Source organism: Hoplias malabaricus, chromosome 4 (genome assembly GCF_029633855.1).
Source record: "Hoplias malabaricus isolate fHopMal1 chromosome 4, fHopMal1.hap1, whole genome shotgun sequence".
In the NCBI taxonomy this organism is placed as follows: domain Eukaryota; kingdom Metazoa; phylum Chordata; class Actinopteri; order Characiformes; family Erythrinidae; genus Hoplias; species Hoplias malabaricus.
In genome coordinates this window covers 3,705,951-3,776,154 of record NC_089803.1, presented here as the reverse complement: position 1 = coordinate 3,776,154, position 70,204 = coordinate 3,705,951, and the positions used below count along the sequence as shown (strand labels likewise).

Here is a 70,204-nt window from a genome sequence, read left to right as displayed (position 1 = left end):
CAGGAGACACCATTTCCAGGCTGAGACTGAATTGTTTTGACAAGGTCAATAAGGTAAGGTCAGGACGGGCTGGTTTTGTCCAGATTCTTCCAGTCAATATGGCTTGGTACAGTTATAATCCATCTAGTACAGAGGTGTCCGTTTTCACCTTGTGAATCAAGTAGAGATGAGCCAGTGTTGATCATGTCTAACTGGAAAGGAGGGTCTGAATTTGAATGGCCCCATTAAGAAGGGAGGGCCTATAACATGTTCTCTCTGCATCCCTCTGACAACAAATACAACTAGACCTGCTCTACGGTGAAAACAATACTCTAGTGAAAATACTAATATTCCCAATATTTTAGAACATTGTGACTTTATTTCACTAAACATTCTGACATTAAACTGAAAAAAAAATTCAGATTTTATTTCTTGAAATCTTCTGACTTTAGTCCTGGACATTTTCATATTTAATCTCATATATTTCGGAGCTGATTCTGCATTTTCCTGATCATTTTTGTAGAGTATATTTGATGGCACCCCGCTTGAGAAAGGCTTGTCTTGTCTATCAGATGGTGAAGGGCCTGTTTTTTTACCCAGTCTGTGAGGTACAGAGGAGCTGGATCTGACCAGGTCCTTCAAGTCAGGGAAAGGTTGAATTTGACTTAGAGACCATCAGGTCTCTCAGGTTTCACTAGGTCTCTCAGTTGGAGACAGGTTAGGTTTGACCTGGCCAGGCAGATAGAAGTTGTTAACTTTGACTAGGACAAGGTTAGAAAGGGCTGGTTGGATATTTGTAACATTGCTAACAGTGTGTCTCCATGTTCTAGGCTGTGTATATCACCTCCACCCTTCCATATGTGGTCCTCACCATCTTCCTGATCCGAGGGCTGACTCTGAAAGGCTCCGTCAGTGGAATTATATTCCTCTTCACTCCCAATGTAAGGATTCAGCCACAATAGATATATAATCTCTACAGTAACACATTAAGTGGAGCAGCAGACAAGACTTGTATAAATTGGAAGAGCTATCAAAATGGTTAGGGACGTTGGATTGTTGTTTGTGGTCCAGAACCTTATGTTCATGTGCAGGCAAAATGCCACCTAATCCTCACAGCAATGTTCCAGCCTCTCTAAGCATTCCAAGAAGAGTAGAGGCTGTTAGTGCAGTGAAGAGGAGCACACTCCTGATGAATGAATGCCCCTGGGTTGAGGAGTGATGTTGGAGGTGTAGGTGTAGTTACCTGTGCTATACCTGTGTGTTTAGGTGGATGAACTGATGAACCCGAGCACCTGGCTAGACGCAGGTGCCCAGGTGTTGTTCTCCTTCTCACTGGCTTTTGGAGGACTCATCTCCTTCTCCAGTTACAACCCAGTACAGTAAGTGCAACCCAACCCAGTTCTGATTCGTTTCTCGAAATCCATTTATTGTAATAAGAATTTATTTATGTAAGTGAAGGGATTACTTAAATAGCCATGTGTGTGAGTTAATGACTTGCTGCCAGCTCCAGATTCAGAAACTCAGGAGGTTGTTGTGTGGTCAGATGTAATTTTCCACTGTGTCCACAGCAACCACTGTGAAAAGGATGCTGTTATAATCTCCATCATAAACGGCCTGACCTCTGTCTACTCGGCCACGGTCATCTACTCTATCATTGGCTTCAGGGCCACCGAGAAATACGACGACTGTTTGGACAGGTGGGTCCTCAGACTTGTAAACCTTCACCTTAAAGGTGCAGTCAGTCATTTGTACCAGCAGAACAACTCTCACAACATCTTTTGTCACTGAATAAACCACAGAGTGTGGGAACCTTTATCACATCCAGGGCACTGTCACAGTAAAATCTGTTTCACTTTAGTTGTAGCTCTACGCAGTTCTGCATACTTTGTTAGCCCCCTTTCTTTCCCCCCTTGTCTTCAATGGTCAAGACCACCACAGAGCAGGTATGATTTGTTTGGTGGATCATTGTGGATCAGACACAGCAGTGCTGCTGGAGTTTTTAAACCCTGTGTCCACTCTCTGTCCACTCTGTGAGACACTCGTCCCTCGTTGGTCCACCTTGTAGATGTAGAGTCAGAGACAGTAGCTCATCTGTCGCTGCACAGTGTGTGTCCTCTCGTCCTCTAGTCCTTCATCAGTGACACAGGACGCTGTCGGCTGGATGTTTTTGGTCGGTGGACTGTTCTCAGTCCAGACACTGAGGGGTTTAAAATCTCCAGCAGCACTGCTGTGTCTGATCCACACATGGGGAATTCTATGCTGAAGACTAGAAGACTATCCAGGTTCTGATAACCACAGATCAACAGGAAATGCACTGTGTTTCACTGATTTGTAAAGTGCTACCGCTATGTCAGGTCCAGTCACACTTTCTCCATCTCAACAGGAACATCCTCACCCTCCTGAACACATTTGAGCTTCCAGAGGGAAACATCACTGAGAGCAACTACACAGAAGCCCTCAACCTCCTGAACAGCTCCTCACCAGGAGTCATCCACAGCCTGAACCTCACACACTGCGACTTGAATACATTCCTCAGTGAGGTACTGCCCATAACCAGAGCTCTCACACACATTCTCTCCCACACACACTGGCCTCACAGAGTTTCTGGGAGTTCCCAGTATAGTCTACATATTACTAAAATTTGTTTCATGAGCTCATAAGGAATATCTACAATGTTTAGACCCATTCCAGGTCCCAGGGACGTTTCTGGGAGGCCTACATTGTTGTTTTATTAATCATAAAAAATAAGGTACAATTGCTCTTTTTTTGGAAGCTGTGGGTGAAGGGACAGCCTTCTCCTCCCTCAACCTCTACAATTAAACATTCAGAAGTAACATATTGTTACAATTTCAAATAAAAGCATGCAAATTCATGTACTTTTTCTATCAAATCCAGCTGCAAGTATATTTTTGATGATTTCCTGTTTATAGTTGGGTTAAGCGTGTAGGTGGATAGAGCAGATCTGTGGTTCCTCTTGGTGATACCCAACTCAAAACAAAGTACCTTTTCTTTTTTTAACTTCAGGGAGTGGAGGGAACTGGCCTGGCCTTCATCGTCTTCACCGAGGCGATCACCAAGATGCCCATCTCTCCTCTGTGGTCAGTGCTGTTCTTCGTCATGCTCTTCTGTCTGGGACTGTCCACCATGTTCGGTAACATTGAGGGCTGTGTGGTGCCTCTGCAAGACCTCAACATTCTGCCCAAGACTTGGCCGAAGGAAATTTTTACAGGTAAGTTCATGACACAGGGAAGCAGTCCAAACCAAAAGTGATTCATGATGAGGCAGAGTTGAGTTTTTGGTGTCACAGTCAAAATTGAGTCTTCAGTCCCTGGGATATATGTTCAATACTTGTCCATGTTACCCAACACCAGACAAATAATCTTTTTTTTTTTTTGGATGGTCCAACATGGCCTTAACAGTACAACATTCCAGGTTCTGGGGTGTGGATGTCAATGTAGTCTTGAGCTTTTTGGTTGCAAGTCTGAATCACCTCTCAAGTTTTCAGCTGAGAATGTGCCTCATTTTTAGCTTGAGTCTCAGTTGAAATGCAAGTCCATCAAGTGTCTGACTCTGAAATTCAAGTTTTAAAAATGTTAAGCTGCAAAAGACTCTGACTCTGGTACCATCCCTGTTTGACATGTTTACATTAAAAAGAACAATAACTATGACTCTAAGACTAACATCTGGTTGGAAGACGAGACGCTGATTTGTTTGGTCTGTAGGTCTGACCTGCCTTGTGTCCTGCATCATCGCACTCATATTTGCCCAGTCATCTGGAAACTACTGGCTGGCTCTGTTTGATGCATTTGCTGCTTCTATCCCACTGCTGGTTATCGCATTCTGTGAGATGGTGGCTGTGGTGTATGTCTACGGTATTGACAGGTAGGTGTTTTTTAAATTCAACACAGATCTGGAAAGTGATTTCTGGCAAATGTTAGGGGGCGGTGCACAGGGGCGCTCAGGGTGGTAGAGAGACAGTGACACTTATTACCCTTGGGATACATAATGGACACCTATGAGTGAGATGTGCCTAGCCCCAGGGAGCTTCTCTAAAAAAGTCCAGTGTAGTGTAAGCCCCATGTCTATTAGGAACCTGATCGAAAGGATGACACTGATAATATTCTGGACTCTCTCCTGACAGATTTAACGAGGACCTGAAGTTCATGGTAGGTCACAAACCCAATATTTTCTGGCAGGTGACCTGGAGATTCCTAAGTCCTCTGATCCTGCTGGTCATCCTCGTCTTCTACTTCGTCACCACCATCAGCAAGAAGCTGACTTACATCGTGTGGGACCCGCAGTCGGTAAGCAGGGGTTAAATGAACATGTTCTGTAGAGTTCCTCTTACTCAGTTGGTCACAGGTTGGTGCTAAATGCTGTATAAACTCTAGAAAATATCCCTGCTCTCTTTATTCCACTGCAGCCTGTTTTCCCGACTCTGGCTGAGCTGACATATCCCGACTGGATCAGCGGGATCATCTTCATCCTGGCCGGAATTCCCTGCCTCGCTATTCCAGGAGCAGCCCTGTTCATGTTCCTGCGAAAACGCTGCTGTGGAAAAGAGCCGGGTTTTTCAGAACTCAGACTCAGCACCATCTCAGACAAAGTGCCCATGGTGGTCAACACAATAAACTAATAACTAATAACAATATGAACATCAAAAAACATTAACAACAACCACAATAATAAAATGACCTGGAGACCTCATCTCAGGTAATGTCTTTCTGATATATATACTTTGTTGTTTTGTATTTGTTTTTTATTCAATAATTTTAATATTTGCAGCAAAATTAGCAAAACGTGATTGTTAATTTATGAATGAACACAGTTTAATAAAAGTAAATATGTAATTATTTTATAAATCTAAAAAACAGCAACAAATTAGCCTGTAATGAACTAGAAATTAAAACACAGTAAATACGAACAATTAAAGAAAAATAAAATATGATATTTTAAATATATAAATAATGTTATAATTAATAGTTAAACTCAAGTATATATTCTGTAAAATGCAGAATTTTACATACACAATATGCAGTAATCTGTAAATGTTTAGATATTATTTTATTTACATCTTAAATATTAATTACCATAAATACTATAGTAACTTTTGCATTTGGTAGACAAATATATTTGGAATAACAAATGTTATTCTGTTTTTTTTCTAACCTTAATGTAAGCTAACCTAATGTTTTAATTATGTACAGACTGGTTTCTGTTGGGTTTTACTCATTTCTGTAAGGTGGCATTTTTCTGAAATATCTGAATATTTGGGATAAACATTTTTATTAAGTATTTCTAGGGTATTGATGTTTTTTTGTTTGGATTTATGTGTTCTTTTCCTGTCTTATCTCATGGAACTTCCTTTATAATTTTGATTTTGCTCAGTTGTATAGCACTTTGTATAGATTTGGGTTTCGAAAATGCACTAGAAATAAAACAAAATTAAACTGAATTGAATAGTTTTGGTTAGGTTTTTATTCAATTCTGAAATGTAGGATTTGTTTTGACTGGGGTCTTATTCAATTCTTCAAAGTTGGGTTCTTATTTCTGAAAAGCGTGATTAGATTTAGTTGGGTTTTATTAAATGAGGAAAGGTAGGATTAGAGTTAGTTGAGGTTTAACAATGATATTAAATGTTTAAGGTGAACATATGATAATATCTGATATTGTAACGTCTACATAATTTCCTAATCTTATCTTTTACTGTGGAGTAATCCTACTTTGAGATAAGGTTTCTTGCTAGATGCCAAGACAGAATTGTATTTCGGAGCTGTACTGGAAACAATAAAAGCATTTTGAACTTTGCTAAATTAATTCTGACACATGGTGCGATGCTAGCAACATTTCCATGAACTTTGGACACTGTACTACAGATTGTCTGTAGTGTTTATGAATTATACATATAATTATTATTTTGTTTATGGTAAAGTCGGAAATAATTTTGGTCCTAAATTCTGATTTTTTTTTTACTTATTTAGTTTTTTCTTGTTTTTTGAAGATGTACTTGCATTAAAAATGTAATATGTTATATCTGTTGTTTCCCTTAGTTATCTCTGTATTTTTATTTAATACTTAAATTTAATTTAAAGTAGTTAGATTTTCATTTCCATAACTCTGACTGTGCGTGTGTTGAGCTGCAGGTGAGCAATTCACCACCCTCTTCTTGCAAAAATTGAGATTACAGACAAAACAATGGCTGCTTTCTTCATATTGATTCTGTACACTGACACAATTGTGTATTGATGAAGATAGGAAATTATGTCATTTTCAGGTTAAAATATAATACCAACGTTTCATCCAAAATGCTTTTCAGGAGTTTTATTAAAGAAAATATAAAAAGCAGAATTCAGTGGCTACTGGAAAAAAAACACCAAACATTAGTCAAATCTTTTAGAAGAAAGCACTGAAACACTGGAAATGTTCTGATTTATATAGGCTACCTGTGGTGGCCTTTGGAGACAACTGGGAACTCAGATCAGTACAAGAATTTACTCTCATCTGCAATTTTAAAATTGTGGTGGTCACAAGCAAGTTTACAAGTTAAACCTGGGCTCCTATGATGTGAAGATGTCAAAGTGCAGTCCTTATCACCTGTAAATCACAGCTTTGATCTCTGTGATGACTTCTTGACAGAAGCAGAGTTGGCCTCACTGTGAGGGTGTGTATAACTGCTCCCAAACCCAACCTCTCTGCTCATGGTTGTTAATTATTAAAAGTCTACATCAGTTACGTGTATTAGGTCCCTATAAAAATATCTGATCTTTTATCAGATCTAAGAAATCAGGGTAAGGGTAAACCTACTCCCTGTTAAACCCCACATTACTGAGATAATACACATCACTTAACCAGACCTAAGAAATCAGCGTAAGGGTAAACATACTCACTGTCAAACCCCACGTTACTGACATATAATACACACCACTTAATCAGATCTAAGAAATCAGGGTAAGGGTAGACATACTCCCTGTTAAACCCCACATTACTGAGATAAAATACACATCACTTAATTAGATCTAAAAAATCAGGGTAAGGGTAAACATACTCCCTGTTAAGCCCTGCATTATTAAGAGAATACACACCACTTAATCAGATTTGAGAAATTAGGGTAAGGGTAAACATACTCCCCATTAGACATCACATTACTGAGATAATACACATCACTTAATCAGATCTAAGAAATCAGGGTAAGAGTAAACATACTCCCTCTGTTAAACGCCACATTACTGAGATAATACACATCACTTAATCAGATCTAAGAAATCAGGGTAAGGGTAAACATACTCCCCTTTAAACGCCACATTACTGAGATAATACACTCCGCTTAATCAGATCTAAGAAATTAGGGTAAGGGTAAACATACTCCCTCTGTTAAACCCTGCATTACTGAGATAATACACACCACTTAATCAGATCTAAGAAATCAGGGTAAGGGTAAACATACTCCCCATTAGACATCTCATTACTGAGATAATACACATCACCTAATCAGATCTAAGAAATCAGGGTAAGGGTAAACATACTCCCTGTTAAATCATGCATTACTGAGATAATACACATCACTTAATCGGATCTAAGAAATCAGGGTAAGGGTAAACATACTCCCCATTAGACATCTCATTACTGAGATAATACACATCACCTAATCAGATCTAAGAAATCAGGCTAAGGGTAAACATACTCCCCTTTAAACGCCACATTACTGAGATAATACACATCACTTAATCAGATCTAAGAAATCAGGGTAAGGGTAAACATACTCCCCATTAGACATCACATTACTGAGATAATACACGCCACTTAATCAGATCTAAGAAATCAGGGTAAGGGTAAACATACTCCCCATTAGACATCACATTACTGAGATAATACACACCACTTAATCAGATCTAAGAAATTAGGGTAAGGGTAAACATACTCCCTCTGTTAAACCCTGCATTACTGAGATAATACACACCACTTTATCAGATCTAAGAAATCAGGGTAAGGGTAAACAAACTCCCTGTTAAACCATGCATTACTGAGATAATACACATCACCTAATCAGATCTAAGAAATCAGGGTAAGGGTAAACATACTCCCCATTAGACATCACATTACTGAGATAATACACACCACTTAATCAGATCTAAGAAATCAGGGTAAGGGTAAACATACTCCCTGTTAAATCATGCATTACTGAGATAATACACATCACTTAATCAGATCTAAGAAATCAGGGTAAGGGTAAACATACTCCCCATTAGACATCACATTACTGAGATAATACACACCACTTAATCAGATCTAAGAAATTAGGGTAAGGGTAAACATACTCCCTCTGTTAAACCCTGCATTACTGAGATAATACACACCACTTAATCTGATCTAAGAAATCAGGGTAAGGGTAAACATACTCCCCTTTAAACTCCACATTACTGAGATAATACACTCCGCTTAATCAGATCTAAGAAATCAGGGTAAGGGTAAACATACTCCCCTTTAAACGCCACATTACTGAGATAATACACTCCGCTTAATCAGATCTTAGAAATCAGGGTAAGGGTAAACATACTCCCCTTTAAACTCCACATTACTGAGATAATACACTCCGCTTAATCAGATCTTAGAAATCAGGGTAAGGGTAAACATACTCCCTGTTAAGCCCTGCATTATTAAGAGAATACACACCACTTAATCAGATTTGAGAAATTAGGGTAAGGGTAAACATACTCCCCATTAGACATCACATTACTGAGATAATACACATCACTTAATCAGATCTAAGGAATCAGGGTAAGAGTAAACATACTCCCTCTGTTAAACGCCACATTACTGAGATAATACACATCACTTAATCAGATCTAAGAAATCAGGGTAAGGGTAAACATACTCCCCTTTAAACGCCACATTACTGAGATAATACACTCCGCTTAATCAGATCTAAGAAATTAGGGTAAGGGTAAACATACTCCCTCTGTTAAACCCTGCATTACTGAGATAATACACACCACTTAATCAGATCTAAGAAATCAGGGTAAGGGTAAACATACTCCCCATTAGACATCTCATTACTGAGATAATACACATCACCTAATCAGATCTAAGAAATCAGGGTAAGGGTAAACATACTCCCTGTTAAATCATGCATTACTGAGATAATACACATCACTTAATCGGATCTAAGAAATCAGGGTAAGGGTAAACATACTCCCCATTAGACATCTCATTACTGAGATAATACACATCACCTAATCAGATCTAAGAAATCAGGCTAAGGGTAAACATACTCCCCTTTAAACGCCACATTACTGAGATAATACACATCACTTAATCAGATCTAAGAAATCAGGGTAAGGGTAAACATACTCCCCATTAGACATCACATTACTGAGATAATACACGCCACTTAATCAGATCTAAGAAATCAGGGTAAGGGTAAACATACTCCCCATTAGACATCACATTACTGAGATAATACACACCACTTAATCAGATCTAAGAAATTAGGGTAAGGGTAAACATACTCCCTCTGTTAAACCCTGCATTACTGAGATAATACACACCACTTTATCAGATCTAAGAAATCAGGGTAAGGGTAAACAAACTCCCTGTTAAACCATGCATTACTGAGATAATACACATCACCTAATCAGATCTAAGAAATCAGGGTAAGGGTAAACATACTCCCCATTAGACATCACATTACTGAGATAATACACACCACTTAATCAGATCTAAGAAATCAGGGTAAGGGTAAACATACTCCCTGTTAAATCATGCATTACTGAGATAATACACATCACTTAATCAGATCTAAGAAATCAGGGTAAGGGTAAACATACTCCCCATTAGACATCACATTACTGAGATAATACACACCACTTAATCAGATCTAAGAAATTAGGGTAAGGGTAAACATACTCCCTCTGTTAAACCCTGCATTACTGAGATAATACACACCACTTAATCTGATCTAAGAAATCAGGGTAAGGGTAAACATACTCCCCTTTAAACTCCACATTACTGAGATAATACACTCCGCTTAATCAGATCTAAGAAATCAGGGTAAGGGTAAACATACTCCCCTTTAAACGCCACATTACTGAGATAATACACTCCGCTTAATCAGATCTTAGAAATCAGGGTAAGGGTAAACATACTCCCCTTTAAACTCCACATTACTGAGATAATACACTCCGCTTAATCAGATCTAAGAAATCAGGGTAAGGGTAAACATACTTGCTGTTAATCCCCGCATTACTGAGATAAAATACACATCACTTGATCGATTCAGACACATATTTATGACTTTGCCTGCCATTCAGATTGAATTTACAAGTTGGAAAATCTGTATTTCCGACAACATTTGAACACAGCATTACTGCTAACAGAAAAGGATGCTGGGAGTTCAACAGGAAACACTTGTTGCATGAGGAGTTTGACCTGTGATTGCATCCCTATTTATGTTTGCTCCAAATGTGTTAATCACTTGTTAACAAAGAGGTAGTCTGTTTCTAAGAGTGCATTGATAAAGACTCTGAAGTTATTTTCTAATAGTTTTATTTGCATTAATACACTTAGCAGTCCATATAAAGACATTTATGTTGACAATGTAGTGCTGTCCCTAGGCACTACCCCCCATCCCCAGCAAGAACAGAGACCCCCACCCCTGGGCAAAACAATGGGGTGGGGCTAAGGGCTGAAATGGGATTCACCTTCACTGTCCATGTCAGAAAAAACAGAGCTGGTACCTGAGATAATAATGACTCCAGTCATTCATGTTTAAAGATGATTTAATGAATTAAGACTTCACTGTTACTGTGTTTTCTTTGATCAGACTTCAAAGCTAACAAGGCATTATTAACTATTCTCATGTTTTATCAACGAACGGAGGCTTTTGCCTGTTGTGTTGCTGCTTAAAAACTGCAATCACCAAATCACAGCTGAACAGGTGCCTCCTCATCACACACCTGTAAAACCTTCCTGTACCTGATCACCTGCCTGAGACAAACACAAACGCGCACACACACACACTCACACACACCTGTTTATTTACAGAAGAGTCCGTCACAAAACCCACTGATTTAACTCAAGAACAGACCCTTCGTTGTTTAAAACATCTTTAACAGAATATACTCTGTTTGTTTGTACCAGAATATCTCAAATGAGTGGCGAAATGATGGAGAAAGAATGAAAAAAATATGGAGGAAGCTGTGTTTCTTCTGTATTTTACAAGGTCACTCTGAAATGAAAGTGATGTAATGATGCATATAAAATGTCTATATAAAAGCATAATGTGGACGATAAAAATATTACAGCTCTGACCTTTGCTTCCAGAGGGTGGAGGTTAGATATTTTACAGGAACTCTTTTCTTCTTAAGCGGAGAAATGGAAGTTATCCATTAAAATTCCCTCTAGCCCAGCCCTGGCCAGAGCCACCACACCTGTCCTGCCTTCAATGGCCTGGAGTCTATAAAACTCCTAGGGATCTGGTGGGACTGGCAGAAGAGCAGTGGAATAACCAAGGAACTGACAATACCCGGACTACCGAGACGATGACCGAGAGAGAAGCAGGAGACACGGGTTCCGAGTCTGAGGAGCGTCCGAAGTGGGACAATAAGGTCCAGTATCTTCTGACATGCATCGGATTTGCGGTGGGTTTGGGGAACGTCTGGAGATTTCCGTTCCTCTGCCAGATCTACGGAGGAGGTGAGGAACGTTCGGGAACAAAAAACAAGAGCCCAAATCATGGATCTTCTGACAGGAATACAGCTGTGTGCACCCCTGCTATGGTCTGCACATCTGGCTTGATCAGATGCATTTTCATTCTGATTAAGATTTCCATCTTTTACATGAGCTCCATGACGGTAATAGCTGATTTTTGGAGGAGTCTTAGAGAGACCACTGCAGACCATTACCATGGATAAATCACTAAACCAGCTCATATAAAACCACTGAACTGACAGGTTCTTCAGGAACACAAAGACATTCTCCTCCAGAACTCCCCTAAAGAACCTCAGTGTGATGAAACCCAGATGATACAAATGAAACAAACAAAACTTTAACTTCGACTCACTTTCTCAATGATGTTTCTCTAAATAATGACGCTCTTAAAATCTCTAAATATGTCTAAACTTTGTATCTGAAACATTAAATATCCCAGAGTAAGGATGTAGCGCCTCTGAATGTTGACGTAGTGTCAGACATGACTTTCTCTGACAAAATAATCAGATTTGTCATCTTTAATTTTTAGAAAAAAAAGTGCATTGTTTTGATTTTAAGACTTTTTTCATATTCTTAGACAATATTGTCTATATTTTGTGATTTTAAATAATTACATTGAATTAATAAAATTATTTTAACAGACTTGATCAAACTATTCATAACAGTAATCAATAGTTTGAGATAAGTCATTATTCTGACATTAATTCCTTAGTCTGAAATGCTACATCAGTATTTTGAGATAATAAGTCAATTAGAATGAGACAATAAATCATTAGTCAGAGATAATAAGTCATAATTATGATATACTAAGCCATTAGTCTGAGATACTGGATCAGATTGAGATTTAACTTCTTCTGAGAAATAACTTCATGGAGTCTGAGAGGTGCCATCTAGGACCTTCAAGAAAAATGGTCTCAAACTGCACGCTTCCGCACTGAACAGTGAATTAAAGGGTAGCCCTCCTCCAGAAGTGCACTCTGTAGTGTAGTGTGCAGGGCAGACCTGTGTTTACAGCTGAAATTGTGTTTATAGACATCCAAGCTCTTAAAGTTCCCTTCTGCGGTTTACTGTACTGTAAGAGGCAGGGTACCTCTGTCCCCAGTTGTGTCCAGATGCTGACCGAACCGATCAAAGTCTGCTTTCCCTAACCATGTCTGACCTGTAGCTCAAGGCCTCATAAAGACCTTTATGTTGTGCCGTGTTTATGATGCCCCTCACTTTACTGGGCTGTGAAAATGTTATCGACAACCTGAAGCAAAGTAAAACCAGCTCGGATTTAAAACACACGGTTAGAGCTGCAGTAGGTGATTTTGTAGAAGTCAGTGTGGTAGCCAGTTTTGGAAAAAGTAGAATCCCCTACATTAAGCCATAGGTTTAAACCACTATAATCAAACACAGAAAGACCACAACTTCATTAGTGTTCTCCTCTGAGCGTGTTGAGTCTGATGAACAGAGGTTAGTGTTCTCCTCTGAGCGTGTTGAGTCTGATGAACAGAGGTTAGTGTTCTCCTCCGAGCGTGTTGAGTCTGATGAACAGAGGTTAGTGTTCTCCACAGAGCGTGTTGAGTCTGATGAACAGAGGTTAGTGTTCTCCTCCGAGCGTGTTGAGTCTGATGAACAGAGGTTAGTGTTCTCCTCCGAGCGTGTTGAGTCTGATGAACAGAGGTTAGTGTTCTCCTCCGAGCATGTGGAGTCTGATGAACAGAGGTTAGTGTTCTCCTCCGAGCGTGTTGAGTCTGATGAACAGAGGTTAGTGTTCTCCTCCGAGCGTGTTGAGTCTGATGAACAGGGGTCAGTGTTCTCCTCCGAGCGTGTTGAGTCTGATGAACAGAGGTTAGTGTTCTCCTCTGAGCGTGTTGAGTCTGATGAACAGAGGTTAGTGTTCTCCTCCGAGCGTGTTGAGTCTGATGAACAGAGGTTAGTGTTCTCCTCCGAGCGTGTTGAGTCTGATGAACAGGGGTTAGTGTTCTCCTCCGAGCGTGTTGAGTCTGATGAACAGAGGTTAGTGTTCTCCTCCGAGCGTGTTGAGTCTGATGAACGGAGGTTAGTGTTCTTCTCCGAGCGTGTTGAGTCTGATGAACAGAGGTTAGTGTTCTCCTCCGAGCGTGTTGAGTCTGATGAACAGAGGTTAGTGTTCTCCTCTGAGCGTGTTGTGTCTGATGAACAGAGGTTAGTGTTCTCCTCCGAGCGTGTTGAGTCTGATGAACAGAGGTTAGTGTTCTCCTCCGAGCGTGCTGAGTCTGAGGAACGGAGGTTAGTGTTCTCCTCCGAGCGTGTTGAGTCTGATGAACAGAGGTTAGTGTTCTCCTCTGAGCGTGTTGTGTCTGATGAACAGAGGTTAGTGTTCTCCTCCGAGCGTGTTTAGTCTGACGAACAGAGGTTAGTGTTCTCCTCCGAGCGTGTTGAGTCTGATGAACGGAGGTTAGTGTTCTCCTCCGAGCGTGTTGAGTCTGATGAACGGAGGTTAGTGTTCTCCTCCGAGCGTGTTGAGTCTGATGAACAGAGGTTAGTGTTCTCCTCTGAGCGTGTTGTGTCTGATGAACAGAGGTTAGTGTTCTCCTCCGAGCGTGTTGAGTCTGATGAACAGAGGTTAGTGTTCTCCTCCAAGCGTGTTGAGTCTGATGAACAGAGGTTAGTGTTCTCCTCCGAGCGTGCTGAGTCTGATGAACGGAGGTTAGTGTTCTCCTCTGAGCGTGTTGAGTCTGATGAACAGAGGTTAGTGTTCTCCTCTGAGCGTGTTGATTCTGATGAACAGAGGTTAGTGTTCTCCTCCGAGCGTGTTGAGTCTGATGAACAGAGGTTAGTGTTCTCCTCTGAGCGTGTTGAGTCTGATGAACAGAGGATAGTGTTCTCCTCTGAGCGTGTTGAGTCTGATGAACGGAGGTTAGTGTTCTCCTCCGAGCGTGTTGAGTCTGATGAACAGAGGTTAGTGTTCTCCTCCGAGCGTGTTGAGTCTGATGAACAGAGGTTAGTGTTCTCCTCCGAGCGTGTTGAGTCTGATGAACAGAGGTTAGTGTTCTCCTCTGAGCTTGTTTTGTCTGACGAACAGAGGTGGGTGTTACGCTAGTGTTAGTGTTATGCTACCTGTAGGCTGAATTATATGTGTGTGTGTGTTTGTTTAGGAGCTTTTCTGATCCCTTACCTAATCGCATTGGTGTTTGAGGGCCTGCCGCTGCTGTACCTTGAGCTGGCGATTGGACAAAGTCTCAGGAAGGGCAGCATTGGAGTCTGGACTTCCATCTCTCCTTACCTGGGGGGAGTAGGTCAGTACTATGTTCCATCACTGTTCAATAACAATGTGATCATAGTCTAATTAGCTAAGTTAATCACAGTAAACTCAGTCTAATCACAGCATAACTCACTTGGGAGAAGTCGCTTTGTAAACAAGCAAGATTTCCTTTTAATCAAACATAATCAGATTAAAGAAGGCAATAAAATCTCACACTATATAACTTAAATAGATTAGCCACATCACTCCATCATAAATAAAACATAGCAGTAAAAAACTGTAACCCTCATAAAACAAGAGATGACATCATCTCAGTTGTTCCAAGCAACATCCAGCCTCCACATCGATACTTTCCCGTCTGGCCTTGTCACCGATCTTCCAAATCCAGGTCTCACATCCAACAAAACGGCCAGTAAAGAACCTGGATTACATCTCAGTGATGTGGGGTTTAACGGGGAGTATGTCTACACTTACCCTGATTTGTTTCGCTTGTTTTGCAGTCTCTTTACTAGTGAGTCTGTTCTACAACGTTGTACTTGTGTGTGTGTTCCAGGGGTAGCATCTATGCTGGTCTCTTTCCTGGTGGGCCTGTTCTACAACACAATCCTGGCCTGGGTTCTATGGTACTTCTTCAACTCTTTCCAGGATCCACTTCCCTGGAGCCAGTGTCCTCTGGATGACAGCCAAACAAGTACATAAACACACTTTCATACACACACATTTCTTTGCGCTGTCTAAGAACATCACTGCGTTCCTGACATTTTTAACTTCGGCTTTAATTGGAAAATACAATCCAGTGTCCGCCGTGTCCTCAGGTTTACCCTCGCTATCTTGTTTTGTTCTTTTTGTTCTTCATTTCTCCCTCTATAAATGTCCTGCGAGTTCCTGGCAACCCATCCTCATTCTGAATATGCTTTTATATAAAATCATCATTACAGCAGCTGTTTTAATTGACATAATTGTGGATAATGAAACCTTTTCATTCATTCATTCTTTGTCTGGGACTGCTTATGAAGCTCAGTGCCATGGTATTAAATAATGTTTTAAATCTTATATTTACTCATCCTACACTTGTCTAAAACATGTCGCAGTCACCAGCTTGAATCAAGAGCGTCCGTTTACATTAAAGTTCTCAACTTTCCAACATTTTCTTTTAAATAAAATGGTCCAAGTGGATTGAGATGTCACAACATTCTGTATTTTGAGGTTCATAACATTAATAAAAGTGTGTGTGTGTGTGTGTGTGTGTGTGTGTGTGTGTGTGTGATACCAAGATTATGTACATGAGTGTGAACAAGGAACTCCAGTGAATTATTTCTGGTACCGAAAGACCCTCAACATCACCCCAAACATCGAGGACAACGGCTCTCTGCAGTGGTGGTTGGTTCTGTGCCTTGCCACAGCCTGGAGCGTCGTCTACATCTGCTTCATTAGAGGGATAGAGACCATCGGCAAGGTAAACAATCAAGAATAACAAGAACAATACAATACAAAACATCAAAGACAATAGAAGACAAAAGACAAATATAAGCCTGTGGTTTACATCTGCACATAAAGAGGGAAAAAAAAACTTAACAAACAATAAACAATAACAATGTTTGAATAATTTGTTTAAATGTCAACTGGTGCAGAAGCTACATTCTGTTATTTCTGTTCCACCTTAAATGTTTCATCATTTTTTAAATTCTGTGCCTTCATCCCACATTAAGTGTTGCAGCAGTTACATTTTTATGTTTCCATTCCACCTTAAATGCATCTGCAGTTACATTCTGGTGCCTGCGCAGAGACAGAGGTCATCTGAATGGAATTGCTCTGCCATTTAAGGTGGAATGGCAAATTAGCAAATATTGTAGGTTCAGTAACATGTGTAGCAGTGTATTTTACTGTATTATAATGTGTGTGTGTGTGTGTGTGTATAGGCAGTGTATATAACAGCTACGTTTCCGTACCTGGTGCTGACCATCTTCCTCGTGAGGGCGCTAACACTCCCGGGAGCTACAAGTGGACTGGAGTATCTCTTCACACCAGACGTGAGTTTGTGTTTATGACTATTTATAAATAATTCATTCATAAACATACACAAAAAAAAACAAAACTCTGGAACATATTTTCAGAATAAGTTACTTTAATCACATAGCTTTTGTTAGTTTGTTGCTTATTGATTGAGAACTCCTGTTCTCAGGTGAGCACTGTCTAGTACTCTGCTTAAGATATCTCTTTAAACATATGTTTAAAATCTTTTAAAGCTTTTGAAAAGTGATTTAAAAATATCTTTACATTTTTAATAGTTGTAATTTTACACAGGATGTAAAATCCATCAGTGCTTTACATAGGGCCCACCCCACTCACCTGCTGCCATGGCATTCCTGTAATCACCCATTCTTTAAATCCTACACCTACCCACTAAATTTGCTGTAGCCGTTTATGATCCGATTAGCAACCAGCTCTCCTTAACATCTATGATTAATCATTGAGCCCGTCACATGAGTACCCACACCACCCACTGTATCACTAGCTCTTCACAGGGGTCATCAGTTACGCACCTCCCCTCGTCAGTTTTTCAATGAATTAAGCCCATAACACCTTCAGAAGGCTCAACAGTGAAGTCTGACAGCTTTTAAAACTTATTTAAAAGTTATTTAGAAGTCATTTTAAAGCAATTACATGTTAATAGTCAAAATTCATTAAGTCAATTAAAAGGAATTTAGTAGTCATTTTAGTTATTTAAATGAAACAACAGTAAAAAAGTCATTTAAAAGTTATTTTAAAACCATACATAAGAGTAAAGCTGTATTTGAAGAAGGGGACGATGAACACACCTTCAGTAAGAGACAAACTCTACAGCGGCATTCATTTTCTATTTATGTTCACGGGTACATCATCAGTTCTTGTTACAAAGGTACACTAATTATTTCATTTTTCTTTATTAATATTATTATTATTAATTTTGTTTTCTATTTAAAATGGTCCAATTATGAAAACATATTCATATTTAATCCTGTTTCACTGGAGAACATACTGAAGCATCACTTCACTAGACTTTAAATCCACAACATACGGGCCATTAGTGAAGACACTGTAACAGTACATTACCTATTCATCAACAGTGTACCCGTGTGTGTGTGTGTGTGTGTGTAGTGGAACGTCCTGTTAAATCCTCAAGTTTGGTTGGACGCTGCCACTCAAATTTTCTTCTCTCTGTCTCTGGCATTCGGAGGACTCATTGCCTTCTCCAGCTACAACCCCAAAAGGTAAGCTTTACACACACACATAGTCGTTATATAGATTCCACAAGAAAAAACAAAACACAAAATACAAAATACAAAGACTCAAGACTTTAAAAAAAATAAAACCACTTAAAAGATTTTTCTAGCACAGTTCTCCTGTACAACATTGACGTTGTAGTTAAACCACTTTACAGTGAATCCTTCCATTAAACATCAGTGAACATAACTGGAGGAGACTGTCAGATATCGGTCTAGACCAGTGGTTCTCAAACTGAGGGCATGGGACACTCTGGGGGGCCGTAAAAAATCATTAGAGGATCTCTTTTTTATAATTTTCAGTCATGTTCATTTATCATTACCTTATTTGGCCATAACTTAAAATGTGATCCATGATTTAAAAAAAATATTATATATATATATATATATATATACAAATCTGCCAGCCAATCACAATTCACAATTCAGTCCACGGTGACATGGCGGGTTGTCTATCCTTGCCACATTGCTGGGAAGCTATGTGCAAGTCTGAATTTTTTGTGGAGATATCCAGCAAAATGGACATGTTTCTGGTAAGACAAGGGCCTGGTCCATCAGTAGTGACACACCGTCTGGGAGTTCCTGCTAGTGTGGGTTTCCTCCAGTTCACTCAGAAACACAAAAGAGTTTGAGTATTAACAACTCCACCTTGTGGACAATCATAATTCTGCTTAACTCTATTTGTGGTAATCTTGTTAATTGTTGAATATTTGTGTGTGTGTGTGTTTGTGTGTGTGTGTGTGTGTTAGGAATAACTGTGAGAGAGATGCATTGTTGGTGGGACTTGTTAACAGTGCCACCTCTCTCTATGCCTCCATTCCCATCTTCGCCATCCTTGGATTCAAAGCTACAACTAACAACAACAACTGCTACAGCAGGTACACGCTAACACTCAGGACATTCACTGATGATAGAGCTTGGTGGCTAATCCAAGAACAACAAGTGTTATAGAAATATATTTAACCAAACTTTACCATATATTTTAAATGCTACTCTAGCTTCATGTATTGGCTTACGCAGACAAAGAGCTGTATTTCTGAATTAGATCATTAACCAATCTCTTCCTTCCACAGCAACATCCTGAAACTTGTCAATGAGTTTGATATCGCCGACCAAAACATCACTCAGGACAACTACGATGAGCAGTTCAGGAGTTTAAACTCCTCCTATCCGGAGAGAGTGTCTAATCTAACACTCAGAGAGTGTGGACTACAGCGCTTCCTGGACCAGGTACACCATGCCTTAATCCTTCAGCATCCTAACAACCAGCTTGAATATAATAGCAAACACTGAACATTCTACATACTCCTAACAACAACCTGGGATACCACAGCAAACCTCTAACAACATCCTAACAAGAAACTGGACTACAACAGCACACGCCTTATTACACCCTACATGACTGCCCACTGGCAAGTGGTATACCACTGCACATTCTACATCACCCTACGAATCCACCTCCTAGTAACATCCTAGCAACCGCCTGAGATACGAAACACCTTACATCATCCTTCAGTTCTACACACTTTCAACATAATAGCAACCACTTGGAATACCATATTACAGCTAGCCTAAAAATAACTAAACAAATCTATCTCCTGCCAGCTCCCTAACAGCCTTGGTTTAAGTTGTGTAATGTGTACAGTGTGTTGCTGGCATTATTTATTTATCATTATCATTTATTATATATATATATATAAGAACAAAATAATAAACTGTTGTATTTTATTGTCTTCCATAAAGGGTTTAAATGATCTGCAGATAACTGTATTTATTTATTCATTTTTCATTTACATTTTGCACAGCTAGCTTTTTTTGGAAATAGGGTTGGTACTACCATGCTAGCATCCCTCACTTATGCTGTGTATTGTATGATTTACAGAGTGCATCTGGGACAGGTTTGGCCTTTATTGTGTTCACTGAAGCAGTGATAGAGATGCCGGGTTCTCAGGTTTGGGCAGTGCTCTTCTTTATCATGCTTTTCAGCCTGGGACTGTCCTCAATGTTTGGAAACCTCGAGGGGGTCCTAACACCCCTCCTTGACCTCAACTTGGTGCCCAAGTGGATGCCCAAAGAACTCTTCACTGGTATGGATAATACACATTAGAGACATTTCAATTTCTCAGAATATTTAATATAAAATATAAAACAAAACTCTAAAATGACCCGGGAGACCACAAGAAACACCTAATTCCCAGTGGAGCTACTAGAATACTGAATAAATTATATAATGCAGTAGGTACTAAATATATACGAATACTAATAACTGGAATACAGATCAATGCTAATGTGTGTGTATTTCCAGCTGCCATCTGTGTAGTGTCATTCCTGGTGGCTCTGATCTTTACAATGGGTTCTGGGAATTACTGGTTGGAGATCTTTAACAGTTATGTTGGTTCAGTTCCTCTCCTTATCATTGCCTTCTTCGAAATCATTGCTGTCATCTTCTTCTATGGCATGAGACGGTACACACACACACACATACAAATATTTACATAGTTTTCTAAACTTTTCAATTTTAGAAGATTTTCCCTCTTTATAAAACGCGGTACCTTTTATAATGCTTTTATACTTCTGCAGGTTCAGTGAAGATATCAAGTTCATGACGGGGCGAAACCCAAACTGGTTCTGGAAGATCTGCTGGATGGGGATCAGTCCTGTGATGCTGCTGGTGGTTTTGGTCGCATACGTCATTGTTCAGGTTCAAGTCCACCCCACGTACCCTGCCTGGGACCCAAGCTATGTAAGTGTTCAAATGGTGTATATATAAGTGATCTTGTGTGTTTAAGATGGTAGTAACTTCAGACTCCTGCAGATGTTGTTGCATGAGAATGATGGGGATATACATATTTTTGCAGTGTGCAATGGAAATGTGTGAGAAGAGGTGGTGCACTGCAGTGAAGGCCTCAATCAATGTGGTGAAAATTTTTCACAAACATGTTAATGATTGGCAAAAAGGAGAGAGTGCATTGGGGTTCCAGTGGCCTCAGTGTGAAGGAAGTGGCTGACTTTGTAGGTGTATGGATGTGCATGGCCACATGGGTGGACCAGCAGGGGGTAAAAAGTCCCATTCTACAGGATATTCGCCTCAGAACTATGGCCAAAATAAAGACTTCCTGCTTGCTGCTCTGCTGAATATGTTCATGGTGTGCAGTTCCCTGTGGAGAATTCTTTCTGAAACTAGTTGTGAAGGACCTGCTTTGAGTTTTTGTAGTTTTTGCCTGGAAGCCAAGAGATTTTAATTCACAAGCCGTGAAACATGTCGGTGGTCCTTGTCTGTTAGTTTCAGCTTTCAGCTCAAGTTCTAAGGGGACGTTCCTGTAGATTCCTGCAACTGCTGATTGACTGTATGAACATACAAATCCATACACCTCTAATTCTACAGCTAGAACCCAAGCTCTATGACTGTCCTGAATGCACTGAAAGGCATTCGATGTGGAGACAGTGGAGAAGGATGTTACACCAGGACCAGCAAGTGTGTTACTAAAGACACTGTAATGTGTGTTTGTGTGTCTTTATATTTAGGATAAGCTCCCGGAAAGTGAAGTAAAACCGTATCCTGACTGGGTGTTCTCCATCTGTGTCCTCCTCTCTGCTGTTCCAGTGCTCCCTATCCCCATCGTGGCTCTATACCATCTCTGCAGACGCCTCCTGAACAAAAACAGACATTCAACAGAACATGAGTTACAGCCCCCAAACCCCTACAGAAACAAGGCCTTTGAAGCTGACACATAAACACAACACCAGCCCAAACCCATACAGAAACAAGGCCTTTGAACTCGACACAAACACAACACCAGCCCAAACCCCTACAGAAACAAGGCCTTTGAACCTGACACATAAACACAACACCAGCCCAAACCCCTACAGAAACAAGGCCTTTGAACCCGACACAAACACAACACTACCCCAAACCCCTACAGAAACAAGGCCTTTGAACCCGACACAAACACAACACCAGCCCAAACCCCTACAGAAACAAGGCCTTTGAACCCGACACAAACACACCATGTAGCCAAACCCACAAGCACCCACCACTCCTTATATGGACATCCAGCTCTAACCTGGAACTCCTTAAATGGACAGTTATTTTGAAGCATGTACTATGAAACGTTTAAGCTTATTTTTTATCTTTACTCTCTGTTTTCTAAATGTTTGATTTGTAAAAATGCCATAATTAAAACATTTTTAAATGTAAAAACTCGTTCAGTAGATTCTCTCTGTGCCGTTTACTGTTAAAGGCAACAAAGATGATCCTGGAGAACTACTAATGTCACACCAAACAAAATCTAAAGTGGAACAAACTTAATATGGAACGGTGTGTTGGAGTGAGAAGTGACTGTATCTTAATTGTGGCTGAAGTTTAACTGGTGTACTGTTATCCCGGTTATTCTGATTACTCTCTGGTAAACGTCATGTGACAGTTGTGGGTCCTTGGACATGACTTGAGAACGAAACAAACATCACTCACAGGAAAGAACATCTTTGGGTTTTATTTGGAACAGAAGTATTGAACAGAGTGCTTTGGTCAATTCAACATTAAACTTGTAACATTAAAGAAGTAGGTGAAGAGCAATGAAAAAACAACAGATATATTTTTCATTCAACACCAAACACTAAGGCACAATAGGAGTGTATGATGTTCAAGAAATGTTTCCAAGTACTCCCAGGTGTTTTAAGGTCCTCCCAGATGCGCCCAGATTTTTTCAGGTTCTAATCTTGGCGAAATCATGGGGAATTCTGGGAGTTGCCACCTGTAGAACCCTTGCCAGCTTCATCCCTTGTAGAACATTGCAGAGATGTCGTTTACCTAGAACACACAGGGGGTTAAAACAGTACAGTCCAAGTAATAACTCTTAAATATCCAATGTCGCCCAGTGGTTGCTAGGGTGGTTGACATTGTGTTCCTAGTAGGCTGCTATGGGACCACTGTTTCTAGGTGGATGCTCTGGTGTATCTGTTGTGTGCCGGGATTGTGCTAAGTGACGGACAAGGTCCAGGGAGTTTAAGGGCGTTTCAAGGTCTTTTCCGGGTTGTTGTTGTGAAATCTCTGGAGTTTTCTAAAGAGGCTGCTCAGTGGTTACTATGGTGTTTAAACCAGGTTGTTGCCATGTGGTTACCATAGTGTAAATAGGTGGCAACTATGGAGCTGCCACATGTTTACCAAGGTTTACACAGGGCGATTGGTACTAGATGCTACTAGATAGTGGAAATGGAGGTGTTGCTATGTGGTTACCATTGTGTAACCACTCGGTTGCTATGGTGTTGCTTTGGCGTATAGGGGAATCTGGAGGTCAGTAATGGAAGCTGTCCCATTCAAACTAAGGGTGAATACGAGGGGGGAAGCCCTTCTTGAGACGTGTCTCCTCAGCCTGGGACGCTGAGAGACGTTACAGTGTTATTAAGGGTTAATAACTGTTCAGACACTCGTTATTAACGAGGGGTTACACTCACGTCTCTGGAGTCGAGGGAGAAGGCCACAGTAGCACAAACGATAACGAGTCAGAACAGCTCCAAACGCCAAACAACACAACAACTCCACCACTTCATTCCCCAGTACTCCACACACCACCTCATCATCTACAGAGAGAGAGAGAGAGAGAGAGAGAGAGAGAGTTTGATTCCCAGATCAGGCAGGAACAGCACACTGCACTATGAGCCCCTAAAAGCAAGACTAAAATAAAATTCAAAATATAAGTAGTTCTTTCAATGTGTGTGTGTGTGTGTGTGAGAGAGCGTTTACCTGTGTTGCTGTGTGTAAGACTCTTGCTGATGACGGTTGCTGTGCTCCAGATGATGTTCAGGAAGAAGTTTGGGTTTGTGTTTACAGTCTGTCCCAGTGGTAAACTCTTCACACACACATGGAACCTAAACACACACACACACACTTTTTTGTATTAGGCTGGACAAGTGAGCTCTTGTCACCTCCAGTGTTAACTGTGGCATGAGCTCAGCGCTGCAGTGACACTGACGTGGTGGTGGTGTGTTAGTGTGTGTTGTGCTGGTGTAGAGTGGATCAGACACAGCAGTGCTGCTGGAGTTTTTAAACCCCTCAGTGTCTGGACTGAGAACAGTCCACCGACCAAAAACATCCAGCCGACAGCGTCCTGCTGGGAGTGTAGTTGTGTCAAACAGAGTGGACAGTGTGTTTAAAAACTACGGCAGCACTGCTGTGTCTGATCCACTCGTACCAGTATGACACGTGTGTGACAACGTACCTCAGAGCCTGCAGTAGAAGTATCTGGTAGGTATTTCTATACACAGCTTCTACAGAGTTCAGCTGAGAAATAGACAGAGAGAGTGTTAAAGTTTTAAGCCATAATATTAAAAACATCAGTGACCAGTCAGAGGACTCACACGGAGGTCCAGAAATATCTGGTCACACTTCAGCCGCAGGACGGCCAGTAGCTTCCGCCTCATGAACACAGCCGGAGAGGGGGCGGAGCCTAGCGTCAGGCTGTAGCGCAGTGACTGGCCGGCGTATCTGAGGGGGCAGAGACAAAGACCATAAGCCCATAAGACAAGATTTCTCCTTTTATTCAGATTAGTTAAACCCCAAACTAAGAGCTGTTTTACAGGAACATCACTCCTTCAGCTCATTGAGCTTACGTTATCTGGCTAAACTGAGGAATCCTGGGAGTTGTTTCTTAAAGAAGGGATTCTCAGAATAGCCAGAGTGTTTAGGAACAAGTCTGACTCCTGCTGGTCTAAAGACAGAGGTGGATCCCTGACGTACCCAGAGTAGTCGTTGTAGACGGAGAGAGAGCGAGTGTCGATCAGCAGACCGCACCATGGAAACAAACACTGCAGAGGATACTGGGAAATCTCCGGGACAACCGGCTCCTCACACACTGGGAAATTCACTGCCACTTTCCGAGGATTAATCTCACATCCATAATCAGGAATACCAGCCAACAATGTCCTGATACAGGGAGAGATACACAGCATGAAGATGGGAGAGAGAGAGAGAGAGAGAGAGAGAGAGAGAGAGACAGACAAACACTGTACCTCAGGAAGGTCAGAGCTTTCCTGTGGCTGGGAGTGATGAGCAGGAAATCATCCACCAGACGCATCAGACACCTGCGGAACAGATGTTCTAACAAAATAATTTTAACAAATACACACAGAGAGAAAAATATAACTTCTAAAACGGAATAAAAATAGAGGTATATTCTAAATGAGGGAAGAATTGCATGTAGCAATAATGAACAGGCAAAAAGTGGGTGTAATTTGGTGGAAACTGGTCAAATGTGTGTTATGTAAACTGTAAACTTAACAATAGGGTAAAGTATAAATACACATTAAATAAATGCATTGCGAATTGGGTAACAATTGCTTCAAAAAACACTGGGTAAAAATTGTGAAAATGTATGTACAAAATGTGGGTGAATACGAGGTAAAATGAGGTGAAGTTAGGAATGGAGTAATAAAAAAAAAAAAAAAAAAAGAGAGGTATTAAGGTGAAATAACTGCATGGAAATGAGGTAAATTGGGTTAAAAGTATGCACAATTGTTGAATATTTTATAAACACAGTACATTAGGGAAAATGTGTATAAACAAGCAGAAAGTGTTTTTTTGTTTTGTTTTGAAAAGTTGGGTGAAATAATGCAAAGACCATAAAAATTGCAGACATTTGGCAAATATTAGACAAATTGGATGTGAACTGGTTCAAAAGGTAACAACTATCATTAAAAATTATATTAAAACCTGATGTTCATAAAAATGTACACAAATTAGATAAATAAGGTCAATACTTTTAAAAAATTTAACACAATGATTAAAATGCATATAAATAAATTAAGGTATAAACTGGGTGTAGAATTAGTAGAGTGGCTGTACACTGGGCACAAAGTGGGTATAAATTGGGTACACTGGTAAAGGATGGGTATAAATTGGGTAAATGAGGTAAACTTTTACATTTTTTAATTTGTTAAAGCTGGTATAGAGCAGGTATAGAAGTGGTAAATAGTGGGGGGTAAAGTGGGTGTAGAGCAGGTATAGATGTGGTAAATAGTGGGGGGTAAAGTGGGTATAGAGGAGGTATAGATGTGGTAAACAGTGGGGGGTAAAGTGGGTATAGTGCAGGTATAGATGTGGTAAACAGTGGGGGGTAAAGTGGGTATAGTGCAGGTATAGAAGTGGTAAACAGTGGGGGGTAAAGTGGGTATAGTGCAGGTATAGAAGTGGTAAACAGTGGGGGGTAAAGTGGGTATAGTGCAGGTATAGAAGTGGTAAACAGTGGGGGGTAAAGTGGGTGTAGAGCAGGTATAGATGTGGTAAACAGTGGGGGGTAAAGCGGGTATAGTGCAGGTATAGATGTGGTAAACAGTGGGGGGTAAAGCGGGTATAGTGCAGGTATAGATGTGGTAAACAGTGGGGGGTAAAGCGGGTATAGTGCAGGTATAGATGTGGTAAATAGTGGGGGGTAAAGCGGGTATAGTGCAGGTATAGATGTGGTAAATGTGGTAAACAGAGGGGGGGTAAAGTGGGTATAGAGAAGGTATAGATGTGGTAAATGTGGTAAACAGTGGGGGGTAAAGTGGGTATAGTGCAGGTATAGATGTGGTAAATGTGGTAAACAGGTGGGGGGTAAAGTGGGTATAGAGCAGGTATAGATGTGGTAAACAGTGGGGGGTAAAGTGGGTATAGTGCAGGTAAAGATGTGGTAAATAGTGGGAGGTAAAGTGGGTATAGTGCAGGTATAGATGTGGTAAATAGTGGGGGGTAAAGTGGGTATAGAGCAGGTATAGATGTGGTAAATAGTGGGGGGTAAAGTGGGTATAGTGCAGGTATAAATGTGGTAAATAGGGTAAACAGTGGGGGATAAAATGGGTAAAGTTAGTAAAACAAGAGTAAACACTGGGTATGTTTTGTCTTGTTTCTTCACCCTGTAATTACAGGTTCTCCAGTTCACAGTGTAACAGCGCCCCCACGTGGTACAGACTGATGAAGCTAAGACTGATATATATTTAAAGGGATAAGCCCTTAATGACCAGTGCATTCACCAGCTGATCAGGTAAATGCTCTGGTAAATGACCTCACTAACATCATCAAATCCCCACAGCAATGTTCCATGCTCCCCAGGATGCAATGAAGAGGAACAGACTACTCAGGGCTGTGCACACCGTCTCGGGACTCACCCTCCTTTATCAGTGAGGTTCTTCAGCAGAGAGTTCTCCATGTGACCATAGCAGAGATTACACAGCATAGTGGATACGGCAGAACCCTGAGGAACCCCACACACCTGCCGGAACCATCTGAAACACAGGTGTACAGGTGTTAGATAATTAACTCCGGTCTGTGGAGCACTGGAACTCTGTTCTCAGGGCTGACAAAGCAAGTGCAGTTTCTCTCAGACAGGTTTTAGCTGTGGCCCCGCCAGACCTTGCTGAGTTTTAAAGAGCTGTATGTTTTGGTCGTGGCATTGTTTGATGGATGGCGTACTTGCGGTCGTGCTGAATGACACAGCTGCTCAACATCTGTTTGAAGAACTGCAAAACATCTGCTCCTCTCACTTCTGTAGAGAACTGCAACAGCATACGTTACACATGTTCATACAATGATTAATATTGATTAATACAGATTAGTAATACTGATAAGTGATGTCACTCACCCTCTCCACGAGAACAGAGTTGTGGAGTCTCCCGCTGCTCTGTTCCTCCACAGCAAAGCCCTTCATGTTCATCATCTCCAATACTCCGACCTAACACACACACACACACACACACACACACGCTAATTCTACTGGAACACAGAATACCAGAGTAGAGTCTGGTGAAGGAGGAACCGCAGACTTTGGAGCAGCTGAAGTCTCGTATCGAGAGAGAACTCCACTCAAACCTGCAGCGCTGAGCCTCCTCAGTTCCCAAACGCTTCCACACCATCAGTAAAGGAAAGGTGAAGGAGCTCAGTGTCAAACTCACCACTTTTCTTGAGCGAGTCCCAGGCGTCAGACTCTAACTGTGTTTATATTTACAGAGTACAGTCGCACTGTTCAGAGACAAGCTTCAGGAAATCTAACACAGCACAGACTCTTACTTTTACTGCAGCTTAAAAGTAGGCGATAATCCCAGGGATTGCTCAAAGAAAGGGTAACTATTTTAATTCCTGTTACAAACTCAGCTGCGGGACTATCATCAGTACCTTGGTGCAGAACTGTTTCCTGATGCCGAGTGTGGAGTCTCTCCACACTTTGGCGTAGTGCCTCAAAGAGAAACTGAAATCCTGAACGGGATCCAGGACTTCACCAACAACCTCTAGCAGTTTAGCGTGAGGAAGACTGTCATAAGCTCCGCTAATGTCCACCTTAAATACAGAGAGAGAGAGAGAGAGAGAGAGAGAGTTAGGCCTTGATTTGCTAGAATATGGAAGGTGTGTATTAGGGGTTGATTGTGTGATAGATTGAGAGTGTGTGTGTGTGAGAGAGTGTGAGATCAGACCTTGACAAAGTACATTGGCTGAGTGATCTTTGCGTGTTGGGGTTTGATGGATCTCAGCACTTTGTGTATGTCCTGTTTTCCCCACACAGTGGACCCCAGCAGAGACGGCCTTTCCCGAACACACAGACTCAACACATTCTGAAGATCCCTCACACCGCTCTGGAACTGCTGTTAAACATATGAGTCATATTCTGAAAAAATACCCCATCTTCAGTGTATGTTCACATTAAAGTGTGAATCTGCAGACCACCAACCCCCACACTGCGAAACAAGACCCCAGTCAGTGTTCTGTGTGCTGCCTAAGTCAGAAAAACAGGAAAAAACGAGCCACTCTGATTCTGCTTCTCTTCTGACATCAAGTGCAGAGACTTTAGAATGGCCCCACCCCCTCGTCTGAGTCTGTCCAATCACAGCCTTGGACCCGCGTTTATGTGAGAGCGCAAAGACGAGGTTAAACACAGCAAAACAGACACAACGAGCGCAGAGAAATAAGAGAACTGAGTAAAAACGGAGAAAACAAGAACAGAGAAGAAAGAGAACTGAGCAAAAATGGCTAAAAAATAACAGAGCTTCTGCTCCTCGCTCCTCACTGCTGTGCGCTCGGGGTCGGGGTGAACAGCGAGCGGCTCGTTATCATTTAAAGGAACAGGTGCTGAAAGCGGGCGTTCTGAACAGGGCTGTTTACACAGGGGGAGAACACTGCAGTGGGGCTCGTGGGGTATGGACCAAAGCAGGTCACAGATAATGCATTAAGTAACAGAACTGTGTTCCACTGTGGAGAAGAGGTGTATGCTTACATCTTTATGCTATGTATACAAACATCTGTTTTTACGGGTAAGAATATTCTGGAGTTTCATTTTCATTGTGACTGTGTCTAATAGGCTGATCTCAATCTTTACTGACCTGGAGAGTAGGCCCAGAGCCAGAGAGCCTTGTGATTGGACGCATGCTGCTTGTTTTGGGAATGAATCGGATTCTGGACATCACAATACTCTTGGGGAGTGATGCTACCTGCTGGGGGCTCAGAGTCTCCCACTGACCTTTAGACAGATGCTCCCTGATTAAAAAAAGAAACCAAATCAGTGTTCAGTATGTTATTATTAAACATTAGGGGAAATGTGGGGTGCAGGGGTTAGAGTCAGTCTGGATTCAGAACCCAAAGATTCTCCTAGGTTCAGTCTGGACTCAGTACATGAATTTTCCCATGGAGTCAGTCTGGACTCAGGACCCAAAGTTTCCCCTTGGGTCAGTCTGGACTCAGTACCCGAAGTTTCCCCTGTGGTCAGTCTGGACTCAGTACCCGAAGTTTCCCCTGGGGTCAGTCTGGACTAAGTACCCAAAGTTTGCCCAGTGATCAGTCTGGACTCAGTACCCAAAGTTTCCCCTGTGGTCAGTCTGGACTCAGTACCCGATGTTTACCCTGTGGTCAGTCTGGACTCAGTACCCGATGTTTCCCCTGTGGTCAGTCTGGACTCAGTACCCGATGTTTACCCTGTGGTCAGTCAGGACTCAGTACCCGAAGTTTCCCCTGTGGTCAGTCTGGACTCAGTACCCGAAGTTTCCCCTGTGGTCAGTCAGGACTCAGTATCCGAAGTTTCCCCTGTGGTCAGTCAGGACTCAGTACCCGAAGTTTCCCCTGTGGTCAGTCAGGACTCAGTACCCGAAGTTTCCCCTGTGGTCAGTCAGGACTCAGTATCCGAAGTTTCCCCTGTGGTCAGTCAGGACTCAGTATCCGAAGTTTCCCCTGTGGTCAGTCTGGACTCAGTATCCGAAGTTTCCCCTGTGGTCAGTCTGGACTCAGTACCTGAAGGCGAGTTGCTGTAGTTTGGTCCAGATCTCTCGTCGGTAGAAGCGCAGAGCATGTTTCCGACCCATTGTCTCCGTCACATAGAACAGGGCTTTAACCAAACCCAGAACAAAGCTGTTCATCATCCACATTAGGAACTGAGCCAAGATCCACTCCCTGTAGCGCTGCTCACTCGGACAGTGACCTGGACACAGACAAGGCCATATTATCTACTGCAGAGGGTCAGACTCCTCAAACTCAGTTCTTCACAGACTGCAATGAACCTTCTGGAGTCTTCTGTGGAGCAGAGTCTGCGAAAGGGTGACCCTTGACCTGTCCCTCGCTCAAGAAGTACAAGGACCTTCCTGGCCACTGCTGAAATTGATAAGCTTTCCCTGTCCCAACATTTTCTGGTCATGACGGTGTCAGTTTCAGAAAGAGCTTTTAAGATTTTAAATGTTGTTGCAATGTGGTCAGATCTAAGTGGACATTACCCTGTTCCTGCATTCCACATACAGACCCAACTTTTTGTAATTAGTTTTAACAGATGTGTGATTCAATTTCTGGATCAAACTAAAACAGGCCCCATTTGAAAACTACAGCATGTAGGTCTTCTTCTGAACAGAGGGGTGTTAAATCGGAGGATGTGCCTTCACTGCAGTAACAGGCTAAGCTCTCGTGTGAGGACGTGATAGCATTGGAGAGGTCAAGTACTAAGGTTGGATGGCTCGTTGCTGCATGTAAATCCATCCTAAAAGTACTGACAATGTTGAAAGCCATGGGGTGATTTATACCCTTCTTGTGGCTCTAGGTGTATTATTCTTAATGGTTCTTTTTCACTGCATAGTACCTACACAACTGGTACCTGATATCTGGTTAATTATCCAGTCCCACAACCACCCCCCCTACATAATTTAGCAAAAGCCCCACCTATAATGGGAGCCGCGACTGTGAAAACCACAATAAATTTAAGTGTTGACTCATCATTTATTGGCGTGTTGTTGTTGTTGTTGTTTGGGACTGAACACAGCTCCGTCATCAGTTCAGACAGATCAGTAGAGTATGTTCCTTCCTTGATGCAGCGTCCAGCTCTCGCTGGATTCTTTCGTCTGCCACTGATCCAAGGAGCGTTTGAACCTCTTCAAAAGACCACAGTGTAATGTTACAGGCTGACATAGTGAATCGGATAAAAACAAATATGATCTCTGCTGCAGCTGGAGATTTTACAGATGGAGAGTTGGTGCTGGACGTCTGCTTTGAGTGGCATAGAGTGACGACTCTCTCTGGACAATCAGTGCTCTGCAAGGTTTACATGCCACGGTTTAGTCCCTACACTGAACCACAAAGAACAGCCACTAAACAAGAGCCTGCTTCCAGAACCAGGACCAGATTTACCTAATCGAGAAGTAGGAAAGGTCGAGTAGGGAATGCAGTGGAAAAGCACCATTAGGTTTATGTGTAGCTGCTCCAGAATATTCTGTGCATTCCTGTCGAGATCATAAAAATTGTGCATGAGTCCTAAAGTTGAATTCATTGTGTAAACTTTAGACATCCAAATACTTACGTTTCTTGTGTCCTAGCCAGTGACAGTCGCTGACCTTCATCCTCCACATCACCTGGGCCAGCGACATCCTCTCGAACTTGCCCAAGCGCAGCAAGTGCTTCACGTGGGACAGGAAGGTCAGCAGGTTGTGCTCAGAGCCCCAGAATTCATTGGGAATGACGTATCGTAGGCATTCTCTTACAAACAAATACACCCGATAAGGGGAGCAGTGAGAGGTTAGCAATGATGTCATATCCTCCTGGCCCTCCCCCTCCCCTTCTTTACATGAGCATTTCTTACGTAAGAAGTGGGCATAGGGGCACTTTCTGTGTTGTCGTAGCATCTGTCCAAAAAGCGGCTCCATTCCAAAGAAGCGTTTTGGGAGCCTTCGTGGTTTTGGTTCCACAGCTCCGGACAAGTATTCGGTGCCCTGGAGGAAAATTATCCGCACTAGATCTGCTCCCTGTATTCGCCTGGGCATCTCAACTCCCCTCCGCAACTTCCGGTTCAGCAAGAAGCCCTTCATGCCTCGGCCACAATAGAGCATGCTCAGTACACGTATAGAGCAGTGGGAGGGGCGTGCAGGGGACTGGTCACTCGGTTTCCAACTACACATGCCGACTTTAGGGGCAGGGCTTAATGAAGTTGACTCCACCCCATTTAGTTGGACTCTATCAACTTTCAGTGGAAGCTCTATAAGACTATGACTGCTTTGCTCTATGATATCATAATTCATAGTGGTGGAACTTGGGGCTAACTTCTCCCATTTTGGCAGGGCTGCTTCAGTCTCTATCAGAGGCTCTCGATGTTCTACACTCCCAAAGCATTTTTTCTTGGCCTTAATTTTTTCCTCAGTATCCAATTCTTCTTCATCTTTTACTTTTCTCTTTCTCTTTTTACCACCTCCCTGGGTCCATCCTTCCTCTTCTACTCTAACGTCTCTTCCTTTCCCTGCCACAATGAACCCATGATCTATCTTTTTACATCTCTTCTTTCCTCTTGTTTTTCTCTCTTGCACTTGGTTCCCCTGTTCCCTAACAGCATAACCTTGTTCCACCCCTCTGTTCCTCTTCTTCCCTCTCATTTTCTTTCTTACCAGATAGTTCCCTTGTGTCTGAGAGCTTGCGCCAACTCCAAGCGAGCTGCAAGTAATGAAGAACCCAGTCCACTGTCGAAGTGGGAGTAAGTCGTAGAGTGGGACCCCGCAGAGCTGCACTAGGCAGCTAGGGGGCGCTGTTGTGAAGACAGAGCAGTCCTGGAGCAGGTGCTGAGTGACCTCTGTGCCCAGGCGCTGGTTTATTCTGACCCACAGCTCGCTGCCGCTGACCAACGCCGCACTCTGGGACACTGTGCCATGGAATTTAAAGGGGTCGAAATTCCCGGCTGAGTCACTGTAATGGTAACCGAAATTCAACACATTCCTTTTCCTCCGCCTCTTCATCTGGTTCAGAACAAACGCCAACACCTCGGGGAGAGTGGCCAACTGGAGGGAGATAAACAAATGGAAAAATATTTTAATAAATGAAACAGCATTTCCAAAAAAAGATGTGATTTGTGGTTAAACACACACCTGCGCAGGGGGTTAAACACAGACCTGGGCAGGGGGCTAAACACACACCTGGGCAGGGGGCTAAACGCACACCTGGGCAAGGGGTTAAATGCACACCTGGACAAGGGGCTAAACGCACACCTGGGCAAGGGGCTAAACGCACACCTGGGCAAGGGGCTAAACGCACACCTGGGCAAGGGGCTAAACGCACACCCGGGTACAGGTTAAACGCACACCCGGGTACAGGTTTAAACACTCCTGGGTACAGGGTAAACACGCACCAGGGCAGGGGGCTAAACACGCACCTGGGCAGGGGGCTAAACACGCACCTGGGCAGGGGGCTAAACACGCACCTTAGCAAGGGGTTAAACACACACCTGGGTACAGGGTAAACACAAACCTAGTTACAGGGTTTAACGCACACCTGGGTACAGGTTTAAACACTCCTGGGTACAGGGTAAACACACACTTGAGTAGAGGATAAACACACACCTGGGTACTGATTAAACACACACCTGGGTAGAGGGTAAATACACACCTGGGTACTGGTTAAACACATACCTGAGGTAAGGGGTTAAACTCACACCTGGGCAGAGGTTAAACACACACCTGGGTACAGGTTAAACACACACCTGGGTACAGGTTAAACACACACCTGGGGTAAGGGGTTAAACACACACCTGGGCAGAGGGTAAACCCACACCCAGGCAGAGGGTAAACACAAACCTAGGCAGAGGTTAGACACACATATGGTCAGAGGGTAAACCCACACCCGGGCAGAGGGTAGACTCACACTTGGACAGAGGGTAGACTCACACCTGGGCTTAGGTAAATTCACGTGTGGGCAGAGGGTAAACACACACCTGGGCAGAGGTTAAATGCACACCTGGGTACAGGACCTGGGCAGAGGGTAAACCCACACCTGGGCTTAGGTAAATTCACACGTGGGCAGAGGGTAAACACACACCTGGGCAGAGGTTAAACGCACACCAGGGTACAGGACCTGGGCAGAGGGTAAACCCACACCTGGACAGAGGTTAAACGAACATAGAGGTTAAATGCACACATGGGCAGCGAGTAAATCCACACCCGGGCAGAGCTTAAATGTACACCTGGGCAGAGATTAAACACACACCTGGGCAGAGCGTAAAAGTCACACCTGGGCAGAGGGTAAAAGTCACACCTGGGGAGAAAGTAAACACACCTGGGCAGAGGGTAAATTCACACCTGGGCAGAAGGTAAAAGTCACACCTGGGGAGAAAGTAAACACACCTGGGCAGAGGGTAAATTCACACCTGGGCAGAAGGTAAAAGTCACACCTGGGGAGAAAGTAAACACACCTGGGCAGAGGGTAAATTCACACCTGGGCAGAAGGTAAAAGTCACACCTGGGGAGAAAGTAAACACACCTGGGCAGAGGGTAAATTCACACCTGGGCAGAAGGTAAAAGTCACACCTGGGGAGAAAGTAAACACACATGGGCAGAGGGTAAAAGTCACACCTGGGGAGAAAGTAAACACACCCGGGCAGAGAGTAAATTCACACCTGGGCAGAGGGTAAAAACACCTGGGCAGAGGGTAAACACACCTGGGCATGGCTCGCTGACTGTGGGAAGCGCGTGTCCGAACACACCACAAGTCCACGGATGAGGGTTTTCAGGCGCTCTGGGTCAGAGTCCTGCAGCAGCGCCACCTTGTGGCCATTGGAGTATTGAACACACTCCGAGAACTGAGGCAAGGTCCGAACACATGGATACACACACTCCAACAGAGATAACGCCCTCTCAATTCCACCCATGTCTCTTTCTCTCTCACACACACACACTACAGAAATAACACCTCAATTACATTCATATCTCTTTCTCTCACACACACTACAAGAGATAACACACAGTATCACTCCTGTCACACACACACACACACAACCTACAAAATCAGCTAACACACACACACACACACACACACGTCACAAAAACTAGATAACACAATTTCAATAAAACTCATATCACACTAAACGCACTAAAGTGAACACACATACACACTCCAGCAGATCACACACACTACAGTAGACATTTATTATACACACACATCACAGCCTCGGACACAACACACAACATCGCAGTCTGAGAGTATACTCCAGAACTCATACACACCAACAGACTCTATACACACTAGAAAACAAACATACACCCTCTAATACAAAACCGCACGATAACATTACACCCACTCCAAAAAGCACGTGTAAATATCCGACTCTCAAACCGACTCGTTTTAACGAATGGAGTGAAACGATTCTTGTAAATTCACCGCATGAATCGAACTTTTCTGTAGCTTCATAGTCCTGTTTCCATCGATCTCTTTCTCTGAAAGTTTTTAGAGAATCGATTCATTCAGTTGAATGCTACTGAGTCGGTTCACCGATTAAAAAAGAATCAGTTGAATTGGACGTTTGTTTCAATGAACCGGTTCGGTAAAATGAATCGAACTTACCGTCACTGCTTAAAATCCAATGGAAACAACAAACACACTTTGGCCAATCAGAACTTCGCGGTCCCGGCCAATCAGGAGACATCTTCAAAGAGCGAGAAAGTCTCCGCCAATCAGAACGCGGCCACAACGCGGAACCATGACTCTCCCAGTTCTTGAGGTAGAACGTGATTGGCGGAGAACTTTGGACGCCTTAAAGGCGTAGAGAAACTGGCCACTTTATCAGAAACACCAGTCTGGGATATTTATATATTATACTCAACAAAGGTATTTTAATTAATCAAATTTAAGTCATAAACCACATTTTTAATTTATTCAAAATAATTTTTATTATAATACAGCTCGAAACACGTGAGGGAATAAACGGTTCATACCGCACAGGTTCAGCTTCTACAAACAAAAACAGAAATATATAGCTCCCTCCCCTCCGAATTCCTGCTGTCTGAGCTTTATTTCTGTAGCTTTCGCACTGGATCTATGACGCTAATTTAGCTAAGTAGCTAATGGACTCGTCATCATCAGCAGTTAGCATGGTGCTAACGCCTCAGAGACTCTAGAGATCTGTCCAGTAATCTCAAACGGCCATGATTTTGAGGATGCGGACACATTTTTGACACGCTTATCTATATAGCTCGAACAAAAATATTAGGTTATAGAAATGTCTTAAAATAACGTATATATTTGTAATTCACAATTTCACAATTCTCCCTTTCTTTAGTTTTTTTTTTTTTTTTTTTTTTTGGTAACTGTTGTATAGTATTTAAAATGTCATTTTATTAATTTAACAATAATCTAAAAGTGTATGTAGTATGAAAACAGCGACTGAAGAATTGTTTGGTCACTGCATTCGTTATGAGCTCCATCAGGAGAAAGCGCTGCAGAAGACGGATTGATTTGTTCTGTTCTTGGGGATACTATTGTATCCAAAAATATGTGCGAGTTTGGGTTCAGACGATTTAAAGACTGGGAATTCTGTGTTAGCCACAGTGAATATAATGTATTGATATTTTTTCTTTACTTTCAAAAAAAAAAAAAAACATCAGATGTATTTTTTTTTTAAACTACACGTTACCATAAACCAAAAAGAAGGTTAATGTTTAAATTCTGAATTACAATTATATACTACACAATACATTTTAAAATCTTATTTGTACACCTAATTTAACAGTGCAATTCTAAAAACACTGGCAGCATCAGTGAGGTTGTTATTTTATAAAAAGTGTTATAAAGTGTCAAACAGCTCTACTTGAGATTACAGAACAGTGTGATATGGGCCTCTGTATGTCAACAACATTAGGCTAATTGTACATTGTTAACTTTGCAGCTTAGCTTCAGTGCTAAAGCTAGACAAGCATGTTTAAGATGCTAAATGTGTCAGAAGTAGGAGAACAAATGGAAAACAATATTTGGTACACTGACACCTAGTGGCCTGGATGTCTCAGATTTTAAACATTCCCCTGTGCAGATGACCCACTCTATAAAGCAGGAACTTCAGTTTGAAAATAATTAATGTTCACTTTTCTGAGTTAAAATGTATCTCCTTTAGCAATTAGCAGTTCTACACAGCTAGCATCTCAGCAGGTGGAGGCCTGAGGGGAATCTGACCTAGAGTGAATCGCTTAGCGCTGAACTCCCTCATCTCGTCCGCAGTGAGGTCACTCTGAGGAGTGAACAGGGAATCCCCTGACGCAGCACTGCCTGGACCAGTGCTAACGCCAGTGATGCTAGCTTGGCTGAACAGACTCCCGCCGCCTGGTGGAGCGGAGGAACTAAGGCCCGTGGATGTAGCAGCTGTGGAAGAAAAGTTGAATCCGGTTGAGGATGCAAAACCTCCAGAAGAACTTTTATTAGGAGCGAAAGAGAATGGAACAGCTGAGGCTGTTCCAAAACCTCCAAATCCACCAGAACTGGACTGGGAATTTCCTGATCCGAATCCTCCAGAACTTGGCTGTGAGCTTCCTGATCCGAGTCCTCCAGAACTTGGCTGTGAGCTTCCTGATCCGAGTCCTCCTGAACTTGGCTGGGAACCTCCAAATCCGAATCCCCCAGAACTGGGCTGGGAATTTCCTGATCCGAAACCTCCAGAACTGGGCTGGGCACTTCCCGCTGATCCAAACTCAGAACTGGACGGAGCGAAGCTAAAAGCAGCACTGTTCGGGGCTCCGGAACCAAATCCTGGAAAATACAGTAATGAAATACATATTAACATTAGGACATTTCTGTGAGGATTTGATTGTATGAGAGAGGTCAGGGGCTGCAGCTGGATGATTATATCTGTATGGAACACCATCACTCCAGAGAAAACACAGTTCTACTGTTCCATGGACCAGTGCTGATGGTCTTTATACCGCCAGAGGACTCTTGGCAATGTTTTACAAAGAGATTATTAGGAATACTATTTTACTAAACTGAGTTAGTCCCATTTAACTGGGTTTAGAGCAGAGTTAGCCCCGTGTAACTGGGTTTAGAGCAGAGTTGGCCCCGTGTAACTGGGTTTAGAGCAGAGTTGGCCCCGTGTAACTGGGTTTAGAGCAGAGTTGGCCCCGTGTAACTGGGTTTAGAGCAGAGTTGGCCCCCGTGTAACTGGGTTTAGAGCAGAGTTGGCCCCGTGTAACTGGGTTTAGAGCAGAGTTGGCCCCGTGTAACTGGGTTTAGAGCAGAGTTGGCCCCGTGTAACTGGGTTTAGAGCAGAGTTGGCCCCGTGTAACTGGGTTTAGAGCAGAGTTGGCCCCTTGTAACTGGGTTTAGAGCAGAGTTGGCCCCTTGTAACTGGGTTTAGAGCAGAGTTGGCCCCGTGTAACTGGGTTTAGAGCAGAGTTGGCCCCGTGTAACTGGGTTTAAAGCAGAGTTGGCCCCGTGTAACTGGGTTTAGAGCAGAGTTAGCCCCGTGCAACTGGGTTTAGAGCAGAGTTAGCCCTGTGCAACTGGGTTTAGAGCAGAGTTAGCCCTGTGTAACTGGGTTTAAAGCAGAGTTAGCCCTGTGTAACTGGGTTTAGAGCAGAGTTAGCCCTGTGTAACTGGGTTTAAAGCAGAGTTAGCCCTGTGTAACTGGGTTTAAAGCAGAGTTAGCCCTGTGTAACTGGGTTTAGAGCAGAGTTAGCCCTGTGTAACTGGGTTTAGAGCAGAGTTAGCCCTGTGTAACTGGGTTTAGAGCAGAGTTAGCCCTGTGTAACTGGGTTTAGAGCAGAGTTAGCCCTGTGTAACTGGGTTTAGAGCAGAGTTAGCCCTGTGTAACTGGGTTTAGAGCAGAGTTAGCCCTGTGTAACTGGGTTTAGAGCAGAGTTAGCCCTGTGTAACTGGGTTTAGAGCAGAGTTAGCCCCGTGTAACTGGGTTTAAAGCAGCTTTAGTCCTGTTTAACTGGATTAAGGGTGCAGCAGTGTGTTTTACCTCCTCCTCCGAATACTGAAGATGATGATGATGATGAAGAGCCAAAGGCAGATGAAGAGGTGAATCCTTGTCCTGATGCAGGTGGAGGTATAGGATTACTGAGTTCTGAGAGCTGTGCAGGGTGTAAACACACACACACACACACACACACAGAGAGAGAGAGAGTCTGTGTTAGAGTCTGAATCAAGGCAGTGGTCAGAACGGTGTTCTGGTGTTCTCCTCACCATGGCCAAGCGGGTGGAGGAGTTCATGTTCCTCAGATCCTGAACTCTGGACCTCCACTGATTCACCAGCTGCTGCATCGAGTTCACCTGGGACACCAGCACAACAGCCAAAACATTAGGAACACTGTCACACACTTACAATTAACTCACACTGATCATCCAAAACATTAGGAAGACTGACACACTGTTTCATTAGCTACACCCAGATAATAAGAACGATACCTTTCATACACACTGTTGTTCAGAGACCAGATCACAGAATAGAAAGAAATATGATTAAATGATTAAACATTATTCAAATATATATATATATATATATATATATATATATATATATATATATATATATATATACACACACACAGGGGTTGGACAATGAAAGTGAAACACCTGGTTTTAGACCACAGTAATGTATTAGTCTGGTGTAGGGCCTCCTTTTGCGGCCGATACAGCGTCAGTTGGTCTTGGGAATGACATACACAAGTCCTGCACAGTGGTCAGAGGGATTTGAAGCCATTCTTCTTGCAGGATAGTGGCCATGTCTCTACGTGATGCTGGTGGAGGAAAACGTTCCCTGACTCGCTCCTCCACAACACCCCAAAGTGGCTCAATAATATTTAGATCTGGTGACTGTGCAGGCCATGGGAGATGTTCAACTTCACTTTCATGTTCATCAAACCAATCTTTCCCCAGTCTCGCTGTGTGTATTGGTGCATTGTCGTCCTGATACACGGCACCGCCTTCAGGACACAGTGTTTGAACCATTGGATGCACATGGTCCTCCAGAATGATTCGGTAGTCCTTGGCAGTGATGCACCCATCTAGCACAAGTATTGGGCCAAGGGAATGCCATGATACGGCAGCCCAAACCATCACTGATCCACCCCCATGCTTCACTCTGGGCATGCAGCAGTCTGGTGGTACGCTTCTCTGGGGCTTCTCCACACCATAACTCTCCCGGATGTGGGGAAAACAGTAAAGGTGGACTCATCAGAGAACAATACATGTTTCACATCGTATACAGCCCAAGATTTGCGCTCCTTGCACCATTGAAACCGACGTTTGGCATTGGCATGAGTGACCAAAGGTTTGGCTACAGCAGCCCGGCCGTGTGTATTGACCCTGTGGAGCTCCCGACGGACAGTTCTGGTGAAAACAGGAGAGTTGAGGTGCACATTTTTGGGCAGCCGTGGTTTTATGCTTTTTGGATACAATCCAGGTTAGCACCCGAACATCCCTCTTGGGTCCACAGTGAATCCTGTTGGATGTGTTTCGTCCTTCTTGGTGGTACGCTGACGTTACCCTGGAGACCGTGGCTCTTGATACATCACAAAGACTCCCTGTCTTGGTCACAGATGCGTCCTCTTTTGAACTCTGGTGTGTCACCCATAATGTTGTGTGCATTGCAATATTTTGGTCAAAGCTGTGCTCTTACCCTCTGCTAATTAATGAAGATTGGCCATGATTTAGCCATGAAACCTCCCACACTAATGACAGGTATTTCAGTTTCATTGTCCAACCCCTGTGTGTGTGTGTGTGTGTGTGTGTGTGTGTATAGCATTGGAATGTTCCTGAGATCAGCACAGAGACGTGCAGAGATAATTACAATTCTGTCAGAAAAAACATTACGAGGTATAATGACAATATTCTAAGTATAGAATATATACAGCACACTCAGTCTCTCTGTTACACTACAGCTGTGTTATAGTTCACACTGGTTCATTACATCTGATCACACAATCAGTGTCATTATGTGGTTTCCTCTGTGTGGTTCTTACATAAGACTGTAAATCCCCCGAGGCTCTCCTGCTGTAGTACTCCAACCTCAACTCCTCAGGAGACAGCTCCACAAAACCTGAACACACACACACACACACACACACACACACAGGGGACGATCATTTCACAATCCCTGTTATAACACGTTTGAAAGGTATTGGATGGAGCTCCAATCACAGCCTTGTGCTGGAGGCCAGTTATTTTTATCCAACTGGCAGACTCTTGGCTTTGGGCTCAGTGACTGCGCCTCATGTGCAGCTGCTCCAGACCGTCCCACTTCATTTTATGCTGTACTGCAGAGGTTACGGACACTGTGTCCTCACAGGTGCAGCGTTAATCCGTTGTGGTCTAAAAATCTTCACTTCTTAAGTAAGTATTTTGTTGGGCTGTTCTTTGTCTTTCTTTTCTGATTGGTCAGTGGATCTGTCTGCGTTTGTTATTTTATTGCTTATGTATTCGCTCTGTGTTCTCTGAGGCATCACAACACTGCCTTTCACTAATGTAACTTCACTGGAGCTCAACACGCTTGGAGAACACCAACTACCAGTTCTCTTCTGCTAAGGTGCATTTCCACCGCATGGGTCTGGCTCCAAACCCTCGACACGGCTCAGCTTTTCCACTGGCTCATCTCCCCGTGAAATGGAGCTGGTGAGGTCACAAAAGCCCGTCTCTAACAGGAATCACTGGCTTCGAAAACTACAATGGTGGCTGTAAAGTTAGGTACTCTTTGTTTATTGTGTATTCGTGTGTTATTGTTGTTGTGTGGACTGAACACGGCTCTGTGCCCCAGTTCTCACAGATCAGTTTTAATTGTTGCATGTTCGGTTTTCACTGGAAATTTTTGTCTGCCATTGGCCCAAGGAGCATTTAAGCCTCTTCAAAACCCCTCGAGGTAAAGTTATGAGGTTCAAACGCTCCTTGGATCGGTGGTCGACGAAAGAATCCAGCGAGAGCTGGACGCTGCAACAAGGAAGGAACAAACTCTACTGATCTGTCTGAACTGATGACGGAGCTGTGTTCAGTCCCAAACAACAACAACACGCCAATACACCATGAGTAAACACCGCTTAACGTTACCGCTTACTGATACATTTTGAAGTGGAAAACCATCCAGGGACCCAACAGACAATGGAGTCTTGTAGAAACCAGTAGAGTCCAGTAGTGTTCAGTAGAGACTAGTCTTGTTCAATACAGTCCAACAGAGTCCAGAGGAGACAAGTAGAGTCCAGTAGAGACTAGTCTTGTTCAATGGAGTCCAGTAGAGACCAGTAGAGTCCAGAGGAGACAAGTAGAGTCCAGTAGTGTCCAGTAGAGACTAGTCTTGTTCAATGGAGTCCAGTAGAGTCCAGAGGAGACAAGTAGAGTCCAGTAGTGTCCAGTAGAGACTAGTCTTGTTCAATGGAGTCCAGTAGAGACCAGTAGTGTTAAGTAGAGTACCGCCCTGTTCAATAGAGTCCAGTAGAGACAATTTGTGTCCAATAGAGACTAGTCTTGTCCATTAGACTCCAGTAGAGTCCATTTGGGTCCAGTAGAGTAGATATCATGCAAGTGAAAACGTGCCATAAAACAAGAGCTGTGAGCTTATTTAATTGAGCCAAACAGTAGACTCCACCTGACCCTTATAAACCCAGGTGTAGAAGAGTACAGATCACCTGTGATGCAGGCATCGAGGACGGAGTAACAGGAGAAAGCCCACTGTCCAGAACTCTGCCAAACCTCCATGTCCCTCTGAATCACCTCCCTAATAAACACACACACACACTTAAAACACCAGCTAATAAGACCATACCAAATTTGACACAAAAGCTAAGCAATACCCTAGAAACCACCAGGGATAGTATAACAGCACCTTAGCAACCACCTGGGATACGATAGAAACTATTCTCCTGCTAATTTCTTGTTATTTGTTGGTTCTTAATTTAAACAAATATTATCTTTATTGTTCATTACCCTCTGTAGAACATTCAGGGAGGTGTGGTAGGTATAAAATGTGTTAAATAAGCTTATATAAAATAATAAAGCCCCTATTACAAGGAAGGTTAATAACACTATTGTTACTCACAAGTGTTTCTCGTTGTCGTCGGTAGCTGTGGATACTCTTCGGTCGAAGCTGCTCGGAGAATCTAAAGCTGAGAATCTGTTCTGAGAGAAACTGAAGTTCTTCACATCTCTCTCTCTTCCTACTCCTCCCCCTCCTCCCCCTCCACCTCTCCACTCATTCGCTCCTCGAGAGAAGGAGTTGTTCTGTATGAAGTCCCCTCCAGAGCGCTGAGACTGAGGATTAACCCACACTCGGTTCCCAAAACCTGAGAAAAATAAACAAAAAAATGTTTGTAAATATACAGCCTGAAAAACCTAACAACCACCTGGGACTCCATAAATGACCTATACAATCAGACAGGGTCTACTTATATGACTGAACCAGGGCTGTTTATACGAGCAGTCTTTATACTGCCACGACCGGACCAGGAGTCTTTATACTGCCACGACCGGACCAGGAGTCTTTATACTGCCGCGACCGGACCAGGACTCTTTATACTGCAGGGACCGAACCAGGAGTCTTTATAATGCCGCGAGCGGACCAGGAGTCTTTATAATGCCGCGACCGGACCAGGAGTCTTTATACTGTCGCGACCGGACCAGGAGTCTTTATACTGTCGCGATTGGACCAGGAGTCTTTATACTGCCACGACCGGACCAGGACACTTTAAACTGTCATGAACGGACCTGGAGTCTTTATACTGTCACGACCGGACCAGGACACTCTAAACTGTCACGAACGGACCAGGAGTCTTTATACTGCCACGACCGGACCAGGAGTCTTTATACTGCCACGACCGGACCAGGACACTCTAAACTGTCATGACCGGACCAGGAGTCTTTATACTGCCATGACCGGACCAGGAGTCTTTATAATGCCGCGACCGGACCAGGAGTCTTTATACTGTCGCGACCGGACCAGGAGTCTTTATACTGCCACGACCGGACCAGGAGTCTTTATACTGCCACGACCGGACCAGGAGTCTTTATACTGTCACGACCGGACCAGGAGTCTTTATACTGCCACGACCGGACCAGGACACTCTATACTGCCACGACCGGACCAGGACACTCTAAACTGTCATGACCGGACCAGGAGTCTTTATACTGCCACGACCGGACCAGGAGTCTTTATACTGCCACGACCGGACCAGGAGTCTTTATACTGCCGCGACCGGACCAGGACACTCTAAACTGTCACGACCGGACCAGGAGTCTTTATACTGCCGCGACCGGACCAGGACACTCTAAACTGTCACGGCCGGACCAGGAGTCTTTATACTGTCACGACCGGACCAGGAGTCTTTATACTGTCACGACCGGACCAGGAGTCTTTATACTGTCACGACCGGACCAGGAGTCTTTATACTGTCACGACCGGACCAGGAGTCTTTATACTGCCACGACCGGACCAGGAGTCTTTATACTGTCACGACCGGACCAGGAGTCTTTATACTGTCACGACCGGACCAGGAGTCTTTATACTGTCACGACCGGACCAGGACACTCTAAACTGTCACGACCGGACCAGGACACTCTAAACTGTCACGACCGGACCAGGAGTCTTTATACTGCCACGACCGGACCAGGACACTCTAAACTGTCATGACCGGACCAGGAGTCTTTATACTGTGTGACCGGACCAGGAGTCTTTATACTACTGCGACCGGACCAGGACACTCTAAATTGTCACGACCGGACCAGGAGTCTTTATACTGCCGTGACTGGACCAGGAGTCTTTATACTGCCGTGACCGGACCAGGAGTCTTTATACTGCCACGACCGGACCAGGAGTCTTTATACTGCCACGACCGGACCAGGAGTCTTTATACTGCCACGACCGGACCAGGAGTCTTTATACTGCCACGACCGGACCAGGAGTCTTTATACTGCCACGACCGGACCAGGAGTCTTTATACTGCCACGACCGGACCAGGAGTCTTTATACTGCCACGACCGGACCAGGAGTCTTTATACAGCCACAACCGGACCAGGACTCTTTATACTGCCACGACCGGACCAGGACTCTTTATAATGCCGCGACCGGACCAGGACACTCTATACTGTCACGACCGGACCAGGACACTCTATACTGTCACGACCGGACCAGGACACTCTATACTGTCACGACCGGACCAGGAGTCTTTATACTGTCACGACCGGACCAGGACACTCTAAACTGTCATGACCGGACCAGGAGTCTTTATACTGCCACGACCGGACCAGGAGTCTTTATACTGCCACGACCGGACCAGGAGTCTTTATACTGCCGCGACCGGACCAGGACACTCTAAACTGTCACGACCGGACCAGGAGTCTTTATACTGCCGCGACCGGACCAGGACACTCTAAACTGTCACGGCCGGACCAGGAGTCTTTATACTGTCACGACCGGACCAGGAGTCTTTATACTGTCACGACCGGACCAGGACACTCTATACTGTCACGACCGGACCAGGAGTCTTTATACTGTCACGACCGGACAAGGAGTCTTTATACTGTCACGACCGGACCAGGAGTCTTTATACTGCCACGACCGGACCAGGAGTCTTTATACTGTCACGACCGGACCAGGAGTCTTTATACTGTCACGACCGGACCAGGAGTCTTTATACTGTCACGACCGGACCAGGACACTCTAAACTGTCACGACCGGACCAGGACACTCTAAACTGTCACGACCGGACCAGGAGTCTTTATACTGCCACGACCGGACCAGGACACTCTAAACTGTCATGACCGGACCAGGAGTCTTTATACTGTGTGACCGGACCAGGAGTCTTTATACTACTGCGACCGGACCAGGACACTCTAAATTGTCACGACCGGACCAGGAGTCTTTATACTGCCGTGACTGGACCAGGAGTCTTTATACTGCCGTGACCGGACCAGGAGTCTTTATACTGCCACGACCGGACCAGGAGTCTTTATACTGCCACGACCGGACCAGGAGTCTTTATACTGCCACGACCGGACCAGGAGTCTTTATACTGCCACGACCGGACCAGGAGTCTTTATACTGCCACGACCGGACCAGGAGTCTTTATACTGCCACGACCGGACCAGGAGTCTTTATACTGCCACGACCGGACCAGGAGTCTTTATACTGCCACGACCGGACCAGGAGTCTTTATACAGCCACAACCGGACCAGGACTCTTTATACTGCCACGACCGGACCAGGACTCTTTATAATGCCGCGACCGGACCAGGACACTCTATACTGTCACGACCGGACCAGGACACTCTATACTGTCACGACCGGACCAGGACACTCTATACTGTCACGACCGGACCAGGAGTCTTTATACTGTCACGACCGGACCAGGACACTCTAAACTGTCACGACCGGACCAGGAGTCTTTATACTGCCACGACCGGACCAGGACACTCTATACTGTCACGACCGGACCAGGACACTTTATACTGTCACGACCGGACCAGGAGTATTTATACTGCCACGGCCGGACCAGGACCAGTGTAATCATTTAATATGAGGCTGAGTAATTATTGTTGTAGCTCTCACAGTTGTTGGTAAATTTTGTATTAGTTTATTTTCCAGAAAACATGTCCCAGTAGATTTACAATTAGTTAAAGGAGATTAAATACTAATAAGATCTTGTACAGGACAGTAATCTCGAGACTGAGAGAGAGAGACAAGCACAAGGGAAAGAAGACAGACAAGAGAGACAGACAGGAGGTGAAGGAAAGGAGACACAGGACACTGACAGAGAGACAGACAGGAGGCGAAGGAAAGGAGACACAGGAGAGAGACAGGAGGCTGAGAGACAGACAGGAGGTGAAGGAAAGGAGACACAGGACAGAGACAGGAGGCTGAGAGACAGACAGGAGGTGAAGGAAAGGAGACACAGGACACTGACAGAGAGACAGACAGGAGGCGAAGGAAAGGAGACACAGGAGAGAGACAGGAGGCTGAGAGACAGACAGGAGGCGAAGGAAAGGAGACACAGGACAGAGACAGGAGGCTGAGAGACAGACAGGAGGTGAAGGAAAGGAGACACAGGACAGAGACAGGAGGCTGAGAGACAGACAGGAGGCGAAGGAAAGGAGACACAGGACAGAGACAGGAGGCTGAGAGACAGACAGGAGGTGAAGGAAAGGAGACACAGGACAGAGACAGGAGGCTGAGAGACAGACAGGAGGTGAAGGAAAGGAGACACAGGACAGAGACAGGAGGCTGAGAGACAGACAGGAGGTGAAGGAAAGGAGACACAGGACACTGACAGAGAGACAGACAGGAGGCGAAGGAAAGGAGACACAGGAGAGAGACAGGAGGCTGAGAGACAGACAGGAGGCGAAGGAAAGGAGACACAGGACAGAGACAGGAGGCTGAGAGACAGACAGGAGGTGAAGGAAAGGAGACACAGGACAGAGACAGGAGGCTGAGAGACAGACAGGAGGTGAAGGAGATTATTTATTGCAGAAACTAATGTTTGTTTACTCACCTCCTCCTCTTCCTCCTCCTCCTCCTCCTCCTCCTCCTCGGGGGTGCTCGTTCCAGCATTTATCTCCGTATCTACACCGCCCCTGGAGGAAAAAACTGCACACCGTCATGATTCCGCCGAGAAAACTCGGGTTTAATCCGAATATCCCGAGATTAAACTCCTCTGAGTAAAGTCACACACACACTGCGCTGCTTCTCCGAGTCCGAGTCTGAATCACACACAGCGCCCTCAGCGCGCTACTGACACCTGCAGGACACAACCCGCATTACAGCAGCCTTATAACGAGAGGACAGCGGCTGAGACAGGACACATGAGTCTAAGGTCTGTGGAACAGTGGAACTGTGTTCTCTGGAGTCATGGGGTTCCTCTGGTGTGTGGAACAGTGGAACTGTGTTCTCTTGAGTGATGGAGTTCCTCTGGTGTGTGGAACAGTGGAACTGTGTTCTCTGGAGTGATGGGGTTCCTCTGGTGTGTGGAACAGTGGAACTGTGTTCTCTGGAGTGATGGGGTTCCTCTGGTGTGTGGAACAGTAGAACTGTGTTCTCTGGAGTGATGGGGTTCCTCTGGTGTGTGGAACAGTGGAACTGTGTTCTCTGGAGTCATGGGGTTCCTCTGGTGTGTGGAACAGTGGAACTGTGTTCTCTGGAGTGATGGGGTTCCTCTGGTGTGTGGAACAGTGGAACTGTGTTCTCTGTAGTGATGGGGTTCCTCTGGTGTGTGGAACAGTGGAACTGTGTTCTCTGGAGTGATGGGGTTCCTCTGGTGTGTGGAACAGTGGAACTGTGTTCTCTGGAGTGATGGAGTTCCTCTGGTGTGTGGAACAGTGGAACTGTGTTCTCTGGAGTGATGGGGTTCCTCTGGTGTGTGGAACAGTGGAACTGTGTTCTCTGGAGTGATGGGGTTCCTCTGGTGTGTGGAACAGTGGAACTGTGTTCTCTGGAGCGATGGGGTTCCTCTGGTGTGTGGAACAGTAGAACTGTGTTCTCTGGAGCGATGGAGATCCTCTGGTGTGTGGAACAGTGGAACTGTGTTCTCTGGAGCGATGGGGTTCCTCTGGTGTGTGGAACAGTGGAACTGTGTTCTCTGGAGCGATGGAGATCCTCTGGTGTGTGGAACAGTGGAACTGTGTTCTCTGGAGTGATGGGGTTCCTCTGGTGTGTGGAACAGTGGAACTGTGTTCTCTGGAGTGATGGAGTTCCTCTGGTGTGTGGAACAGTGGAACTGTGTTCTCTTGAGTGATGGAGTTCCTCTGGTGTGTGGAACAGTGGAACTGTGTTCTCTGGAGTGATGGGGTTCCTCTGGTGTGTGGAACAGTGGAACTGTGTTCTCTGGAGTGATGGGGTTCCTCTGGTGTGTGGAACAGTGGAACTGTGTTCTCTGGAGTGATGGGGTTCCTCTGGTGTGTGGAACAGTGGAACTGTGTTCTCTGGAGTGATGTGGTTCCTCTGGTGTGTGGAACAGTGGAACTGTGTTCTCTGGAGCGATGGGGTTCCTCTGGTGTGTGGAACAGTAGAACTGTGTTCTCTGGAGCGATGGAGATCCTCTGGTGTGTGAAACAGTGGAACTGTGTTCTCTGGAGCGATGGGGTTCCTCTGGTGTGTGGAACAGTGGAACTGTGTTCTCTGGAGCGATGGAGATCCTCTGGTGTGTGGAACAGTGGAACTGTGTTCTCTGGAGTGATGGGGTTCCTCTGGTGTGTGGAACAGTGGAACTGTGTTCTCTGGAGTGATGGAGTTCCTCTGGTGTGTGGAACAGTGGAACTGTGTTCTCTGGAGTGATGGAGGTCCTCTGGTGTGTGGAACAGTAGAACTGTGTTCTCTGGAGTGATGGGGTTCCTCTGGTGTGTGGAACAGTGGAACTGTGTTCTCTGGAGTGATGGAGTTCCTCTGGTGTGTGGAACAGTGGAACTGTGTTCTCTGGAGTGATGGAGTTCCTCTGGTGTGTGGAACAGTGGAACTGTGTTCTCTGGAGCGATGGAGATCCTCTGGTGTGTGGAACAGTGGAACTGTGTTCTCTGGAGCGATGGGGTTCCTCTGGTGTGTGGAACAGTGGAACTGTGTTCTCTGGAGCGATGGAGATCCTCTGGTGTGTGGAACAGTGGAACTGTGTTCTCTGGAGTGATGGGGTTCCTCTGGTGTGTGGAACAGTGGAACTGTGTTCTCTGGAGTGATGGAGTTCCTCTGGTGTGTGGAACAGTGGAACTGTGTTCTCTGGAGTGATGGAGGTCCTCTGGTGTGTGGAACAGTAGAACTGTGTTCTCTGGAGTGATGGGGTTCCTCTGGTGTGTGGAACAGTGGAACTGTGTTCTCTGGAGTGATGGAGTTCCTCTGGTGTGTGGAACAGTGGAACTGTGTTCTCTGGAGCGATGGAGTTCCTCTGGTGTGTGGAACAGTGGAACTGTGTTCTCTGGAGCGATGGGGTTCCTCTGGTGTGTGGAACAGTAGAACTGTGTTCTCTGGAGCGATGGAGATCCTCTGGTGTGTGGAACAGTGGAACTGTGTTCTCTGGAGTGATGGAGTTCCTCTGGTGTGTGGAACAGTGGAACTGTGTTCTCTGGAGTGATGGAGGTCCTCTGGTGTGTGGAACAGTGGAACTGTGTTCTCTGGAGTGATGGGGTTCCTCTGGTGTGTGGAACAGTAGAACTGTGTTCTCTGGAGTGATGGAGATCCTCTGGTGTGTGGAACAGTGGAACTGTGTTCTCTGGAGTGATGGGGTTCCTCTGGTGTGTGGAACAGTGGAACTGTTTTCTCTGGAGCGATGGGGTTCCTCTGGTGTGTGGAACAGTGGAACTGTGTTCTCTGGAGCGATGGGGTTCCTCTGGTGTGTGGAACAGTGGAACTGTTTTCTCTGGAGCGATGGGGTTCCTCTGGTGTGTGGAACAGTGGAACTGTGTTCTCTGGAGCGATGGGGTTCCTCTGGTGTGTGGAACAGTGGATCTGTGTTCTCTGGAGTGATGGGGTTCCTCTGGTGTGTGGAACAGTGGAACTGTGTTCTCTGGAGTGATGGGGTTCCTCTGGTGTGTGGAACAGTGGAACTGTGTTCTCTGGAGTGATGGGGTTCCTCTGGTGTGTGGAACAGTGGAACTGTGTTCTCTGGAGTGATGGTGTTCCTCTGGTGTGTGGAACAGTGGAACTGTGTTCTCTGGAGCGATGGAGTTCCTTGTTAATCACATTATTAAATATATCAGTATAAAATTATATAAAAGAACAAAAAATTCACAAACATCAATAAATAAAATTTAAAGAAGGAAAATGAAACTTGAGTAACAACAGTGTATTTAACCTTGAGTTTTAAATGTCTATAGACCACTTTAATTGTATTTATTTATTGATAATAAATAAATATTGTATTGTAATCTATTCATGAACAGATGTTTTATGAATTCTCAGTGTTAATCACTGAACTGTTTAAAAATATATTAATTAATTTATTATTAATTATAAAATTAATTCATTAAATATTTACTGATATTAGTCCAATTTTAAAGTAATATTTAAGATATCCTAAATAATGTCTAATTAACACTACAATCATCTGCAGTGTATGTGTTTTTAACTCGTCTGTTTATATAATAATAATAATACATAAATATAAATAAACAACTTTAGTGGTGTGAAATATTCTAAATCAGAGTTTATATTAACGTTAGGCGTTATTAAACTTATCAAACTCTCTGTAGTCGTTGTTGTATAATTCTATAATAATAACATTTACAGCAGATATATTTATTAAAGCAGATCCTGCAGAGGCTCAAACACGAAGAACTGTGACGTCAAATATGCAGACATCAGTTCAGCCGCAGCGAACCAATCAGAGTGCGGGGCAGACCCACGCGAACCAATCACAACGCTTCCAGCAGACTGCTGCGCTGTCATTGGCCCGTAGTTGTTGACTGCTTTGGATCACTGCCGCGGGAGAGGCGAGGAGGAGGTGGGACTATGGGTAACAGCGGGCCAATCCGAGCAAAGAAGAGGCGGGGCTTGCGCTATAAGGCCACCGCATGTGAAGCGTGGGGTCACCACGAGTGACAGGCCGCTCAGACCAGTCAGGATAGGGAGTCCGAGTGAGGAGGTTCGTGAGGGGGTGGGGTTTAGTGATTGTTTACAGGTTAATACTCGCGAAGAAGTGAAGTTTACCCCCATTTCTCCTCATTTCTCCAGGTGTCTCCTGGTTTGTATTGATTTATCTTGAATTACCCAAAATTCTTCTGTTTTCTCCTAGACTGTCCTGTTCTCTCCATCTTTCTCTTGGTTCATCCTGTTGTCTGTTATCGTGATTGTTCCTTGTACCTCCAGATTTCTCTATATATCTGTGGATTTGTCCTGTTTTCTACAGGTTTCTTCTAATTTCTCCAACTTTTTCATAATATCTCCAGGTTTATTCTCATTTCTCCATCTTTGTCCTGGTTTCTCCACATTTTCCCTGGTTTCTAATGATTTCTCATGGTTTCTCTCTATTTCCCCTGGTTTCTCATGATGTCTTCTTTTTTGTTTATTTGTTTCTCCTACTTTATCCTGGTTGTTTTGCCCTGGTATATTTGATTTCTCCTGTTTTTTCCCAGTTTCTCATTATTTCTCATAATTTCCTATATAATCTCCCGATATCCCATGGTTTCACCTGATATATCAATCTTCATCCTGATTTTGTCTGGTTTCTCCTGATTTCTCTTTGTTTCCCTAATGACTCCTTGTTTTCCTCCTTTATCCTGATCTCTCTGGGTTTTGCTGATGTCTCAACCTGTCTCATAAGTTCTCCTTGTTTTTCCTAATTTCTCAATGGGGAAGAAGCAGGTTTACGGCTCAGAGATGGGTGTTCTGGAAGTCAGTGTGGAGAAAATGAGCGAGAACTTGACGTCGATACTCCTGGCCACCTCTGCTTTCACCTTAACTCTGGCTTATCTCTCCAGAGTCCTGTTCCGACACCAGCACCGAGACACAACACACACAGTGAGTAACACAACTTTAATACTACACTAAGCTACACTACACCAACTCTATAGTTTACAACTTTAGAGGATCTCTCAAAAGTTTAAACACAGTGATGTGATAATTCAAATTTCTATAAATAACTTAACCATTTCTAAAATAGGAATTTTAGTGTGTACAATTGTATATGTAAGTTGTATTATTAATTTAAATAATGTATTAATTACACATGTGTGAGTTAATGGGCAAATTAAAATAGGTTTAGGACAGTTTTGTTGATTTTGTTTTTGTTCTTTTCTTTCCTCGGAAGTTCCCTCCATTTATTCCGTCCACCGTTCCCTACCTGGGCCAAGCCATCGCCTTCTCGAAAAGCCCCATTGAGTTTCTGGAAAATGCCTATGAGAAGGTAAGGGTCCACCTGGCAAGATACCACATTAATCACCTAAGAACACCCTAGCAACCACCTGGACCACCTAGAGATACCACATTAATCACCTAAGAACACCCTAGCAACCACCTGGACCACCTAGAGATACCACTGTAACCATCTAAGTACACCCTAGCAACCACCTGGACCACCTAGAGATACAATAGTAACCATCTCATAACACCATTGCAATCACCCAGACCACCTATAGATACCACAGTAACCAACTAAGAACACCCTAGCAACTACCTGGACCACCTAGAGAAACCACAGTAACCATATAATAACACCGTTGCAACCATCTAGACCACCTATAGATACCACTGTGACCACCTAAGAATATTGTAGCAACCACCTAGAGAAACCACAGTAACCATCTCACAACACTATTTAACCACCTGAAACACCTAGACCAAACTACGCTGCAGCAGCCAACCTGGAATACCAGATATCAACATCCCAGCAACCACCTGGAGCACAACAGCAGTTTTCTCCCTGTACTGTAGGGAGTTTATGTTCACAGGTATAATGTATATGTTTGTTTATAATTTTCAGTACGGCCCGGTGGTGAGTTTCACAATGGTGGGGAAGACCTTCACGTACCTGCTGGGGAGCGACGCAGCCTCACTGCTCTTCAACAGCAAAAACGAGGAGCTGAACGCTGAGGATGTTTACTCTCGCCTCACCACCCCAGTGTTTGGAAAGGGGGTTGCCTATGACATACCTAACAACGTATGTTACTCACCTGTACATTTACACCTGAGTGTTAAATATCTCTGAGCAACCACCTGGAAGACCCAGAGGCCATGGCATTCTGTGTTTGTTGTATGCATGTTCCTCTGATGTTTATGTGTTCTACTAAAGTGTGTATCATTTCATGTGTGTGTCATCCAGGTTTTTCTGGAGCAGAAGAAGATGCTGAAGACGGGTCTGAACATAGCTCACTTTAAAAAACACGTGGAGGTCATCGAGGAGGAGACCAGGGACTACTTCAAACGCTGGGGGGACAGTGGAGTGAAGAGTAAGAAAGATATAAACAATCTGTAATAAAGCATAGGAAGTAACAGGGCTGTCTAGAGCAGCTTCACATGGGCCCAGTGTCTCCCTACTCAATGACAAGAGTCCACCAGAAGGGTGGAAAGCCCTGTGGAGATGTGGAACTGTGTCCTCGGGAGTGATGGACCTGTTCTTTCTCTCTCTCTCAGATCTATTTGAGGCTCTATCCGAGCTGATAATCCTGACAGCGAGCAGGTGTTTACATGGCAGAGAAATCCGCAGCATGTTGGATGAAAAAGTGGCCCAGCTCTACGCTGATCTAGATGGAGGATTTACCCATGCTGCCTGGTTGCTACCAGGCTGGCTGCCCCTTCCCAGCTTCAGGTAAATACACAGTCACCTGTCCAGCTTCAGGTAAATACACAGTCACCTGTCCAGCTTCAGGTAAATACAGTCACCTGTCCAGCTTCAGGTAAACATACTCACCTGTCCAGTTTTTCAAAAATACACACTCACCTGCTCAGCATTAAGAAAATACACTCTTACCTGCCCAGCTTTAGGAAAACGCACTCTCACCTGCCCAGCTTTAGGAAAACGCACTCTCACCTGCCCAGCTTCAGGTAAACGCACTCTCACCTGCCCAGCTTCAGGTAAACGCACTCTCACCTGCCCAGCTTCAGGTAAACGCACTCTCACCTGCCCAGCTTCAGGTAAACGCACTCTCACCTGCCCAGCTTCAGGTAAACGCACTCTCACCTGCCCAGCTTCAGGTAAACGCACTCTCACCTGCCCAGCTTCAGGTAAACGCACTCCCTGAACACTTGTCCAGAATACTTTTCTCCAAACAACACTTGTCTTAAATACAGCACACCAAAGCACATACCTGTCCTGAACACACCTGTCCTATACAGATGTTGTGATTTATTGCAGACGGAGAGATCAAGCTCATCGAGAGATTAAGAACATCTTTTATAAAGTGATAGAGAAACGCAGACGGTCGGAGGAGAAAGAAGACGACATTCTGCAGACGCTCATAGATGCCACCTACAAGTACGACATCCCTTTGTTACACATTACACACTCCTGATGTGTAAACTGCCTTAAAGGTGCATTAGATAGATTATACTTGATCACCTTCTTCAAACTGTGTTCAGGCATGAGCCCTGCGTCCACCACCGTTTACTGTCTTCACTTTCTGTCCCGAGCTACATTAAACTGTAACATAGTCAAAATGGGAGTAGTTCACAGACTCACCACATGAGGACGACACCGGTCCATCACTGACGTGCCCTGTGTTCCTGAAATGTATGGAGGATGGAAAATGACATAGGCAAAAATAAGTAATTTAGTAAACATATAAACAAACTAAATAAATAATAAATAAATGTTGAAATACAGAAATTAATGTAGATATGTGGAAATAAGGAAATCAATATAAATTTATAATAATACATAAATACAGAAATATAGAAATCCATGAATAAATAATGTAATTTTTTTTACTACAATTTTATAAACGTAATTTAGAAATAAATTAAATAATTTCACTTTAGAAAGTGAAAAAATATGGAAATGCAGACATCAATTAAATAAAATAATGATGATATAATTATTCATAACAAAATGTATTAATATAAGTATTATTTTATTTGTTTATATCATATATTAAATATTTGTGCATTTATTTATTTTTTTTTACACCATTTCTTTTGTGCTTCATAACATTCACCCACACAGTGAATGTCAGAGATGGATCGAAGTTGCCTTCATGTGGTGAATCTGTTAACTACAGATTGTAACTTGACCAGAAATCAGTTTAAAGTGTCAGCGCTGCAGTGACACTGACGTGGTGGTGGTGTGTTAGTGTGTGTTGTGCTGGTGTAGAGTGGATCAGACACAGCAGTGCTGCTGGAGTTTTTAAACCCCTCAGTGTCAGTGCTGGACTGAATAGTCCACCGACCAAAAACATCCAGCCGACAGTGTCCTGCATTTAAGCTGCACATATCTCACTGTCTGTCTCTCCCTCTCTTGGTAGAGATGGGCATCCCCTGAACGATGATGAAATTGCAGGGATGCTGATTGGTCTGTTGTTGGCGGGACAGCACACGTCCTCTACCACAAGCGCCTGGCTCGGCTTTTTCCTGGCGAGAGATCGCCCCCTACAGGAACGCTGCTATAATGAACAGAAACAAGTCTGTGGAGAAACCCTGCCTCCTCTCCAATATGACCAGGTCAGTCCAGCGTCATCTCTAACACTACACTACCCATAATCCCCTGCCTCCTCTCTAGTATGACCAGGTCAGTCCGGCATCATCACTAACACTACAGCACCCATAATCCCCTGCCTTCTCTCCAACATGACCAGAGTGCAGTCATCATGCACCAGAGCTGTCCTAGCAGTTGGGGGGTTAGGTCATTTACGACCTTCCTGTTAAAAGCCTAGTTGCTTAACCACCCGTGTTTCATTTAATTTAAATGTTGACGGATAATATGTACAAACAATGATGCACCCTGAACATGCAGGACTACTTGAATGGCTTAGGAACTTGATTGGGGCTGCTTATCCACTATCTGGACAATCCTGTGTTGCAATCTTTCATTAGTTTTTTTCAGTTCCAGACCTTCTCTCTAACTTCAGAACCTCATTGCTATTTTAAACCTTCCCTCCAATTCCAGACCTTCCCACCTATTCCTGTTTTTCCCCAGACCTTTTCTCCATTTGCAGCTGTATGTTCATGTTTGTAAGCGCTTCATTCTGTCTCCAAAGACTAGTGTGTTTGTATGAGAACGGCTGGGCTGTGCTCAGACTGGAGACATTCATCCCCACACAGTGTTCAGACTAACTGAAAAAAACAGACATGTCCTCCCACGATTTGCATAGGAACAGCCAGTAGAAGCTCAGATTTAAATAATCCAACAGCAGCACATTCCCTCCTTTAGAGATGTCCGGTAGGACAGGTCTGAGGACATGGAGATGTTTTATTTTGTGTTTGTTCTTTCACGGCCTGTAATTACAAGTCCCTGCAATTGTTAATTTCGTGTTTTTGTGGCAGTTGAAGGACCTGACTTTGTTGGATCGATGCCTGAAGGAAACCCTGAGGCTTCGGCCACCGATCATGACCATGATGAGAATGGCGCGAACTCCTCAGGTACGTACAGTGCCTTGTGAAAGTATTCGGCCCCCTTGAACTTTGAACACACCATCCCCACTGTCAAATATGGTGGTGGCAGCATCATGGTGTTCAGTGTTCATACACACTGAATAAGATTCATGCTCACAGTAGGTTCCTTCAACAATTTTTGCCCCTCTGCAGAAGGTGGGGGACTACACCATCCCAGTCGGACACCAGGTGTGTGTTTCTCCGACGGTGAATCATCGTCTGCAGGACACATGGACCAACCGCCTGGACTTCAACCCCGACCGCTACCTTGGAGAAAACCCTGCCGGCGGAGAGAAATTCGCATACATTCCCTTTGGAGCAGGTCAGACAAGCAGTGCTCAGTTTTATTCACCACTAGAGGGAGCTGTTTGGATGATGGCATTAATTAAACATGTGTTGGGCGGATGTAGATAATGGTGCAATACTGTTGTGTTGTTTCCCTCTCAGGTCGTCACCGCTGCATTGGGGAGAACTTTGCGTACGTCCAGATAAAAACAATTTGGTCCACGATGCTGCGCCTGTATGATTTCCATCTGGTCGACGGATACTTCCCCTCTGTTAACTACACCACAATGATCCACACCCCCCACAACCCCCTCATCAGATACAGACGTAGAGAGCAGCAGTAATCACACAACAACTACTACAGCTGCAACTGGACATTTTCAACGGACACTTACCTTCTACCACTTCAAATAGAACTGGACTCCTCCAACACAGGCCACGACTAGAGACTGTCACATACCTTTCAAACCACAGGGGCTGGATAGTGTAATGGTTAACACCACTTGCTTACACTCGGCAGACTCGGGTTTGATTCCCAGCTCAGACAGGAACACTACACCAGAAAGAGTCACTTGGTGAAGACTCCTAGCTCAATTCATCTGTTACCAAGTACAAGATTATACGTGGCTCTGGATTCGAATCTCCAACAAACACCATCAATATAAATTAACACTGAACTATGGACATTGAAAATGCTAAATATTCTCAGCCGATGCCTAAGACTCCCCTGATCATGAAGTGCATGAAGGTGCAAGGCATGATGAAAGTCCACCACATCTTTCTGATCTGCATCCTAACACACTGTCATTAGAGCTCAACATGCTTGGAGGAGAGCACTGAATGCACCTTCTGTGACATCATCAGTTCACACTTGGCTAGCACTGCACAGAAGGCTTGGGGGAGAGGGAGTGCTGTTTCTCCTGGGTTTGGTTTGTGGATGGCTGGGGCATCTCATGGGATTTCACTCTCAATCTCCCCAACACACAGATCCATCACTCAGGAGTCCTTTGCTTAATGGCTACTTCAACCAAAACTGGACAGCTCTCTCTTAGACACGCCGCTGTTTGGGTCGTCCAGTGTAACGTACAGTTCCAGCCATGTTGAGTTAGGGGTCTTGAACTGTGACTCTTTTATTGATGGAGTGTGGTGGACCTACCTGAGCGGGATCTGAACCCCAGTCAGTGGCGTTGCCCACTACAATGTCTTAATCACTAAAACACAAACAAACAGAACATCTTTGAGTATCAAAGACATCTCTTCTGGTCGGAAAAGTGAGTGAACCATGTAAACCCTGAGCTCCACCAACGCTAGCACAAGGTCACACTGATCCCACAGACGTCCATGAGTGAGCTGTTGCCATGACAACTCAAGAGACAGCAGTGATGGATGGAGTGGTTTTAGTTTGAGTGACTGGTGAACGTTTGTAGAAAACTGACTAAAGAACAGTGGACAACTTTGCACACCCAGAGGAAACCCACACAAACACAGGGAGAACACACCACGCTCCTCAGACAGTAACCCGAGGAGGGGAGCCCACCCAGGACCCTGAGACCTGCAGCTACGCGAGAGAGACACATTTATAAACATGCTCTATTTAGTGTGTGAGGCCTGTAAACTGCTGTGTTTTTATTACTGACCTGGTACTCAAGCTTCTGAACTGAGCATGTCCTGATAAACCTCATATCTCCATTATCACTTTGTTTTTGTTCTCAGACAGAAACACCAGCCTCTGTTTAAATCCTGATGAAAGTGTGTTTCCTCCTTTTTGGAGATACAAGGTTTTATCCCACGTGATGACAGCAGTGGTGCGTTTGTAAATAATGCAGTGATTTCGGATGTTGTTTTGTACAAAGAACTTTTCCTGAATGCATTGTTTTAATTTCTCCATTCATTAAAACAAAACCCAATCTGAAAAATTTAGACTCTTCACTGTCCCACGTCACGCATCGCTGTCAGAGAGTTTGTGTTACAATATTATTATTTTTATTCATTGTACTGAACTGAGCACACACACACACAAAAAAAACATTTTCACTCACACACTCACCCAGTCACTCTCACACACACACACCTGTGCACAATATCACACACTCACCCAGTCACTCACACACTTACCCAATCACTCACACCTGTGAACAATATCTCACATTCACCCAGTCACACACTCACACCTGTGGACAGTTTCACACACTCACACCAGTGGAGAGTCTCACACAGTCACACCAGTGCACAGTTTCATATTCAGTTCAGTTAAACACCTGGTGCTTTCACAAAGCAGTTTTACAGAATTTCTGAGTCCAAGCCCCAAGCTGCAGAGGTGACAGTGGCAGGGGGAACCCCCCCCCCCCCCCCCCCCCCCCAGAAAATCGGGAAGAACCAAGAGTCAAAAGGGGAGCCCACCATCCTCTGGTCAATGCTGGAACAAAACTAATTATGAGCAATGTGCAGATAACAGCTAAGAGTTGTGTTAAGACCGGTCTGAGGTGGGTAAAGACAGTGGGAGCGAGACACTCAGGAGTTTGCAGGGGGCTCCCTGGGGGAACGTTTGGGGTTGTGTCATAGACACAGATGACGGGCAGGTGAGGACCTCCAATTTAATCTTTCCTCAGTGTCAGGTCACAGACATCCGCCTGTACAACAAACAGGCTGGAAAAATAAGGATTTAAAACCTGGAGCAGATGTGAAAGCTCTCTTAAAGTAACAAACACACTCTGCGCCTGTGTAAACCAATGTCATCGTTTACATTTAAGAAGAGATAGTGGAAGAGTGCTAGAGCTGAAGTTGTAGATAAGTTGTCTATAAACACGATTGCAGCCTAAGAAAGCCTGCAGTTCTTTAACCCTCTTAGGAATGCGGTAAATAGTGTTAGACTTTTGGGTCCTCTATAATCACACCCCTTCACTAATGATATCACCCAAAAAGAAAACAGCATTAACATGGAATTCACATTTTTAACAAAGAGCTGATTCTCAAGTAGACGCTTTAAAACGAGTCTAATTTGGTTGATGTTTCTTGAAATCGGGAATAAATCAGGATATCCTCCAAGTTTGCCACCACAAACTGATTAACTATGCCTCTGAAACACTGAGGGGGCGCTACAAAGTCCAAATGGCATCACTAGATACTCAATTTGACTTCTTTAATCTTTATGCACTTTAGACATTAGACACTAACTTAGTGGAGTAGCGGGTTCCTCTAAGTTCTTCTGGAGCCTGGGAAATAAGGGGCTACGACGGGTCAATACAAAGGAGATGTGGAGAAGTGGAGGATGAATAAACCCAAGGAGTGACTCCCTAATTCGTTCTGTTACCTGAGTAAGTGGGTGAAAACACGAAGATGGTAGTTTAGCTCCCTCTATAAGTTTGATGGAGCAATCATAAGGAGAGTGAGGAGGAATTACAGTGTCATTAGTGCCACTAGATACCTCTAGTGGTTCACTGTCCTCAAAAGACCATGTTAAGTCTCAGAATAGAAGTAGTCTTTGGAGCATCACTGGTTTCTAATTCAAAATACTGCAGGTGAAGTTTGGGTCAGGACGATCAGAGCAGGTCGTGTGATGAGTTGTGCAGTGTTGTCTTGTGTGTAATCTTCCACTTGTGTGTGTTACAGGACATTACTGTGGACACGGTGTCTCTAAACCTGTCTGGTTTCCTCAACCTGATATCATGGCTGAAACGTACCTATGCTACTAAAAGACCACACCAGCTAAAACTACGTTTAACTTGATATGTGTCCCCTAGCCTCTAAGGCCGCTTGGAAAACGGCATGCTGAACCAAAGCATTCAAGTAGAAGATTATTTAACTTGTGTTTAGAAAATTTTTGCAATCAACTGATATGCCACGTGTATATAAACACAAATAAATGCAGTATACAAAAGCACACACACACACACACACACATATATATATATATATATATATATATATATATATATATATATATATCTAGAGGGAGGTCTTGGTGTCAACCAAAATAAAATATCCTACACAGACATATATATATATATTCACTCAGGTTGCAGCTGCTCTTACTCGCGCACGAAACTAAACTACAGTGCGGCATTGTGGGAAATGTAGTTTAGTTTCACGCGCGAGTAAGAGCATCTGCAACCTGCCGAGTATATATATTCATTCATTCATTATCATCCATCCATCCATTATCAGTATCCAATTTAGGGTCACGGTGGGTCCAGAGCCTACCTGGAATCATTGGGCGCAACTCCTCACAGACAGTCACCCAGAGCGGGAATCGAACCCACAACCTCCAGGTCCCTGGAGCTGTGTGACTGCGACACCGTGCCGCCCTACACATGTTTCCACTAAAAAAAGTTAAATAATCTTCTACTTGAATGCTTTGGTTCAGCATGCAGTTTTCCAAGCGGCCTTAGAGGCTAGGGGACACATATCAAGTTAAACGTAGTTAAACATAGTTTTAGCTGGTGTGGTCTTTTAGTAGCATAGGTACGTTTCAGCCATGATATCAGGTTGGGTTTCCTCAATGTCTAGGTTTAACCCTGTGTTGCCAGTGTGTGTGACCTCTGTAGTTTCCCCCACTGTGGACGGTATCACTGCTAATCCACGATCATTCAGTTTTGAAGAAATGCTGTCCACCCACTCACGGCTGTGGTAAGAGGGGCGATGGAGGATGTCTGTCCAATCAGAGAGAGCTGGGGGAGGTGGCTGAAAGAGTGGCTCATCACTACTGAGAGGGTTACTCTCTCATCTTCGTACCACAGTGGAGACTGAAGAGGAAAGTGTACTTTTCTGAGTGACTTTTCTCCTGCTGTCCATCAGTGAGTACCCACTCCCCTCCATTTCATCCCTTCATTCTTCTCTCCATTCACTGTGTGCAGTCTCATTCTCTCTCTCTTCACACAGACTTTCTGTTTTTTCTCAAGCCTCTCATTTGTCATTTCTTTGTTTTTCATACTTCTGTCTCTTGTATTCCTCTCTCTCCCTTTGTCTCTCTGCCTGACTCTCGTTCATTCAATCTGTCTCTCCTTCGTCTCTGTGGAAAATGTAGACAAAAAAAAGCACACAGCATAAAATCAAAACAGAGGCTTAAAGCAGGCTTTTTGGGCTTTCCATTTTAAACGTGTCTCGACTGGTCCTCATTTCAACACGAGATGCTAACAAACAGAGGTGATTTCACCCACTCACCCACTGAATCTCTCCACCGGTGTGTGTGTGTGTGTGTGAGAGTGACCGGGGTGCTGGTGTGTAAACTGAAAGGGTTAGAGGAGGATGAATGAGTGACTTATTAAGGGAGTGAGGGAGTAGAAGTGCTTTACACTGATAGGGCTGTGAGTTGGTGATAAAGTGCTGGAGACAGATATTTTCTCCTCTAGCAGCTGGAGGACAGACTTCAGCTCCACACACAGAGAGACAGTGATCTTCTCTTCTTCCTCCCAAACTCTCTTCCTCTTCTCTTACACACCCACCCCCCACCACTTTCAGGTCATCCTCCTGTCTCCCAGCAGCTCCTGGGGAGCTGGACCTCCTCCCGACCACATCCTCAACACCGTACCCACTGAGGGATGAAGGGCTTCCTGACGCTACTCTCTGAAAGCAGGTGAGTTTATCAACTGCGGTGGGGAAACGCAGAGCTTTAGGTTTGAAAGTTGGTCCCCAGCCTCTGTTGCTCTGACACAGGGGACTCACTGGACTTGAAGGTTTGCTTGTGTTTTCTGAAAGCTATACGAAATGGAGCTGGACATGTGGAAATCTTGGGGGCCTATAGTTTAAACCTCACTCCCAGGTTCCCTGCGAGAGTCCCCATGCTTGGTGCGGGGGTCACCCAGTGAAGCAGATTAGAGAGCATCGCTTCAAAATATTTGAAGTCCACACAGTACACCACCTCCTCCAACCTCGCCTTGTTTACTGTTGTCAGAAACTTCTTCTGACTCTGAGCTGAGCCCTCTAGTGGACGTATTGTTTAATGTCCCTGCCAATGTGGAGGGCACAGGGAAATATGTGGGCAGTGATTGTTGTAACGTTTGAAACATACAGTGATCCCTAGTTTTTCGCAGGGGATGCGTTCCAAGACCACCCGCTAAAAACTAATTTCTGTGAAGTAGAGGAAAGATATTTTTGTATGTATTTAACAAGTATTTGGACTTTAAAAACCCTCCCTGTTGCTGTTAACAACCCACCCTTTGCATTAAACAGTCGTTCTATAATGTTTTTCAGCTGGAACTACATGTGATATCCTACCAGTTTCTTTAATAGAGTCATTCCTAAGCTGTGATTTAGCGTAAGTAAATATCACATGGATGTGGACATGAACAATACATGCCTATGTCTTGTTTAAATATAATAAATACTACAATGTAATTATTAAATTAGTTATACAATTAGGCTAAGTAGCTGTCAGTGATGTCAGACTAAATTAAAACAATGTGTAACCATGAGAGCCACTGACCACATGAGTGTATAAAAGGGAAATCACTGTTTATTTCTCACTGTTTTTCTCCACAGAATAAAGGATGTTGTCCAAAACCTCACCAGGATTCCTCCAGCGATTTGTGGCCATGGTGTTTCTGCTGCTGTGCTTTGGATCAATATTCTTCATTTACTATAAACCCAACCTTAGCTCATGGTTGTGTCCTGAAGTTACCTGGTCTTTTGACCACATTTGTTCAGACACCTGCCTGCAGATCATCCAGAACGAGAATATCATGAAGATAGGAGTGAACAACAGCTGTGTAGTGGACTATGATTTAGTGAAGCAAAAGTTAATTAATGACGTGGTGGAAGAACATAATAGAGAATCCCAAGAACACACACTGGTTCTGATGTGGGCCTGGCCGTTTGGTAAACTTGTCAATGTTGACTCCTGCAAGTCTCTGTATGGAATCTCCGGCTGTGTTTTCACAGACGACAGACGTCTCTACAATGAAGCCAATGCCGTGATCTTCCACCACAGAGATATTCAGGGAGATTTACAAAACCTTGCCAAGATGCCAAGACCTCCCAGGCAGAAGTGGGTTTGGATGAACATGGAGTCCCCGGACAATTCTGTAAAACTGTCCAACTGGGACTTGTTCAACCTGACGTCAAGTTATCGGCAAGACTCTGACGTCTGGGTGCCTTACGGAAGAATTGTAGACGTTTCAAAAGAAGACGTAGCCTTTCAAATACCGACAAAGTCAAAGCTGGTTTGCTGGATTGTCAGCAACTGGAACCCAGACTTCAGACGAGTGAAATACTATAACGAGTTTAGTCAACACATAAACATCAAGGCATATGGACGACACTTCAGCAGATATGTTAACAACAAGGACTACCCCAAGATCATCTCCAGCTGCAAGTTCTACCTCTCCTTCGAGAACTCCATCCACAAAGACTACATCACTGAGAAGCTCTTCATTCCCATGATGCTCGGCACCATCCCCGTGGTTCTAGGTCCTTCTCGAGAGAACTATGAGAAATTCATCCCCTCAGATTCCTTTATCCATGTGGACGACTTTAAATCCCCTCAGGAACTAGCAGAACACCTGAAAGCTCTGGACCAGAACCAGGAGATGTACGAGCACTACTTCTCCTGGAGGAAGGACTTTGTTGCTCAGAGGACTGACTTCGGTAGGGAGCACGCTTGTCGCATCTGTGACCACGTAACAAGAGATAAAGGCTACAGAGTGTTTAAAAATCTTGATAAATGGTACTGGCCCTAGTAGGACTAGCTGCTCTAAAGAAATGAAAGGGGAATAACTGGGTTATCAGATTAATGAAGGCTCTGTTGTCTGAAAGATATGACTCTGTGTTAAACTGTTAGTGAGCATTAAGGGGTGAAACTGCAGCTTTTTTTTACACCAATCCTGATTAACTCACTGCCAGCAGATGGCTCTCTCCTCTCTCTGAGTGTTATGTTGGGCTGCTAGAGCAATTAGTATTTGAACCTGGGCTTTGAACCAGTTCAAGCATCTTGACACAGACGACCGTGATCATGTAAAAAAAGAGAGACAAAGGCTACAGAGTGTTTGAAGATCTGGAGAAGTAGGACAACAAACTGTAAACTGGTTCTGGATGGTGTGGGAGTAACTGCTGTGTCCATAATGTTTTTCTGTGAAAAAAAAGTGTAGGCTGAATGGGTGGCACTAAATGGCTGTAGCCTGAATTATCTGTTAGAGGTATGTTCATAGGCAAGTCAGTGTCTTTTAGATCGTCATACTGACATTTTTTTGACAAATAAATAAAAAATAAATGCATGTGTGTGTAATTTTTAGTTCCACAATTTTATTTTGTTACCACATATAGAACACTATTTTCCCAGTTTCAAATTGCTGCTTGTATCCAGTGTCCACAGTCCTCTCAGTGTCCACTGCTGATAGAGGAGTTGACATTCACAGAGAGAAGTAAATCAGCGCAGAATCAGTGCTCTCTGTGTGCCCCATGTCTCGTGAATCCATGTACAAGCAATGCAAAAGGCCTTCTATCCTACTGGGGGCACTGTAGTTGTTTCTGAGTGAGCATGAGAACATAATCAGACTGGAGCGTGAAGCGGCCAGAGCTGACTACTACCGTGTTTAATCAGAGAAACAATAAACACAGTCCATGTGGTCATTACATTCATATCCATGTGTTCTGTTGTTCAGACCAACCATTTCTGACCACAATTAAATAAACATGTAGAAATGTAGGGGTTATTCTGGAATGGAAATGATCATGGGAGACACTGGTAACATACCATTAGAAATCCCATAGGAGCACTGACAGGAATTTTACAAATTAGCATTGATTTAATAATCACTATTCTCGACTGACATGGCAAACATATCATAGATAGATAGATAGATAGATAGATAGATAGATAGATAGACATGTAGACATAAACAGATATAAAATAAACAAATTAATCAGTAAATTTGTTATATAAAGAGATATGAAAAAAAAACTATTAGCAATCTACAAATATAAAATGAAATATAAAATGAACCAAAATCAATGCTTAGTAAACTAACAATGAAACATATAAAAGTGGAATAATGACTAGTATATTAATTACTAGTTTTGAACGATATAAAATTAAACAAAATTATACCAGTAAGTACACTCAAAGTAATGAGCAGATATAAATGTGAACAAAATAAAAGTAATCTCATGTTATAATTGCATAGATATAAAAAAAAACACAGTATGTATGGGGATTAAAAAGGAAACAAAAACAAATTGTAAAATGTGCAAAAACATTTGTGTAATATGAGCAGAGTAATAACTAGAAAGATATTTATGAAACTGGAGAGAAGACTATGAGAGATAATTCAGTAGAGTGTATTAGATCTTATCTATCTTTAACTTTATTTACTTCAGAAACAGAACTAACCCGACCTGCTGCTGTACAGTATCTACATGCTCTGTTCATTGTTTATACAAGCAGCAAAGCCATCAGGCACCAAACGACTCATGAACTGATTCTTTAATAAAAAAAAAAAATGAGTCATCACTGAAAGATTTCTGAAACAAACTTATGAGCATTAATGAATCTTAATTTCATCTGCTGAAATGACTCCTCAGCTGAATCGACTTAGTAACCCACAAGTCTCAACTCGAATGACTCCTTAACCTAAGACTCTTCAAATGAAGGGGAATGACAACTGAACCCAAAACTCTTAAAACAAACAACTTGTAAAACCAAATGAGTTGTGACATGAAATGCCTGCTGAACTAAATTGACTTTTGAACAGACAAAAGAAATGAGTTCAGAAGTCACATAACTCATAAAAACTCATGACCTGAGATGGCTCCTGAACTGGAATGACTCTTGTGCTCAAAGGACTAACACCAGTTCAGGAGTCTGTGTACTCAGAGATATCACATGGACTTTGTTGGACTAAATTGGTCAGTGGGATCTGGTCTTACCATTTTCAACCAAATTTAAATGTGAAGGGACATCTTTTTTGTAGATGATTTTCACCTTTCATTTCTAGCCAAATCTCACGTTTGTTAAGAATGCTGGACATCTTTTCAGCATCTTTTCAATGAGATTCTGCTGGGAGGGAAATATGTTAAAGAACTCTGTGATGTGGTGCTCATGGACATCTCAAGCTGTCTTTCAGAGCTGTGTCAAATTGCTGGGTTCTGATCAGCTCCTTGTTCTTGTGAAGTCATTTAAAGCAAATTTAAAGCTGTGGCAAAAGTAGCCTAAAGCAGGCGTTGTTGGGCAATTTCCTACACCTCGTGATCACAGTTCTGTGCCAGAGAGAACATTATATACCAGTGAATTTTATCAACTGCTTGAGTTGTTTACACAATGATTTCACAATGTGGAAGTTTGCATCCGGCTAGACGTCAGTCAACTAGAGAATAACTGATCAGCTGAAGACCAGGAGCATCAACACGGATCTTTTAATAACAAAACGTGTGTGCTCATTAATTTACATATTTGAGTGAATATATGCTTATGATGGTATCACTGTTTGGAAACACACTGTCAAAGCTGTCCCTTACAAACAAAAGTGCTCAAGACTAACCAGTTCAATGGTGTGTTGCCCCAGGTTTCCTTCAGCTGCACAATACCAAACATTCTCAGGCCATTCTTACACTGAGATAGTGATGAGGTAAATCGGAGATCAAATTTACTCTTGTTGTCATACTATCAAGTGACAGGCTTGTAGATCAGGTGTGGCCAACCTCTCAGACACCAAGAGCCAGAAAAAAAAGCATTACTCCCAGGAGAGAGAAGCTCTGTATTTATACTAATATATGGCACAAAACTACCACACTACTGCCACCGCAACTATTTACGGCAACCACAAACCGAGACTGCGGCTTCATATCCAGACGCTCTTTGGGAGAATCTAATCTTTTGGAGGTGACTCCTCTTCACTGACTGTGTACTGGGACTGTATTCCTCTGCTCTTGCTGTGAACAGAGATGCTGCAGAGGGACGGTGGCTTTGGAACTAGAGGCAGAAAGTGGTTTTACGACAGAGATTAAGTGTCGACATATGCCACTTTAGACCAAAAAACCTTGTTCTTCCATACAATCCTGCAACACAGCAGCAGACACTGCAGAGGGTTCCTTAAGCCGAGTGTAAAGTGATTCAGGGTATGGTTCTGGAGTTGTCCTGCTGAGAATGAGAACAGAGAGATCAGTGGGAAAGGCTGAGAGTGAACACAGATCGAGTCGACCTGACCACAGGACAAGAGACAGGAGCATTTTCCTGTTTTATTTCCTTGCGTTTTTTACGGTTACAAATCAGAAAAGGGTTCTTTCCCTTTTGTATTGTGAATAGTAGGCTTGCACACTATAAACTTACAGTGTGAATACACACATTATATCAGAACATTATGAACACCTCCTTGTTTCTACATTCACTGTCCACTGCGGTCACTCTGTGCTACAACTACAAACTGTAGTCCATCTGTTGCTCTGCATACTTCATTACCCCACTTTCCCCCCTGTTCCTCAGCGCTCAGGACCCCCACAGAGCAGGTGTGATGTGGTGGTGGATCATTCTCTGCGCTGCAGTGACACTGACGTGGTGGTGGTGTGTTAGTGTGTGTTGTGCTGGTGTAGAGTGGATCAGCTACTACCCTCCTCCAAAAGTTATACAGTGTAGTATTTAGTGGAGCATCACTTTGATTTTAATGTAATAAATGCTGCCTAGTGTTGATTTAATTGGTCAATATTTGTCAATGATTCAATGGAAGAAATTAGCTCCAGTTTTGACAAACACAAACATTTATTGTGTAACCTAATAAAGTATAATTCCACATGGAGAGCTGCTGCAGAATTCATGAAGGGATGCTAAAATGAGATCATCTGTGGCTGTATTTTTAAGATATCTGTGATTGTGGTGGCTGGGGTTAGTTAATACTGTATTTTGGAGTGAACTCTTGTGTTGTGGTGGAGCTGTTTCTCACTGTGGTTTAGATTTGGTTTGTATTTTACTGAAAATGCTGAGGCAGGAAGCTATTGTAACTCTACTTTCAGCTCTGGAGCATCACTGAGATAATGAAGTCTCTCATTACTATCATCTCTACCATTACTCTGGTCCCAGCTCTGGAGCAGTGACACACCCACTGACCCAATACTAATGGTTATAGTAATGGGCTATAGTAATAATGATTTTATTACTTTGATTTTTATCCACAGCCTGAGAGAATGTCACAAAACCTGGACAAAAGACTTTAAAACCACACCCCAGGACAGATGTCGTGAAAACGGGACTCTCTGGAGCTATTCAGAACAGAGTTAGCTTGTAGCATGTAGCATTCTTTCAGCTCAGACCCATAACTCCATACATGGGCATGATGTCCTGCTTCAGAAAGCGTATATGTGAGGATTTTATTTAAAAAAAAACTTCCCTGTGACTGAGCTCCAGGAATGTCCCTAGGATATTAAAGTGGAAACACTGTATCCGTGTACAAATCATTTCTTCACCTCTACAAACACAAGAGAATCCACAGTGAGATTAGTCTATTGACTCACTGGCTATAGGTTTATCACAGGAATGAAAAGGTTGTGTGGAAGTTTTAATCACTTTGGCACAGAAACTCTCATCATCTTCGTAATAATAACACATTACTGTAA

The 70,204-nt window shown here is 43.6% G+C and overlaps 6 protein-coding genes across 10 annotated transcripts in view; 4 read left to right on the top strand and 2 right to left on the bottom strand.

Annotated features, from left to right (window-relative positions):
* slc6a19a.1 (solute carrier family 6 member 19a, tandem duplicate 1) overlaps positions 1 to 4,615 on the top strand; it is a 6,765-nt gene extending 2,150 nt beyond the window's left edge. The window contains exons 5-12 of the mRNA XM_066667828.1: positions 810 to 920; positions 1,246 to 1,358; positions 1,548 to 1,676; positions 2,363 to 2,519; positions 3,004 to 3,208; positions 3,702 to 3,861; positions 4,121 to 4,283; positions 4,403 to 4,615. Of these exons, the coding sequence (XP_066523925.1) occupies positions 810 to 920; positions 1,246 to 1,358; positions 1,548 to 1,676; positions 2,363 to 2,519; positions 3,004 to 3,208; positions 3,702 to 3,861; positions 4,121 to 4,283; positions 4,403 to 4,615 (1,251 nt within the window). The remainder of the gene's footprint in view (positions 1 to 809; positions 921 to 1,245; positions 1,359 to 1,547; positions 1,677 to 2,362; positions 2,520 to 3,003; positions 3,209 to 3,701; positions 3,862 to 4,120; positions 4,284 to 4,402) is intronic.
* Positions 4,616 to 11,516: 6,901 nt separating this feature from the next.
* On the top strand, positions 11,517 to 22,240 carry slc6a18 (solute carrier family 6 member 18). The gene is made up of 12 exons (XM_066667883.1): positions 11,517 to 11,670; positions 14,808 to 14,948; positions 15,468 to 15,605; positions 16,189 to 16,370; positions 16,834 to 16,944; positions 18,053 to 18,165; positions 18,927 to 19,055; positions 19,251 to 19,407; positions 20,060 to 20,264; positions 20,483 to 20,642; positions 20,758 to 20,926; positions 21,709 to 22,240. The coding sequence occupies exons 1-12, from the start codon at positions 11,517 to 11,519 to the stop codon at positions 21,910 to 21,912; spliced, it is 1,863 nt and encodes a 620-aa protein (XP_066523980.1). The 3' UTR covers positions 21,913 to 22,240.
* Positions 22,241 to 22,666: 426 nt separating this feature from the next.
* Positions 22,667 to 35,449, bottom strand: tert (telomerase reverse transcriptase). Of its 2 annotated transcripts, none has more exons than XM_066669020.1 (16): positions 35,082 to 35,449; positions 31,968 to 33,429; positions 30,422 to 30,608; positions 29,521 to 29,674; positions 28,618 to 28,785; positions 28,322 to 28,483; positions 27,792 to 27,881; positions 27,623 to 27,705; positions 27,319 to 27,435; positions 25,186 to 25,257; positions 24,914 to 25,099; positions 24,535 to 24,661; positions 24,396 to 24,457; positions 23,921 to 24,045; positions 23,632 to 23,757; positions 22,667 to 22,987 (listed from the first exon to the last, which is right to left on the bottom strand). In XM_066669020.1, exons 1-16 carry the CDS (start codon positions 35,289 to 35,291, stop codon positions 22,884 to 22,886), a joined length of 3,435 nt encoding a protein of 1,144 aa, XP_066525117.1. In that variant the 5' UTR covers positions 35,292 to 35,449; the 3' UTR covers positions 22,667 to 22,883. The 2 variants fall into 2 exon arrangements, with proteins under 2 accessions (XP_066525117.1, XP_066525118.1); XM_066669021.1 differs by having other exon boundaries at positions 28,618 to 28,782.
* Positions 35,450 to 36,287: 838 nt separating this feature from the next.
* On the bottom strand, positions 36,288 to 48,114 carry nup42 (nucleoporin 42). Its single transcript, XM_066668566.1, has 7 exons — positions 47,877 to 48,114; positions 43,434 to 43,677; positions 43,024 to 43,112; positions 41,371 to 41,447; positions 39,593 to 39,679; positions 39,369 to 39,480; positions 36,288 to 38,155 (listed from the first exon to the last, which is right to left on the bottom strand). The coding sequence occupies exons 1-7, from the start codon at positions 47,983 to 47,985 to the stop codon at positions 37,539 to 37,541; spliced, it is 1,335 nt and encodes a 444-aa protein (XP_066524663.1). The 5' UTR covers positions 47,986 to 48,114; the 3' UTR covers positions 36,288 to 37,538.
* A 3,794-nt stretch (positions 48,115 to 51,908) lies between these two features.
* Positions 51,909 to 59,571, top strand: cyp51 (cytochrome P450, family 51). Of its 4 annotated transcripts, none has more exons than XM_066669466.1 (11): positions 51,909 to 52,046; positions 52,667 to 52,822; positions 53,112 to 53,207; positions 53,784 to 53,960; positions 54,123 to 54,249; positions 54,434 to 54,608; positions 55,155 to 55,274; positions 56,260 to 56,455; positions 57,278 to 57,373; positions 57,539 to 57,707; positions 57,833 to 59,571. In XM_066669466.1, exons 2-11 carry the CDS (start codon positions 52,682 to 52,684, stop codon positions 58,012 to 58,014), a joined length of 1,479 nt encoding a protein of 492 aa, XP_066525563.1. In that variant the 5' UTR covers positions 51,909 to 52,046; positions 52,667 to 52,681; the 3' UTR covers positions 58,015 to 59,571. The 4 variants fall into 4 exon arrangements, with proteins under 4 accessions (XP_066525563.1, XP_066525562.1, XP_066525564.1 ...); XM_066669465.1 differs by having other exon boundaries at positions 52,664 to 52,822; XM_066669467.1 differs by having other exon boundaries at positions 52,661 to 52,822.
* Positions 59,572 to 64,155: 4,584 nt separating this feature from the next.
* Positions 64,156 to 65,343, top strand: LOC136694100 (4-galactosyl-N-acetylglucosaminide 3-alpha-L-fucosyltransferase 9-like). Its single transcript, XM_066667473.1, has one exon. It carries the CDS (start codon positions 64,156 to 64,158, stop codon positions 65,341 to 65,343), a length of 1,188 nt encoding a protein of 395 aa, XP_066523570.1.
* Positions 65,344 to 70,204: the final 4,861 nt, after the last annotated feature.

Coding starts and splice junctions, on each gene's coding strand:
- slc6a18 (XM_066667883.1), top strand. CDS start 11,517: ATGACCGAGAGAGAAGCAGGAGACACGGGTTCCGAGTCTGAGGAGCGT. Junction 14,949..15,467: donor TCCTTACCTGGGGGGAGTAG/GTCAGTACTATG, acceptor TGTGTGTTCCAG/GGGTAGCATCTATGCTGGTC. Junction 16,945..18,052: donor AGTATCTCTTCACACCAGAC/GTGAGTTTGTGT, acceptor GTGTGTGTGTAG/TGGAACGTCCTGTTAAATCC.
- tert (XM_066669020.1), bottom strand. CDS start 35,291: ATGGGTGGAATTGAGAGGGCGTTATCTCTGTTGGAGTGTGTGTATCCA. Junction 28,786..29,520: donor GCTCTGGGCCTACTCTCCAG/GTCAGTAAAGAT, acceptor TATGTTTAACAG/CAGTTCCAGAGCGGTGTGAG. Junction 22,988..23,631: donor TCTCCCTCGACTCCAGAGAC/GTGAGTGTAACC, acceptor TGTGTGTTCTAG/GTAAACGACATCTCTGCAAT.
- nup42 (XM_066668566.1), bottom strand. CDS start 47,985: ATGACGGTGTGCAGTTTTTTCCTCCAGGGGCGGTGTAGATACGGAGAT. Junction 43,113..43,433: donor GACGACAACGAGAAACACTT/GTGAGTAACAAT, acceptor TGTGTTTATTAG/GGAGGTGATTCAGAGGGACA. Junction 39,680..41,370: donor CGGGGGATTTACAGTCTTAT/GTAAGAACCACA, acceptor CTGGTGTCCCAG/GTGAACTCGATGCAGCAGCT.
- cyp51 (XM_066669466.1), top strand. CDS start 52,682: ATGGGTGTTCTGGAAGTCAGTGTGGAGAAAATGAGCGAGAACTTGACG. Junction 52,823..53,111: donor ACCGAGACACAACACACACA/GTGAGTAACACA, acceptor TTTCCTCGGAAG/TTCCCTCCATTTATTCCGTC. Junction 54,250..54,433: donor GGGGGACAGTGGAGTGAAGA/GTAAGAAAGATA, acceptor TCTCTCTCTCAG/ATCTATTTGAGGCTCTATCC.
- LOC136694100 (XM_066667473.1), top strand. CDS start 64,156: ATGTTGTCCAAAACCTCACCAGGATTCCTCCAGCGATTTGTGGCCATG.